The following is a 59,575-nucleotide window of genomic DNA, read 5'->3' as shown; positions in this document are numbered from 1 at the left end:
TATTCCTCATGACCACCCCGACAAGCCTGGTTGTTTGAACAACCTCGGCAACTCACTGTCCACTCGATTCAAGCAGCTGGGCAATCTTGCAGATATTGACCGGTCAACCTCGATGATAGAGGATGCAGTACAACTTACTCCTCATGACCACCCTCACAAGCCGGCATGTTTGAGCAACCTAGGCAACTCGTTATTCACCCGCTTCCACCATCTCCCCGATGCTGCTGCTCTCAATAATGCTATATTGGCTTTCTCTGCCGCCGCCCGCTCATCAGCAGGTCCCTCTTCCACCCGTCTGAAGGCAGCTCTGCAATGGATTCGTTGCGCTCATCTTATTCCCTCCGAATCTCTTCTTGATGCCTACGCCGTAGCCATTGACCTTATCCCTCAGGCAGCATGGCTTGGTCTCCCCCTCCGAGACCGCCACCGCGAGCTCCTACGAGCGGCAGATGTTGTACGAGATGCAGCAGCCTATGCTCTGGCACGTGGGTACTACAACACAGCTATTGAATGGCTCGAGCAGGGCCGCTCAGTTGTTTGGAACCAGCTGCTGCAGCTTCGTACCCCCCTCGATGAGCTGCAGAGTCGCGATTCAACGCTTGCGAACAGACTCCGTCAAGTCTCATATGAATTAGAGAAGGGTAGTGGGCATGACATGGCTGGAGCTGGAGAGATGAAGAATGCTGGTGGGTTTTCCCTGGAGGAACAGGCCCGACAGTACCGTGGACTCGCAGTGGAGCGCGAAACGATTCTCTCAGAGGTCAGATGTCTGCCTGGTTTTGAAAGATTCTTGCTGCCAAGGACTGTCTCACAACTCGCTCCTTCGGCACATGCGGGACCCGTCGTCATCCTTAACGCCAGCCAGTACAGATGTGATGCATTAGTCCTCCTGGCTGAATCGGACGACGTACTTCATGTCCCCCTCCCTGATATCACATACGAGCAGGTGGATAACTTACAGAAATCCCTGAATAGATTGCTTGCCAGTCATGGCCGTGTTATTTCGCCGATGGACAGAGCTATAAGAGAAGTTGTATGGAGGGATCGAACTCCTGACGAATCGTTCAAGTTCATTCTTTCGGAATTGTGGAAGAACGTTGTACGGCCGATGTTGGATGCCCTTGCTTTTTCGGTATGTACTACAGCATTGATGACCTCGAAGAAAACTCATATATGTGCTCTCAATCTAGACTCCAACCGCAGGAGAACTATCTCGTATTTTCTGGTGCCCCACTGGTCCATTTTCATTTCTCCCCATCCATGCTGCAGGTCTTTATGACGACGCCAATACAGGACCGAAGCTCTCGGATTTCGTCATCTCGTCGTATACACCTACCCTCAGTGCTCTCGCCCTCCCACTGCAAGAAGGCACTACTGCAAATACTATGCGCCTTGTTGTTGTCCCTCAGCCAGCATCAGACGGGCACACTCGGCTGCCGGGTGCACGAATAGAGCTTGGACATATCAAGACGACGCTTCAAACCTCCCCATCTACCCCCGTCTCTCTCGTAGAATCCATCGGGACCGTGGACGACGTACTGACTAAGATGAAGGAGTCGGACTGGATCCACTTTGCATGTCATGGCATACAAGACGTCCGCAGTCCTCTCGACAGTGGAATCGTGCTTGCTGATCGTCGCCTCTTGAAGCTGACGGACGTCATCAAGTTGGCGCGTCGTCATGGAGGACTTGCGTTCCTCTCCGCCTGCCAGACTGCCACGGGCGATAAAGATCTTCCTGAAGAGGCTGTGCATCTCGCTGCAGGCATGCTGCTCGCTGGGTATGGCGGAGTGGTTGCCACGATGTGGTCGATACGGGACAGTGATGCGCCCAAGGTGGCAAAGAGCGTGTACGAACAGCTGTTCCGGGATGGGAATTTGCCCGACTACAGGCAGGCTGCACGGGCACTGCACTACGCGGTCAAGCGTCTTCGGGAGGAGCACAATGTGCCTTGTGTGTCTTGGGTTCCGTTTGTACACATTGGTCTGTGATCATGTTACTGCATTGATTTTTCAAGGCCTATCATCATTCACTGAGATTGCTCGTTGTTTTGTCTATCGTATACACCTACATGGATATGTGTGATGTATTGTCTGTACTACTTATTATGTAGCTGTGCCACTTTCTCTGGTTTAGGACTGATCAATGGTATGTACAAGAGTTGCATTTGCGATTTCGGCTTCAGAGTGACCGCGGCTGGAGGATGCAGAACACGATGCTTCTTCTATTTCTACGAAACCTACGAACAGTGTTTGTTGTGTTACGCATATCACTTCATGAACTCGCTTTCATGCGTTCCTAATGTTACTATCGTACCCGCGAAACCGTTACTGTATAATAGCTTGCTGAACTCCCGACGTTGGTTGTCGTCGGGTACCGTAATGGCCATACAGGCTCCGGTCAGCCCTTGCCTATACAGTATTCCGTGCGCTGCACTTGATGCGTCGGTTAAGACGTACGCTTGAACATGATGACCGTTCTGCAGGAGCAGCGTCGGGACAGATCGCAGACGTACCCAACCCGCCGGAAGCATGTAGCCAGCTGTACAGAGTGACTTAGATGATCAGCTAATATCAGCTGCAGACAACTGTCGTAATAGTGAGGAGTACGGGGAGTTGGCTCATTCGACAGACCGGTGAGTATTGACAAGGATGCGTTCCACCACCCCAGCTTCACCAGCCAAGTTTCGGGCTCGTCAAAAATTATGGTAAATCTAAGTATTCAGTATCCAATGCACCCGAACCGGTTGTGATTGTACATATCTCCGAGCTGTGGCGGTCAATGCAACTCCCAAGGCCGCATCAGTCATAGAATACAAGCAACCTCAGCTCTATCGACTCCCGTAAAGCCGCATCCGCGGGCGTACTCGGATCCTCGAACGCAGTGTGCGGTGTCAAAATGGCGACGCCGTCAGTCTTTGAGTCGAAGCTATGTACCATGTCAGAAATGAATACTTCCACTAGACTTCGCCGAAGGGCACTCACCATTTAATAAGCACAAATTCATCAGGCTCCATGCCCTTCAAGTACTTCCACTGGTGGTTCGGGTTGTGGCGCACGCTCATCGTCTCGCCTTCCCGGTCTGGATACTTGAGTGTCGTAGGAACGAGGTCCACCTTCGGGTCAACGGAGCGGTAGTCGCATAGTGCAAGTGGCCAATCATATGCCGCGTGCGAGATCGGTCGCCACAGGTTTATAATCTGGAAGCGGCGTCGAAGGAGATCCGGCGCGTCCACAGGAGGAAGATGTCGGTGTACGCGTGCGATGGCGGACGCCGTCGTCTGGTCGACGTGCACGAGGGGAACAGGTTGGCGCTTCTGGGGAGAGTCGTCAATTTCGCCAGGACGCCGCCGGCGAATCGCTGGTCGAAAGTGTGAGTGTGTGCGTGAAAGAGACATGACGTCGATCCGAGACGTACTGTGGTCAAATACGACTGCCCGGCTCGCGCCCGTCAGCTCCTTCACGAACTCGATGCTCTCGGGGTAGTAATCTCGTTCAATTTCCTTATCATCCGTGAACGCCTTGTGCGTAGCGGGGCGACGATAGAATTGGAAGCCAGTGGTGTCGAGTGTGAACTCGTGCTCCTTCCCGCGGATATTTTCTATCTGAACCGTATGCGGATCGTCGAGCCAATTTCTGCGCGGTTGGCCGGTGCTTGGATCTGCGTTGACGTTATTGTACGGCTTAGAACCATCTGGCGGCGGAGCAAAGTAGATAAGCCCAGCAGCAACAGTGTTCTGGGCGGGGATAGTGGTGGACATGATACTGGCTGTAGCAAAGGCGGTTGAGATGAGAGATGGTTGTGAGCCAGGAATGCTGGACGTGCCAACGGGAATGCGGTCATGCTGTTTATATATCTGGATTTGCCTTGGGAAAGACGACGATGGCGTGCTAGGAATGGGGTTTCCGCCGCTGACCAAGCTCCGAATCGCAGTACAAGTCTCGCTCAGTCAGACAAGGACGCTGACGGACACGACACACTGTGGGCGATTTCAGAGAGCTCGAAAGTTCTCGCATAGCTCCGGATGGTGGGCGTAGGCATGGCACCAGAACATGATTGCTGCGCAAGCTTCTAAGAGTCGATGGCGAATATACACGGACAGCGGTCATTGGGGTAGGCTGCGTGGTATACTGTAAGTAGTAGGCTGCGATAAGATGCAGCTCGATTGATCGGTCATCGCCCTGAAGCGCCGCATAAGAGCGCTTGGTTGCCCCGCAGCTCCCTTTCTTCAACCACCATCGTTGATTTCGTCTCAATCCTTCAACCTCAAAGTGAGTCGATGTTTCATCTATTCGTCGTTCGAAGCTCATGACTATTTCCTCCAGCAACATGCAGATCTTTGTGAAGACCCTCACGGGCAAGACCATCACGCTCGAGGTCGAGTCGTCGGATACCATCGATAACGTAAAGGCCAAGATTCAGGATAAGGAAGGGTCAGTATCGTTGTGCGAATGGCAGCTAGAGACGTTTGAATTGACATTGGTTTGATCCAGAATCCCTCCTGACCAGCAACGCCTTATCTTCGCTGGCAAGCAGCTCGAGGATGGCCGCACCCTCTCCGACTACAACATCCAGAAAGAGAGTACTCTGCACTTGGGTAGGTGTTCATGCATACGTTGTCGCTGCCCGCTTCTGATGACTCTTTTTCAGTCCTTCGTCTGCGCGGTGGTATGCAGATCTTTGTCAAGACGCTGACGGGCAAGACCATTACGTTGGAGGTTGAATCTTCCGACACTATTGACAATGTGAAGGCGAAGATCCAGGATAAGGAAGGCATACCTCCCGATCAACAGCGCCTCATCTTCGCCGGCAAGCAGCTCGAGGATGGTCGCACTCTTTCTGATTATAACATTCAGAAGGAGAGTACTCTCCACTTGGGTATGTACTTGCTTATTAATGTATTGCATGTATACTCATATGCTATGTATCTAGTCCTTCGTCTGCGTGGTGGTATGCAAATCTTTGTCAAGACGCTCACCGGCAAGACGATCACGCTGGAGGTTGAGTCTTCTGACACAATTGATAACGTGAAAGCGAAGATCCAAGACAAGGAAGGTATTCCCCCGGACCAGCAGCGTCTTATCTTCGCTGGCAAACAACTCGAAGATGGTCGCACCCTGTCCGATTATAACATCCAGAAGGAAAGCACTCTTCACCTCGGTGAGTATTGTCAGTATACAAGTGAATGTGGCGCTCATCTATTGCTCTTCAGTCCTCCGTCTCCGTGGAGGTATGCAGATCTTTGTCAAGACGTTGACGGGAAAGACTATTACCCTCGAGGTTGAGTCTTCCGACACCATCGACAACGTGAAGGCGAAGATTCAGGACAAGGAGGGCATTCCCCCGGACCAGCAACGTCTCATTTTTGCCGGGAAGCAGCTTGAGGACGGACGTACCCTTTCTGACTACAACATTCAGAAGGAGAGCACTCTCCACTTGGTGCTTCGTCTGCGCGGCGGGCTCTGAGTGTGTCTGGGTTTTGGATGAACATATGTGATGTCTTGATGTTGTTGTGTATCACTACTTGTTGCAATATCATTCGCTGGTTGGTTGAATGCTACCAATATTATTTGCCTTGAGTCTTGGGCTTCATGATCATGTCTCGACTGCGCTCGGGGCGTTGACGCTCGCACTGCAACCACTGTATGCTGGGTGCTGGCCAGCAATGGATAACACGGCGTCATCGTTGCGGACTCGTACCCCACTACAGTATATTGACATTCTATGGATCCGTGGCGCTTGCCCCGGCTAATTATAACTTCTCACTGTCACCACGTCTAACCTTAGCTTTTAGAACTCGTGATGCTGTTGTGCAATACATCTACGACTTCAATTTCACCATAGATCCAGAGTCGAAGGTTCATCGCTTGATTCATTATCGCCCAGCCAACCGGGGTTGCGATTTATGCGTAGCAAATTTGGTGATGTCTTTTTATTTTGTCAGAATTGACTCGGGGGAGAGCGAGAGGAGGAGGCTCGGACGGTGCAATTGGGTGCGAGGATGCAATTTGGATGCGTGCTGGGTGCAATCTTATGGTAAGCAGTATATCCCGTGTAGCTTGTGTCAAGGCTCGTGCGCTGGAGTTCTGATCTCGCTTGGCATGGACGCCGTCGGTTGCTGGAACGTTGAGCTTCTGCAGGTTTAAAATAAGTTCATCCTTGGCGCATGGAGACTCCAAAAAGAGCTCTGGACTGCTGCCGAGAGGCGTCCATGGATTTTCCGACAGAGAATCTTAGCACCGCAGCACAGAAGTTTTAACGTTGACTGGAGCTTGCGGTCGCAGTTCGTCCCAGCGTGGTCGACGTTGTCTGAATATATTGACGGGGCGACGCCGATACGTGCGCCGCAGATGTGTTCATAGCAGCTCGTCCCTGTTACGGACGTTCTTACAGCTGTGCCCAGATCCAAACACGTGTTAGACCTGGTGCTGTCATGATGATGAAGAGATATGTACAGTACTATATCCGATCCCGAGCTTCGCAGCGGTCGCCGGTGTGATCACATCATTATTATTGGCAGCTGCATGTCGAGGATCTTGCAGGCGTTATATGTCGATGGCTTGATGTTGGGTACGTAAGTGACAAGAGCCGAATACACGCATGCTCGTCCTTCCTGATGGCCTCGTTGACACGCTACCCGGATTGCCCTTTCCTCTCCAAGGTGGGCTGCACAGTTTTTTTTCTACCTTGGAGCGCTGAGTGGAGCAATACGAGGTTTCCAGGTACGGTCGCGTTATTTATTTCCATCTGACGCAGAGTCTCAGGCTCTTCAGATGGGATAAAATGATGCGCTGCGCTCGGCGCGACTCTTCTTACAGTCCAATTCTTATCCGTCACCGAGTCTTCACGAACGGCCGAGGCTTTGGGATTCCGAGCCGGGATCGGCCAGATCTCTCTGGTCCGGAGCCCTGTCACCGCCCGCATAATCGTGGGTGGATACTTGGATTGCAATCTGTATCTGTATCTCTTCCTCTACACACTCTTTCCCTCTCCGTGTATGGTGGCTTTTGGTCCTCCAGCCGTATCAACAGGATGGTGGAAGTGACCAGCGCGAATTTGCACACCAGTTTGGGTGCTTTGATCCTGGGGGGCATGGTCGCAACGGCGTGAGTGCTCTGTTGTTGGGTTGCGTCGGCGTCTCTAACAGCATGTGCTGCACAAGCCTCTCGGGCATTGTCTCCATGCAGACTATCCTTTACTTCCGCCTGTTTGAAAATGATGACTCCATCCTTAAGCTAGTGGTGTGTTACTTCCTCGAGTATTCGCGTATACAAGCGCGCGCATTTATGGTCTCCCTCAGGTTGGAATGGTCTTGTATGCCCTGTTTTAAAAAAATCTCTTTTTCAAATTACTGACATTGGCGGTGCGACACCCTCAAGCATTTTGGACATTTTACATACATGCATGGTATGGGCGGCCGATTGGATGTATTTCGTAGATAGCTTTGGGAACCCAAATATCACTGATCACGTCTTTTGGTGCGTCTTTCTATATTTGTTAACTTACATGACCCGAGGGCAATATCGCCAATGTTTAGGGCTGCTGGTGTATGTGATGTGATTTAGTATATGCGTTTTACATTGAACTGACAGCCGTGTTCAGCTGACAATTGCATTGACCGTGCGCAACATTTATTATCAAAACCGTTCACTTACCGATGTCCTTTGCAGGCCATTACGACTATTGCTGTCCATCTGTCAGTCTCTATACTTGTTTCCTTGCAGAAAAACCACTTACCCGCTTCATGCAGATTCTTCTCGTATCGGCTTTTGAAGTGTAGGCTGTTCAGTGTCACTATCAGAATCAACCGCTGAAAATCTCATTCCAGTGAGCAAAGGCAATTATTTCCTCACGGTACCAGTGGTATGTGTTTAATATACCCCATAAGTCAATGATCTCATTTCATCAAATTAATTAAAGACACTTTTGGCACTGGGTCGAGTCGGTGAGTCGTATTGAATTATGGAAAGCCGGTGCGCGATTGAGCAGCTGTTCTTCACAGTTTGTGCTATTAGTGAGTTGACTCCGTCTCTACATCTGAGAATTGTAACACGAATTTTTTCGCTAGTCACTTCCATTGAATTGTTCGTTATTGCACCGCCTTATCATCAACTCAATTTTCTAAATGAGTTGCTGCAGGATACGATTAGAGAGCTTTTATGATTTCTACACTCATTATCGAGTAAGTGGTATGACACCCAGTCCGGATTGAATGTTAACCCATGGCGGTTGATGATGAAATAGTGGCTCTTCACTCTGGGCCTGGCGCTGTCGGCGGCTGTTGATGTTATGATCACCAGTGGCTTATGTCTGTATCTTCGAAAAAGTCGTCATGGCGGAACTGGGAGGTGCGTGACCAACATTTGTGATTTTTATAAGATGAATCTATTGTCGTTTAGGCTGGATCGTGTCTTGAATTCTGTGACTCTTTACACTGTGGAGAACGGTCTACTTACATCGTAAGTTTGTTGCATTCGCAAGGAATGTGCGTGGGCTGATGTTTTCTAGTGTGATCACCGTCTTGTCTTTGATCTTCGTGAGTGACAAAGATCATGGCTCCATGACGTCATAACTGAAGATACTCTCGCAGTGGCTCGTGAAACCCCACGTTCTTATTTACCTTGCGTTCCACTTCGCGATTAGTAAACGTGAGTTTGTCCTTAGTGGCAGATTTTGCTTGACGCTGGATTGATATCACCAGTTTATGCCAACTCGTTTTTGGCATCGTAAGTACTCCGATTCTGTGTCGAAGGCTCGCCCGCTATTGGGCTAATGTCATCGCACATAGGATGAACGCTCGCAAGCTTTTGAGGGCACAAAATATGACAAGCTCAGGATCTGAACATCGTCTTCCAGTTATTTTATCACACCATTTAGCCGGGAGAGATAGGCGGGTTTCTGTGCGGATCAGTTCTTAGGTTATTCTTACATTGAAGCTGACGCTCCCAGCAGAGGATGCAAGATACCGTTGATTTCACCAGCACTAAGGTATGTCATTCCCAGGATGCGATGGTACAAGGAATATAGACTAAATTTCATTCCGCTCAGCTGCAAATCACAGTCGACAAGACGGTCGACTATATTGCAGATGACCCTATTGCGACGAGTTCTGCAGACGAACCTAATGCCATCTAATCGGTCGTGTTACCCATGGTCAGATAAAAGCATGGCCTACGTCATTTCTACTATAGTTCATTCGACGTAATGATCCCCCTAACATAAGACATACAGTTTTGAAATATACACAATTTGTTACCACACTCAGATAGGTGTGTACCTTCGTGTACGTGTTATCTACACAGGGCCATACCCTTACACAATATAAACGAGAGTCACAAAGATATACACGAGGACGGGATCTTTAATTAATGTCAACATGAACGTGGCAGTGCCAGCCACATGTCTTCACTCTGCTGCCCACTCGTGCAACATGCACTTTCGTGAATGTCCAAGTGCATAACATGTTGACCGAGTCGTTCCCCATGCTGTGATCATCACGACATCGCCCGATGAGGGAAGCTAATGAGCGTGCAACGTTCGTGTCGTTCATTTACATCTGCTGATAACGAGCATGCAATCCTGCAGGTGTGTCAAAGGTACCGAGCATTCGGAATGTACCTTTAGTCTGTGGATATCGAAGGCTTGCTAAGTTCTGACTAGGCAACTCAAAAACTCAATCCAGTCGAACCCCATTCGATGGATCAATCACCCTGAGAGTAACGATGAAACAGCGCTTTGAGATTCTAGGTTTCTGACCTACATTACCTTGATCAGTCTAAAACATGGTGCTGGAGAAGCAACGAGCATGGCATATGGTATGCGACTGGAACCCTTACGCCCTAGCCAGAGCCGAAAGAGATAAAGGTGCGGAACCATGCACCAAGAAGACTGCCATCGCGGACACGCGGAAGCAAGGAGGCAGGATAGGCCAAATTGCTGCGTCCGCAACACAGGCGGCCAAAGCGTGAGTCTCATTGATCCCGGGCCCTCGGGCTACATATTGACCTCCCTCGTTCGTTGGATCTCCCCTATCACCTGCCTTCTTCCCCATAGCTAGGGCTGCTGAATAGCCAATCAAACGAAATTAGTCGCACTTGCCCTATACCTTGAGGCCCACAAACCTGAACATGAACTGGTCATTCGACATTCCAGAGACTGTATATCACCAGCCACCTCGACAGTCGTCTCATCTTCGCAGAGGTCTCCGCGACGCACACCCTCCGAGATCACATTCTTCCACCACCGAAAGCCAGTCCCCTCGCCTTGCTTATCCTCACAAGACATTTACCTTAGACACTTGCGACCACGCTCATCCGATGAAGGTTCCTTGGGAACATATGGCTCAGACTTGTGCATGGGTACTCGAGCAGACTGCCGCAGATATAACCAGGAAGAACGAAGAAACACTGCGATGGGTTCACCAGCAACAAGGACAAGGACCCTCACGGTTGCAGACCGAAACCTTCCAGAGGAATGGCATCGATAGTCCTTCACATCCTGTGGAATTCATCGAAGTGTTTACTGTCGAGCTTGGAGATCTACGCCTCACGCAGGAGACGTGGAGAGCGGCAGAACGATGGCAAAGAGAGGCGGAAAGGGTTGTTGCGGAAGAAATGCGACGGCTTCGAGCAGCACGACTGGCGACGGAGCGATGCAAGCTAGCATATGAGAGGAAAAAGGCAGAGGATGAGGCAAGAGAACGCAGACGGCGAGGAAGAGAAAGCGAAAGAATGAAGATGAGAAACGATGGGGCAGATCGGAGTGCATGGGATACCTACGAGGCTCGATGGGCGACGATCGCGTCGAACGCAGGGTCAGCGGAGACACTGACTTTCGAGACAATACCCTGGCCGGTATTCACTGCACCACGATCCGCGGATGATATCAGGCCGGGACGGGTGGCCATGTTCATCCTATCTCCTGTTCATTCCCAGGGCCAATCACGGAAAGAACGAATCCGAGCAGCATTACGGCGATGGCACCCAGATCGGTTTGGCCGATTGCTCTCCCGTGTCGAAGAGCAAGACAAAGCGATAGTCGAAGAATGTGCCGGACATGTTATTCGCTGTCTGAATAATCTACTAGAGAGGCAAACCTAGAGTCAACGGCGAGGTGAGCTCGTTTGTAACTCCATCATCCAGTCGCCGGACGTACCATTCATCGTTACAAATCAGTGCCTTATCATTGCTATGATTTCACGTCGGGTACGTGATGCATGAGCGCGGCTAATCTACGTACATAATGACATACGAACATGCTGGTAGCGGCAATGACGAGAGAGAATGAGACTTATTCGATACTGAGGTTCAGAAAATCTACTTGATATGAAAAGCTGCCCGGTGCTCACCAAAAATGTTCAAAACGTGCTGACATTGCTGAACGGCTCAATGGGATTAATATCGCATCTAACTGATGCTGAACAAGTGACGCGCAAGTCGTAGTATGCGCTCTGATGAGAGTCTGGAGGGGATGGATTCGCTTCACATAAATACGTGTGTCGCCTGAATGTCGGCCTCAGGCTCGCCACCACGGATGCCAAATTGAGACGCTTGAAACGCGATCACGAGGTCGCGTCAGTTGACTCGGGAGGGCGCCAAGTCCATGCATCTCTTCCGCGTACGGCTCGACGAAAGTCAAGATGCGCATTTCTTGCTCGGGTGCCTTGCCAGTCATCTACCTGACCTCGTTCGACCCATTACCTACACGTTGTCTTCGACATTGCTATACACAGCCATAGCTTCTCTCTCATAATCTTGAGAGCGGACAAGCACTATGTTAAGCGATGGCCAGAGTCATCATGCAGCACTTGGCGGCGATTCGCAGTATTTCCTGAAGTTTGTCGGGGCTGCTCTTAGTAGTGAGCGGATTGATCCATCCCTATATGTGCTAACTAATACTAAGTGTGCCATAACAAGATATGGCAGCGTCCGCCGTCACGAATCCGTTGGATATGTGAGTCGTAGAGTCTATCAATGTAATGGGAGTCTTCAACTATGCCATTTTTAGCATAAAAGTGAGCTATTCAAGAGCTTGTCGCTGACTCACGCCTTATGAATACAATGCATAGGTTCGCCAACAGTTGCGGACGCACGGTGGGCGTCATTCACAGACAATATGAAGAGTTATCGTCAACCATTTGTAATTTAATTAGCACCCGGCGCACAAAGAAACACATTTTGGACTGTGGGTATCGAGATGGCCCGTTCCGAAGGCATCTTGAGCCTTATGAACGGCTTCTCTGCAAGCATGCTCCGCGAGCTTGTCTATTCCGGCCTGCGCCTTGGGTCTTATGAGTATTTCAAAGACAAGTTGGTGACACAATGTCTCTCTGTGCGTGCATGGCTAACATGATCGTTTCCTAGAATTTATGATGCTTCAAGGGGTTCACTGCATAAAGATGGAATTGGACTGAAAGCTGCAGCGGCCATAGTTGCTTCTACAATTGGATCGTAAGTTCATGAGTCATTCACATGGCGTTTGGCTGTTAACACGCTAACTTTTGGTAGGGCTTCAGCCAACCCAACCGATTTAATCAAAGGTTTGTTGATATCTTTTACATACTATAGGACCGGGCTGTAACACAAAATTTAGTGAGAATGCAGGCATACTATCCAGAAGGTAGCCCATATAGAAATATGCGACATGCCGTCTCGGTCGCATGGAAAGAAGGATCATATAACGCAGGCGGGGCAATGGGCGGTTTCCGAGCACTGTACCGCGGAGTGGTCCCGAGCACCACAAGAGGTGTAATCTTGTCAGTCTCACAAATTTGTTCGTATGACCAGACAAAGCAGGTGCTCAAACAAAGAGGAATTATGGAAGAAGGTTTAGCGTTACACTTCACGGCTAGTATGATTGCAGGGTAAGTACTGGACCCGCATCGATTTACGTTTTAATAATTTCAATTAGATTGGTTTGTTCTATCACGTCTAATCCTGTCGGTGAGTGATCTTCGAAGGCTGAAGGCGCGGCTAACGCTGTTTACTAGATGTTGTCAAAGTGCGACTGATGAATGACAAGAAGCGGGAATATCTTGGAGTCTCGGATTGCGTCAAGATCATTCTAAAGCGAGAAGGTCCGCTGGCATTTTACAAAGGATTCGGAATGTGTTGGGCTCGGGTGCGTCTTTGCAGTCCATTAACGTGTATGCAGACCTAATGGTCTACGATCTGCAATTCAACAGCTCGGAACTCATACCATTCTCACATTTGTCATTTATGAGCGATTCCGACAGGTTTTCGGAGTAGCTGCAATGTGACTGATCCGTAACAATATTTCTTCGCGATAATAACATTTTCGTTACTTGTACTTAAGTACTTACACTCAACACGAAAATCTCGCAAGATTTCGAGTACTCTTGTCATTAAATCTCGATCATGCGGCTTTCACGTGATTGTGTCGTTGATGAATCTTTTGTTCGTCGTTTTTGGTGAACTTAAACCGGGATGAGCTCCTTCAGGTCTCCAGATCTGAAATACCCAAAATTCTAATACACTCGCATTCTCCGGCATAGGGGAACCATGTTAAATGCTCTCCAATCAAACAGAGGTTCCGTGCAAGCTTCTCCGACACCCCGAACATCGTCGTTCCGCAACCTTGGGTACCCGCCAATTCTTACGCCGTACGCCTAGGGTAATTCAGAACTTGAAAGCGCGATGAATAGTGACTCGTGAGTCTCTTTTGTTGTGGTCTGAGCTGGTTCAACCCAAGATCATAAATGGAAACCATTGCTGGCGACGCCGGCCAGCTGTGGTATCGCAGATTCTCATATGTGAATCCGTTAGGGTTAGTTTAGTACTCAGCCATAAAAAGATGTAGTGCGAGATGTAGACGATTGAGATCGCCTACAGTCTCGCACATGAACGATGCTCAAGTGATCGCGTCTCACTTCTCTCCGCTGAGCATTGCGAACTGATTCTGATAAGTAAAATAACAGGAGCAGGGAAACATCTCCCGTTAGTATACAGGGTTTCTGCTTCGAAGCTTGTTGGCGTATTGACGTCGCATTAGAGGCCCTTCCGTCCTACTTCGCCTGGCTCCGATGATGATATAGGGATTGTATCTGGCCCTTCTCGTCAGCTTTCGTATGGTGGGCAATCTCAGAACGCGACCACTGCAGTTCTTCGGCAGCCTGTGGGTTTCTCATGGAATGCACCCAATGTACCAGGTTCAAGCGGATCCCATCCCCCTATCACCTCTAACCCAACCACACAGCTTCCCCAGAGTCAAACTACTCCAGGAAATGAGAAATCTTCCAAAAAGAAATCTTCCAAAGGCAAGGAGAGGGACAAGGAGAGGCGTCGATCCACATCCTCCCGCCGTGACAAAGGGAATGACAATCTACGAACTCAACATCCTCCCATTGCAGCCCCTCATTTCTCGACGACAGGCACAGATATACCAGGCACTCGAACTGCTTTTCGTGTCGACGATTATGTGAACGATCCCAGTGCTGCGGGGTTGCCAACATCGCAGGCGACCGGGCCCTATACTTCCGATTATAGATCGAATGGTGCATCTACTGCATTACAGCAGCCCACTACGCATACTGTGCCGTTGCCTGGGCCGTTGGGGCCTGGATCAACGTACAGGAGCGAAGGTGACGATACATTCCTTCATCATCCCTCAATTATCTGACATCATGGGATCAGAGCAATCTAAACGGTCCTATTATCGTCACGACTACGAGAAACAGCGCGATTCCGCACCAGCTCGTCGTGCAAAGCATAAGCCCCCGAACGGTAGCTCTACTGCCAACGTGCCTGCTTTCGATCATCATTCTTCTACCGACAACGCTCGGATATCTCATGCTACTACCCACGGGAGTGACTGTGTTGCATACACCCACACTGATAACACCCAAGCAGCGTACTCAGCACCAAATCATGCTAAATCGCACTCAATTCGCGAAAAACAGGCCCGTCCTTCTACTAGCTATACCCCTGCTGATATCAGCACTTCTCATGCAAACAGCACTGTTCACAATCCCCGTCCGTTTCCCGGCAGCAACGACTACTCTCATGATGTTGACGCTTATGATTCTGGCATAGCGAATGATTACAATAGCTATGAGCCCGAGCGGTCAAACTCGTCGCAACCAGCCACGTTGCCGTCACCAGTTACCCCTCAGCATGGAACTGGCTCTTCTGAACGTCATCGCCGATCACAAAAATACTCCCATAGGTCGGAATCGCAAGCACCGAGATCCAACGCTACTTCTTATCCTGCTTCGTCTACTGAACCGGTCCTCACCCCCCCTGTCCGTGTCTTACGCACCGTAACACTTCTAATCGAAGATAAGAGAACAGGCGAGACGGAGTGTTTGTTGACGGAGGTTCGTATTCCGCTGAAGGCAGCTGACAATTCCGAGGACGGATTTTGGGCTGATGCTGTGGAACTATGTGATGAACTTCAGAGAGGTCCCTCGAGGATTGACGGTATGTGAATTTATGATTTCTAATAAAATCGAGGCCTTCGACCAAATCCATCGGGATGATTTTGTAGGCCCAGCCAAGGTTTACACAATGCGTGGAAAGTACCGCCAGTATTTCCTGCGGGTGACAACTGAGGGTGACAATGACTGTACCTCGGTCAATCTTAAAGTCAAGAGAGATAGAACGTTAGAGATGTTTGTTGAAAATGTGCGTCTCATTGTTGACCACGATGTATATGAAAAGCAATTTATCATCGGTTCTGCAGAATTCTGCCCCCAGTGCGAGGCCGATATCTGCAGCACCAAGTCCTCAGTATAGCCCCTCTCGTTATGGCCGCGAGCTTTTAACACCTGTGACAGACTCGATGACATCTTCTCCCGTTGCTGCTCCTCGTCCGGTACTTCCCTTCGATCCAGCCAGGCTCAGTACATCTAGTGGACATGACCTTGTGACTAATGGTTCGCCGACTCCTCGGAAGAGGCGTCACTCTATGAGCTCCCGATCCTCTGCCTCGGGTTCTCATAATATGCAATACAGTCAGTCCCACCAGCCTTCTCCGACGACCAGCGGATCTTCGATTTCTCGTATGTCTCCGACGTCACAAACTTCGCCCACATCTCAACCTTCCCCACTAGCGCGATATTCTCCTGTCTCGTATTCTCCTGCCCCCTCCCCTTCTCCTCCCCTTAGACCACCTAGCACGCATAAATCCTCGGGTGTACCTCCCCAGGACCCCGCACAGTACATGCAGCCTCCTCCCCCTCCTCTTCCTCAGCCTCCCTCCCCGTATTTGCCTCCACCTACGCCATCACAAGCGCCGAACCCGTTCCTGCCACAGTCAACACCTTCGCGGACAGCGACTTCATTCTTGACTCCATCAACACCTTCGCGAAACCTGAACCTGCCCAATGCACCACCTCCAACTCCCAGTTCGCCCAAGTTTTCGCCATCGGCTCCGCGTTCTATGGATACGTACACCTCGTCTTCGCGGATAGATGCTTCACACATGCCCTCATCATCATCACGAGCAGCTTTTTCTCATCAGGGCCACATGCTTGATACAAGTTCGTCTAGTCTCCCAGAGCCCTCTCCACCAAAAAAGGCGAGACTCGATACACCAGAGGGCGATTATGCGCCCTCCAGTGAGAGGACGCATTATCCTCTCAGCCACTCGCGTACTCCATCAGTGACCGGAGGGAGTAGATCGGTCTCTACTTCATCAACAGCTGCATTCACCACTCATGCTACTAATCCTTTCAGTGCCTCGCTGCCGCGCGCTAGTGGAGTTTCGACTCTAGCGCAGCTCACTCCGTCTACGCCTCAACACTCTACTCCTGTACCTTTCCAGGCACCATCGGCGAGTCCAGAGGTTGATAACGCTGTTGGAACGTATCTACGATCCATATTGTGTAGAGGGGAGGCGTGGGACGATTTTGTGAAAGGGCGTAGTAGCGTGCTTCGTATGTCGGAGCAGCTGAGGCAGTACCGTTACATGAAGAGCAATTTTGATCAGTACGTGAACACCCACACTCCACCAGATCTTGCGAATGCTCCCAATGTGACTATTACGAGAGTAAGTCCATCTGGATACTAAGCCACTGAATCCCATTCACTCTGTATTGGCAGGCTCAGGTCTTGCGCGCGTTTAATCTGCCTACAACATGGGGCGACGACTGTATGGAGATCCTGGCTTTGACCAACTTGTATGGCCCTGTCGGCAAACGTTACGTCGATCCTCGCGTTGTTGCCATGCTCGACGAGACTCCCCCAATTTCGACCGGGATGCAGGTCAAGAAGTATTTGGCGCTGCTCCGAGAGATCCACAGCAGGTGGACTATTGATCACCCCGATTTCTGACCTGTTGTTGTAGTTCTTGTATACACAGCTACTATTAGCTATCCATGTTTTGCACGGATTGGATGAATTCAAGTCGATCAACAGTCATTGTATAGCCATTTGTGAACGAGGATGTGAGGTAGACGCTTGGTGACAGGTTGTGACCGAGCGCGTCTGGGAGTGTGCGTAGCATGACGCCTGCGACGCGTTGCATGTCGACTGTCAGTCCATTTCCACTGTGATAGCCGGCGAGTAAATTCGTGGAGTCTCGAGCAGCCGCTTCTTGTTTTTCGGTTTTAAGTTGCAAATACCCAACTGGTATCAAGATGTCTGACTTTGACTCCCAGCTTCTGCACTATTTGCCACAGGTCTTAAGGACCAACGAGTTGTGTAAGAGTTCGGACAATGCTGTTATAATTTTTATCTGACCATATTCTTGCGAGATTAGTGATACAATGTCCTGGCGTGTCGCTCTTCTTCCTTGCACTTGGTTTCTTGACGTTTGCGAAGTTCACGGTCAAGGCGTTTGGCGTTGTGCTGCAGACCTTCGTACTTCCAGGAACTAGCGTACGCACATTTCTCACTTCTACATGCTACGATATCGCTTAAAGTTTCCAATGATGTAGTTGAAGAAGTATGGTGCTGGCAAGGGTGCTTGGGCGGGTACGCACTTAGAATTCGTGTAGCGTCTGTCACACGCATCGAGACTCACTCCCCGACCTTCCTCATAGTTGTGACGGGGGCTTCAGAAGGGATTGGAAAAGAATTTGCCCTTCAACTAGCGAAGAAAGGATTCAACGTGCTGGTCTCGGCCCGAAATGCGGATGCCCTCCAAACTCTCGTTAACGAAATCGGTATGCGTTGTTGTAGCTTCAATTTCAGTCTCATTTTAAGTCGTGTTTGACGCCTTGGACAGAATCCAGTGCACCGCCAAACAAGAACGTTCAAGCGAAGGCAATTGTCATGGATTTTTCAAAGTTGTCCGACGAGTCTGAATGGAAGCGCTTTGAGGGAGCGTTGGAGGGCTTGGATATTGGTGTCCTTGGTGCGTCACACGTACCATGGCCGGAATTTTCTTCTAATGCGTCTATTTCCCCGTTCCTATCATAAGTGAACAACGTTGGAAAATCACACCGAGCTCCCATCTATTTTACCGAGGCTTCCACACAAGAGATAGAAGACATTCTGACCATTAATGTCAATGCAACCGTCAGGGTTACTAAGATGGTTCTTCCGGGCATGGTAAATAGGTAAGTACGACCTATTGTCTTAGATTCACTCATGTTAATTTTTCCATTGCAGGAAGCGTGGTCTGATCCTCAATATGGGCTCATTCTCGGGAACAGGCATCGCTTCTCCGATGCTTGCTACGTATGCTGGGACTAAATCATTCCTATCCACGTTCACAAGCTCTCTGGCTGAGGAGGTCAAGCACAAAGGCATTGATGTACAGTGCCTGAATACATACTTTGTGGTACGTACATGGGTCCCGAGCGCTGTGGTCTGCTGAGACTCACTGTGCGGGAAAGGTGTCGAACATGTCACAGATTCGTAAGTCAAGCATCACAGCGCCCACTCCGAAGAACTACGTCCGTGCTGTCCTGCAGAAGGTTTGCATTTGTCTCTCTTCTGCTTCTCGCTGCGTTCAGCTGATATCGCCGTCATAGGTTGGTCTAGCTTGCGGCGCTCTCTGGACTGGTCGTCCCAACGTCAGCACGCCATACTGGAGTCATGGAATACTGGATTACTTGATGGTGAATATGATTTGTGCGCAACTCGCAGACGACTTCTAACCTCTTGTTTTGATCAACAGAATTTGATTGGCTGGAAGATGGTGTTCATTCGCTATACTCATGGCCTTCACTCGAATATCCGAAAGCGGTATTTGCGCAAGTTGGAGCGCGAAGCAAAAAAGCAGTAGCCCTACAGAGCGCCTGCATCGCGCCTGCATCGCCTGCATAGTGACGTCGACATGGCACAATTGTCCTGCATCTGGGTCCTGTTCCTCGGTGTTAATCCCAAAACTACCACAAGATAGTATTTACTCCACAATGACTGATCGTGTCTTCCACTGCACTCATTGAACGGAGATACGTCTAGTATCTTGTGTGCGGAGTGATCATGGTAATTTACCTCAGTCTATTGCAAACAACTTGTACGCATGTGTGTAGACTTTGGAACTCTCAAATACCAGACTCAGTTGGATCCATGAGTCCGAGTCCAGTGTACACCAGCTGATAAGTCCACCTAGGAGCCTGATATTAGTATGTTCCCTCGGATTTTTTCAAGATTCGAGGGTACGTCTGATATCACGTTGCGCTTGGGCTGTGCGCATGTGTATTGTACAATGTCACTACAGACCAAAATCTTACATCTCTACGACTGACGAACTATATCGTGACACAACTTGAACGAGAGACCTTGCTTACTGCTCAACGGGGGAGAAGATAAACAGCTCGCTAGGAAGGTACTGCGGGGGCTCGCTGGGCATTACAATGAGAGGCCGAGACTCAAGCTGTGCAAGCAGTGATACCTTTCTCAGAAGACGAGGATTTGAATTTGAATCAAATTGGCATACCTGCGCATCGGGGCCTATCCCGTCAGGGGCCACCCAGCCCTCCTCCTGGCTAGCTCTTTCAACACTATTTAGTGACTTTCAGCGTGATTGGTTTCGTACGTATCCATTGGATGCTCACGTGTAAGCACCCTGGAGATCCTGGTAGGTGAGGATCCACTGTTCCCGGGATTCCAGTACGCCTATAGCATAGACTTTGCCGTCAATTACACCGGCAGATCCGTCACCAGTCTCTAGTTTGTAGCGGCCGTTATCAAGCTGCGTTACCACCCACTACATGATCGTCAGCAAATGCACTGAGAGCTCAGTGTGTGCTGAGAGGAGCATACCGTAGGGGCTTCAGTGCCAGGTGGAAGTACGAAGACTTTCTTTGGGAGGAGTGTGTCACCAGACTCGCGAGCCAAATACGAGCCACCTGGTGAACCGAGGCTGTTGATAATGTAAGCACCAGATGGGAGAGACATTTTTTCGAGGACGACAAAGTTGCCTGACAGTAGACCGCTGTGGGTTGGTGAAGACTCAGAAATGACCTGGCTGCTCTTTTATAAGCTGAGTTGTAGAGACTTTGGTCCCCCAGATTCTAGGGTACTTCGGTCGACATGATTTAGAATTTGGAGAAAGTGAAAGGAACAGGTGATATGCAACCAGAAGTTCATGTCAACGAGCGGACATTGTCTTACTCCACTCGAGAGCTATCCAATGGGGCTGAGACTCGCAGTTCCATTCAATAGCTGACCATGAAACGCCTAGCCCGTACAAAGGCGATCTCCCTGGATAAGCCATGATTGAATTCAGGTGTGGGTGGACCTGCGCTGGATGACCTACGAATTTGACCTCCGTGACCAACGTCCGATTCATTCCGGAAGTTCAATCATTGGGATGTGTTCTGGATGCTCTGTTCTTTCATCTATTCTTAACTAACGATTCACAGATCAACGAAGAGAAAGTCAGCTATATTTAGACCTCTGCAGCTCAAGCACGCACTTCTCAAGAAGTTATCGGTGACGACTCTGGCCCGAATTCGTCATAGAGTGAAGAGCCACCCCAATTCCAGCACGTTCTAGGGATGATGTTCTCAGTGAATGACGAAGCTTCCCGAGCCTGGAGCTACTGCTAATCGTTCTAAAAGGAAAGCCATTGCGTCAACAAGATTCGACAAACGTGCGATTGAGCGCCGATCTCAGCCGCTCGAACTAGCAGGGAGCGAGAAAAGCACACCTTTCATAGTGGATCTCTGTCACCAAAGGGAAACCGTGAACAATAGTGCTGCACAGTCATGAAGTTAAAGACCGACGCTCGAGACGACTCAAAGACTTCAGGTTGGTCAGGATTCAACATTTAATAGCGAGCGCCACTCAATACTGATACGCTGGAGAAGTAGTCAGAACCCAACCTCGTGCTGATTCAGCCCAGCTTAATAACGCGCGGGTGTTGGATATGGACGAAGCAAAAATACCCCTTGGCAGGGAACAAAGTTGCTGAGAGAAGAAACATCAATGTGAATCCAGATGTTATAATCGATTCTACTTGACGACTCACGATAACATTTTAGAATTGAGCGAAGGCCCACAGCAAGCCATAAGGTATGAAAGTTGCTCTGTACGACGAGGATGGCAAGGAAGGGTCGGTTCGAGTACCCAGCAGAATCTCATTGCCTACATAATGCGTAATATAAGAATAATACTGTACGTTAATGCATACATTACGATAGGATCACTCCGAGTCATCCATTGGGGGATGCTGTATCCTCGCTTCACGCTCTTCATCGTCATCGATGTCCGGCTGAGACTGGAACGCTGCCCACACCATCTCATGCTCCGGACCAGCCACAACCAGCTCGAACAACTGATTCGCCATATCTATATGACACAACTGATCAGTTTCGAATCCTACAATATGTTGACATTGGGTTACATACCCATAGTCTGGTCAAGATCGTTTCGCAAGCTCGCAGACAGCTCGTGTGGTGGCTCTGCATAACACAGCCTGCCAAGCGTCACGTTCAACATATGTTGTAGGCCATGATACTGTGGGTACGGTGCATGGAGGATCTTTTGGCGCAGATTAAGCGCCGAATTTCCGGCGCCAAATACCAAGCTAGCAAATAATGATACAGTGCGGATTATCGTCACGACAGTTCTGTGACAGTATATTAGCTAGGCCGCCAGATACTAAAAATTGAAATCATGCATACGATCCGAGCATAGTCGGCGAACGCATAAGCTCATAGTCCTCTTCATAAAACGGCGTGACCAGCTGGTTCAGAAAACAGATGATGGACGGTATCAGCGTTCGCGACTGAGTCAAGATTGTCGCGGCGTCAGCGTGTGCTACAGACAGACTCGCGACGAAAGTAAGGATTGCCTCCTTCAGCGCATCCGCCTGCAGTCTGCTATTAAACGACAAACAATCATCAATAGCGAACACTCACATCCCTTCCCTCCCTCGTTGGGTCTATCAAATACAATGCCATTGCTTCAATGTGAGGAATGCCGGACAGATCCTGTCGATCCGTCTGCAGCGAAGGGAGTTGGGATTGCAACGGCATAGACAGAAGATGCCTAAACAGTGTGTTATCTAGAATCACTCCTCGTTCAGTCCATCATCCATCCAAAAAAATGGCCACTTACGCGATGCAAGGATCGCCAACATCCGCACTGAACGATGTAGCAGCCACGTTGGCTGGGAGGATGCCAGCAATGTTGACAGCACTCCAGGACTTCGTGGAATGAAAGATAATCTGTAAGATGGATATGAAAATGGTATAAACCACTTGATGTAAATATACTCGCCGATGGACAAGCTCTTCGGGAGTCTTCCAAGCAATAACCTCCAAAAGTCCCAATATCTCCGTCGCCAGTGCACACCGCGTGTCATTCTCATCCTCTATTGTAACGACATGTACACGAATCATATTGCATATTGCCACGAGTATCAAAGGAGGAGCATCCCCAACGTCGTTCGAACTGGAAGACAAAACCAGCCGAAGAAATGATGGCAAAGAGATTGCTAGAACTCGTATCAAGTTGACAAGGGCAGTTAAGGGGCTCAAGGTACTGGTTTCTTGAAGGATATCCATCATCGTGACCAGCGTATTAAGTACAGACTGGCTTGTTTCATCAATGTCTTTGAGAACAGTCGATGCGGTCCCCAGAAGTTCAAAGAGCTCTGTCATCAAGCCGTTGTATTCCTGGATACGCTCTGGAGGGGCCGTATTCGTCAGCGATGCGCTAATGATCAACTGGACAGTCAATGCGTCCGAGGAGGGTAGCCTATGTGTTAGTATAAGTCGTTGAATCTGTGCGTGAGACGGTGGACGTTCAATCGTCGAACACACAAAATCGCTAGTGGAACTACGAACCTCTGCTGTCCAGTCCGGAGGTTCAATATCCTCGACTTCTTCGATTAGCGCTTCATCATCCTTCGTTTCGTCAAGCATCTCAACATCACGGGGAGCAGGACCCGGGACAGGAGCCAAGCTAATAAGTTCATCTTCGTGACCGTGGCCTTCAACGTGACGTCTAGCTGACCGTCCCGCGGGTAGAGGACTGCTTGGAGGGCTACATGGAGGAGACGAGGTAAGGAAAGGTGGCGGGGAGCGCCGCTGCGGTAGCGCAGGTCGCAAAAATAAATCATGCTCTTGTGTATCTCTGCCGAACACGCTTCGCTCTCGCCCTTTACCCTTGCCCTTCAATCCTTTGCTCACTTGGGATTGTGTGGGTGATGAGCTAAACGCATTGACAAAACCTGGCATTGTCGTGGTCTTCTTGGGTTTGTCCTGAGTCCGTCCAATGGTTGTCTTGGATCGCTCTATAGCTTGACTCAGTGCACCGAATAGATCTGATTCAGGATGATTGCTTTGACTGAGTCCATTTGCTCCCCCAGAAGTGCCTCTGGGATTCCATTGTCGCATCTGAGAAGACATCCTAACAGGAGTCGGGGGTGCTTGTCTATTGATCTTCTTGGATCGTACCGACCATGGCGAACTACGTCCAGAAGTTTCGAGTTCATGTTGCTAAACATTGAGGTCAGCATAACTCTTCGCTTACTCAGGCCCAGATCAGACGGACTTTGAAAGTGAACTGAGTCTTGAGACGATCCATCTCTTCTTTAGCCTCTTTCCGAATCTGCTGCTGCAAAGCTTCTGCCGCTTCCTTCGCAGCCCTTATGCGAGCGACTTCCGCCGCGTGCTCCTGTGCATTCTGTGCAGTATGTTGTGACTACGTCATTTCGTGGAGAAGAACTGTCCTAATACCTTTTCAATGCCTTTTCGAAGAATTGTAACTTCGCCTTCTTTCGCGAACCGTGCATCCTCTGCTTCTTTGAGATACTTACGCGTGAGCTCCTGCTCTTGCTTGAGCTGAAGAAAGAGCTGAGAATAGGCAGGCGCGCATGGGGGATAAAATCCAACCTGTTCGAACTGAGAGCGTAGATGTTCCAATTCACTCTGTAACCCAGCCTGTACCTCTTGGCCGACGGAGCTAGCATCCTGGATCTCGACCAGCGCATTGTTTCGCGCTCCGAGGGCAGGAGGTCTGCGTGGCTGCAGTCGACTCGACCCTGAACCCTTCGTAGGCGCATTGATTGGACTGTGGAATGCTGATGAAGGTCCTGCTTGGTATACGGCACGCTGCTAAGAGCCCACAACTGTTACTAACTCTAAGGCAACATACTTTCCAAATGAGGGACCGACTACGAACGTTGGAAATCATAGCCTGTTTTGCAAAGGCGCGACCATTTGAGCTTGCTCCTGGGACGGGAACAAGACTGGTGCTCGAGACTCGCCGACCAGTGTCCTCCAGGCCATACAAACCGTCTCCGCGCACCGAGATCTCCGGTAAGTCTTCAAAACTCTTCGTATACGATACGCGCGGGGGCTTGGGCTTCCAGCCAACTTCTAGCTTTTGCCGTTTAAGAGGTGGAGGCACGTCAGGATTCCGAATGCTACTCGCTTGTGTGAGTCGCTGGGATTCATTGTAAGTGTTCTCCGCCTCGTCCAGGACTGCTATTACGGAATCATCGATATTGAAGTCATCGAAGAAGTAATCATCCGTGTCCTGCATATGTTGCTATCGGAGTATTAAGCATCAGAGGTCGAGTACAAAGGCAAGGTGAAAAGCGCCCACGCCACAGACGCGTTGAACGCGGAAATTGGGATCGCGTCTAGAGCCACGCCAGTCTATCGTCGGTCTGCATACGCAGCGTAAATTCATAGCTATTGGGTTTACTGCTATAGACACAATGATGTACATTCCAGTCTGTACCACAGCACTCCACTAATCCCATGCTCTCTACAGATTTGCTGCGGCCAAACTCCGGTCGCGAGTCCTGCCAGGAAGCACAAGAATACTGTACGCCCTGAAGCCTGCAAAGGACAAGCATCAACAACCCACGCATGCAGAGAGCAGGGTCTGTCGAACACTGCACCACGCCAAGAAATATCTGACTCGGTCATAAGCAAGGTAGTATCAGGCCTTTGCTCATCGGTCTGTCCAAACGCCAGACTCTCGGCGAGCGGGCGGAACACCCAGCGCGCGAAGGATAGGCATCAGGGCCAGATGTAGGAATATGCGAAGGCAAGGCTGCAAACCGGGCCCGAATCGTCAACCAACGTAGCGTATTTTAATAGCGCCATTGCGGTTGCGTGCTTCGAGAGCTGAGAACGATTTAGCACAATGATGCAGGCCTAGGTCGTGATTGCTTCACCTTTCAACTCCTCTGCTTCCTCGCGCTGCTCGTAATCCAGAACCAGCTTCTTCAAATGCTGTTGCTCGACTTTATCTTGCATCTGAGCCGTACGGGTTTGCACCGCTAATGCAGATTCCGAGGGGATAGCAAGCTGGCGCGTCTGCATACCATAGCTCAGCTAACCGAGCTTCACAAAGATAGATTCAAGATCGTACCTGTGGCTTATTGCCGCGCTTTGTAAACAGTGTGAATGTCATGACACCAGGTTGGTCATCTCCATTAGTATAGGCAGCCTCGCCATCGTCATCGTTGTCATCGTTCCGCCTCTTCCGCAACACTGGGGGAGGAACAGTAGATTCCCACAACGCAAGCGCGGTCTTCTTGTCGACTTTCCTTGATTCAGCGGATGTATCCGTTACCAGTTTGGCAAATTCTTTGGCGAATTCAGCATCATCTTCCTCCGAAGGGCCTAATGTTTCCTGAGCGGTTTTGAGTACGACGGCCTCTGGAGATGGTGCACGCTCGCCAACCTGTGCATATCCTCTCTTCAGTAAAAGGAATGCCGAGAAATGAACGAGATCCAATTACTGGAGATTCAGGCTGAGCTTGATCGTCATCATCCTCGTCTATTTCATCGCGTCTGCCATCCCCTTCTTCACCGCTGTCTTCGCCACTATCTTCTCCGGCCGTCACTGCAAAATGGTTGACCATCATAATCACTATCTCATACTGCGGATTGCATTGGCACTTACCGCCGGCATTCTGATATACTGTATTGAACATTTCATCGACAGCCACTACAGCTTCGTCAAAAGATTTGAACATGGTCAACTTAGGTCTGACAGCCTAAACATCTGTAATTCATAACTTTATTCATCAACAGCTTGAATATACACTTACTTCAAGTGAATCAGTAAGCATAAATTCAACATCCATGGGAAGAGAGGCTTTGCAAAGGACATAGAGCTATTGCATTTGTTAGTCGCGCCTTACGTCTGTAAGATTATTGAATTAACTGACCTGGAAGAAGGTCAAAAAACCATCCAGCTTCTTAAGTTGAGTACCGCGATCGAAACACATTCCACATGTATCCAGAATCACACAGACAAGGCGTATTCGGAAGAAGTCATCGGGCATGTCAATAGGAGATGGTTGACTAGGCAACGGCCTTCCCTCAGCTGGAATCCGGTTAGAAATATGTGACGCTACGGTCAAACGTGGCACTTACGATGGCCAAAAGTCACAAACGTCCACAAGGTGTCAAAAATTATACCAGAGCTAATTAACCGATAGATGTATAATTCACCCAAATACTTCACTGTGGCCACTCGTCGTTGATTGATCCTGTATGCGTTCTGTTCCAATCCTCTCCTGATGTCTTCGAGGACCTGATCAACGACAGCGATTGCGAAGGCAGGGTGATATCGTTGCAAGTCATATGTGAGCATGGCCAGTAGAGGGACATTCCCATATTTGACCTTCCAGGGCTTTGTGAATACTTTATGCAAAGTGCGAAGAACGGTGGAGTCGTTCCAATCGAGCTTGCGAATCAGTTTCAGAACCTTGTCGATAGTCTTCCTTGTAAGGACATCATATATGAGGTGACGGATAAACAGCTCCATGGGAGTGCGCTCCTTTTCATGCCTAGCAGCGCGCTCCGGAGGATTGCACTAGATAACATATCAGTATACTCCATCTGGAGTGATGGGGAAAACTACCTGGTAATACGCGTTCTCTAGTAACAGCTGCTGTCTTTGGTCGAAATGCTGCAAGCTCTGCTTTCTTCGCATAAGCTCAAGCTTGAAAGTCAATAGGGAGTCAGTCAACACCATAAATTCATGGTATGTAAGGCCTGACCATCTTGCTGAATGGCTCGTTTGTCTCCGCACTTCGGAGTAAAAATCGCCCACAGCCTTCCAACAGTAACGCAACATTATCCACATTGGTACCAGAGAAATCATCCAAGCAGACTTTGAGCATGTGCAAGATTAGATGAGGCGGTACGACGCGGAACTTGGTAAGATTCGACAAGAAAGTTATGTTCTGACGCAGCGTCAAATCAATCTTGATAGGTAGATCTATGTCACATTAATACTGACCTTCAACCTAACTTCAGCCAATTCATTGACGACCTTCTTCTTACGTTGAAGATATCGAAACTCCTCATCGAGCTGAGAATAGTATGAAGCGGGGCGTACATCTGAGCACCTGATAACCCACTCACTACGCTCACAACCTCGGATCCAATATCGGGCATGTACTTGTTCAAGATCGCGACTAATCTCGAGTAATGCGGAAGTAAATCTGTCCGGTTCTTAGGTGTTTGACTCATGAACTGTAGCTCTTCTGTCAGGTGTTCGGCATATGCAACGCATTCACGGGGTTTACCTTCACTAGCCGCTTCCTAGCTGCCTTTGAGTTTAAGAAAGCAAAATCAACGGCAGCCTGATCAATTAGAGCACGGTTCGTGGCGTCAGGTAAGCGTGCAAGAAGTGCGGCGAGCAGTTGTGATGGACCCTGAGGTGCAAGCTGGGGCGTCGTTGGCGGCGACGTCTTAGGCGTCCCGGGTGTAGGCGTTGGCACACTGTCAAACCAATATCAACATATGTCCAATTCTAAGGGAAAGCATGAAGCTTACTCGTCTTCAGCTTCTTCGTCTTGAACACCCTTCGTGCTAGCTCCCCCGTCGTTGGCGCTGGTCATAGCATCTGCCTCAATCTTGCTGTTCATGCCAGCCAGCTCTTCTTCCAGTTTCTTCATGTCCTCCTTTTCTTTCTCTCTCTTCTCCTTTTCTTCTTCGGTCATATCGATTTCCCCATTCTCCACGCCTAGAACACTACGTGGGACATAATCCTTGAGATCGGGAACGTCCTCGAAGAAACGTCTCTCTTCTTCGTCTTCCCATTTGCCGCCGACCACAGATTCCGCATCTGCACCCACCGTGTTCAAACCCGTGTTGGTTCCGATCAGGATCGACTCTGATTTCTGGGTCATGGTCTTCAATGATGGCATCGGCACGTAGAGAAGCTCCGACAGGCTAGCATACAGATAGTCACGTTGGTGTGTCAAGTGTAAAGAATAATCAGCAATATCGCTCACGTCTGGCAGCTTGCGAGGAGCTTCTCGTAACTCTTGGTCATTTTCTCGTATGCCTGCTGCCGATCTTCAAATATTTCGCCTGAACGAATGTATGCTTCATGATTTCTCCGGTCTTGCTCTTGCAGGCGCTAAGGAGACGAGTTAGCTTTCTGTCCGATTACAGACGGAAAAGAATTCACATTGTGTTCGTTCACGAGTTTCTTTGAAACATTGTCGAAGTATCCTTCGCACATCTTCTTGAACCTGTCCCTAACCTCCTTCTCGACCAGTTCATCCGCCTCTGTCACTGGCGTAGGAAAATCGCCGTTAACATCTGCATTCGCTTCGCCCGTAGTAGTAGCTGAGAGCGTCCCCGGTTCTGATGAAGTCGAAATTTGCTTGGCCGAAGATGGAGGAACGAGACCTAGGTAGGGGCGTGCGAATGACTTTAAAAACGTAGAAAGAAGAGGCAATGAATAGAGATTTGGATCGTTGGACAACTACAAGCTGTTAGTAAATGCATCAAGAGAACATAGAAGGGTGAAAAGTACGCACCACATCCTTCATAGCTTTCATTATCCACTCCCCGCCGCTCCTGTCGGGACCATCTTTGATTATCCCAACGAGAGCGAGCTCGGCACATACGCGAATGACAGGCCGCTGACGAGAGACTCGTGCTGTCTCTTCTTTTTCACGTTGCTCTGGATTCATTGCAGATAATACTGCACGCGAAGGCGGTGCCATTGCCACGGACAGAGATGAGATTAGACTAGGAGTAAACGTCTTCGGAAACCGACGATGAAGTAGAGAAATGATCTATGCATAGTATATATTGGCATTGTAGTCTCAGGGAGGGACATGACGCCCGAGGAAAGGCAGGGTTAAACATACCTCTGCAGCGCTCCAGACATCCTTCTCCGTTTTGCACCGCCCAATACCCTCCAGTACAGCACCTCCGAGTTCATCCACATATTTCTCGAGCGAGAGTGTCTCGATATCCTTGATGATTTGGTCTCGATTCTCAACGGCCAGCGACAGTCGAATACGCTTGATAAGTGCGGTGTGCCTCTTCAGAGATGAATCCAGGGACTTGAAGGACACTGCGATAACTATATTATTTGAAACCCCCGCATTCATGCGATACTGGCGTACCTTGGCCCGCCTGCGCTGCATTAAGAACCTTCATATTCGCCCGTCTCTGGCGGCGCGCGTGCTCCTCGTCAATTCGCGCTGGCACAGCGCCATTCTGGACCGCTTCCATCTTCTAATTGATCAAAGTGGGCCAGAGATCAAGAATTTTGCACTAGCCCGAACGATTGCGGTAGTAGAGGAGAGAATGAATAATGTTCCAACACTGCTTTGCTCCAAGAACGAAGTTCAAGTTCCGGAGCGACGCGAACTTAGCGCAGCCACAGCTTAATCCCATTCAGCCACCAATTGCTGACAGTGGATCGTATCGCTAAACTATGTACTACTTATCAAAGAGCTCGTTCGATCGCTCGGCAAATATTCACGTTCCTGCATATCGTGGCTTACAATTTGAAGCATCTGTGACTCTAATCTTGGGCGATATTTGGAGCTCCGGTCGAAGCATCGCCACACTATGAGCACCAGTTGATGAGTACTTCAAGTGTTTGACTTCTGTTAAGACTTCACATGCACCAGTGATACTCCGAGTCAGTCTACCGTCATGTTTCGAAGAAAATACAGTTCAACTGTTCCGGCTCCGTATCCCGTATTGTGCCCCGCTTCGCAGATTTCGTCCACAACCGCCGCGGCCACATGCATTTGCCGAACACGTTGAAAACACCATCTTCGCCTGGTCCATCTGCCTTGCTGGCGCAGCAACTCAAGCCTATTAAGTCTGGCACGCCCATACGGTGAGGGTGCGTTGTCATCCCACAGCATCTGATGTTCGGCGAAGGCCACGTTGACATCCCAACCACCACGTCCATGACCGTCCCTGCAACATTGGACCATCCGAAACCATATGCGCCCTCCGTTTCATCTACCGCTGGCTACGAGTAAGCACATTTATCGCACTATTCATATTGCGCACTCATCTACGTAAGGTCATCTGTTGGTTCTCCTGCATCTGGCAGGTACGACGTGATGCATGAGCTACGGGATGCGACATCTTCACCTTCTCCTCTTGGCGAGTTCCTTCGCGATCCGGTCGTGCTCACGACTCTCATGGGGACCAGAAAGAAACCTCGACGTAGCGCCTCATCGCAGCGAGAGCACAGCCGCGATCGAGAGTCGAGCGGTAGAGAAAGTACTGGCAAAGAGTCACGCAAGAAGTCGAAAGATTCGGACACCTCCAGCATTCTGACGTTAGTACTGGCTGAAGAGGAGCGCCAGGCACATCATCTCAAAGCTATCCTCCGGAGCACAGGGGATCGCCTTGAATTTGAGATGCGTCGGGCGGACCAGGCCGAGTCGCGAGCGCGCATCGCAGAGAGCCATGCACGGGAAGTCGCCCTGCGCGTCGCTGCAGCCGAGACTGCTCGACACCAAGCTGAGCTCGATGCGGCCCGTGCTCGCGAAGAGATCAAACGCTATCAGATGCAGTACGAATCGGCTGAGCGAGAGCTGCGCCGAGTTGAAACAGAGCTCCAGAAGACTGATAGGACGAGGAAAGATGCTGAACAAAGTGCTGCCGATGCGAGAGACGTTGCGCGGAGAGCGCAACAGGCATTGCGCGAGCACCAAGTCAGGGAAGAGGGAAGGGAAGAAGGGCGTCGGCTAGAGGTACGGAGGAGGTACAATGATGGGCGAGAGGACGGCTTCGAGGACGGACGAGCAGAAGGCTTCGAAGCGGGTCATTCTGAAGGGTTCGACGAAGGTCGGGCGGAAGGCTATGCAGCCGGTCGATCCGATGGACATAGTGCTGGCCGTCGAATTGGCTTTGATGAGGGCCGTAAGGTCGGGTTGGAAGATGGGTACGCGGAAGGTTTCGAGGAAGGCCGGAAGGAAGAGCGCAAGCGCGCTCTCGATGCCTTCGACAAGTTCATGGATTCAGAAGCTGGCCGTCAGAGTTTCATATCTGTCACAACGGTGAGCCCATAGAGTATTCATACCTGCGCGAGCTGATCTCGTGGCCAAGTAGGATACGACGCGCACTCAGCGGTGGGTGGAAGCGACCAGTCGAGTGCAGGAGCGCGAGCCAGAGCCCCTCCCAGTGCGAGTCCCTGGCTCGTCATCAGAGCCAACGTTGGCACCTCCACCACCAGAACCGCAGCCAGAACGAGAACCGTCGCCGCAACCAGTGAGGGTGCCCTCACCTACACCCATACCCGTCTGGCTGCATCGCCGACTAAATACGACCCAGGACGGCCCCGGCGATCCATCTTCCTCCCGGACACTACCTCGCTTGTACGCATGATTGTTGGAACTGCTCTCCCGGAGACACTGTACTGTAACTGAAGTCGTGCTACGATTGTATGTATTATCAATAGATTCTAATTTAAAGTAGATTAGAAATCGAGCCATCTCTAGGCGTCTCGGGCGTATCATGGAAGATAGATGCTCAGATCATGAGGAATCGCCATCTACAGGCGTGTCATATACTCCTTCCACTGATCAGGTACTTCGTCATGACGAGGACTTTGCATGGCACAGCACGCAGGCTCGCTGACTTGAGGACGACATTACTCCGCAGATACATGCGCGACGGGTCAAATGATGCATCGATGATGGAGATCTGGGTTGGATGATGAAGGTTTCATTGTGAAAGATATCGAGGCGTCTGAGACTCAACAGTCTACTACTTCCTGCCCATCCTCACTGTCAACATTCCGTCCCATTTTTCAGAAGTGTTGCACATCCAACTTTCCCAGATATTGCTAGCATGAACGTATCGCTTCCACCGACCCCCCTCTCGCCCAGCGTCGGTGCTCGTCGCAAGGGTGCCAAGCCTCTGCCCCGTCTCCCACTGTCCGCGTTTACGCCCCCCAACACGGGCACGTCGGATGCGTTTCCCCTCCCCCCCAGTCCAAGCACGCTGTTGCCGAAGGATCTCATCGACGCATATGTCATCTCCTCGGAAGGCGATCTGAGTCAGTGGAAGAATCAGGCGGGGCCCACTGTCAATGGTATCGCGAAAGGCGTCGTATTGTCTTTATCGGACAGAAAGTCTGAAGATGTGGAGATGGTCCTGGAGCGGTATGTGTTGCTTTGAGTACTCTCTGCCCGCACTGATTGGGGATTTGTAGCATCCGATCAGGAGCTTTCGAGGTACCTGTGGTCGCCATCTTAGTACCCATCGTAGATGGAGACGACGACACCCAGTTCAGTCCACCATCATATCTCGTCTCTGCCAAAGGATCAAATCCGCCCCTCGTCCCGTCCGTAGTATTTACTGGAAACGAGTCAAAAGTACGAGAGGCTCTTCAATGGGCTCTAAGGGAAGAGTTCGTCGTGAACATCGACGTCCAAACCGACATCCGGGCGACGGAGGGAGGCTGGGACACTCTCGAAGAACTGCTCACGAGCATCACAAACAGGGAACAGTCAGCGGAAGTCAAAGGCAAAATTGTTGTTTGTAAGTATCGCATTCAAATATTGCACAAGCAAAGCTGAGCTATCTGCAGCGAACATCCTGCCCCCTCCGGATGATCTTTCATTGCCCATTGTGAAGCTGCTTACGCACACATCATACCGCAACTATCAATCGCACACCGCCGCACTCTCCCTGTTTGGAAACGTGTTCGTGAACTATCTTCCTCCTGCATGGGGCGACTCTGTCCCGTCATCTTCCCCCGAAGGCCAGAAGCAGCGTGCGGAGTGGAAACGTAGGATCAAGATGTACAGTGCGTACCGCATCTTTGTTGCCTTAATCATGTCTCTAACGTTTGTGTCGCTGTGGTCGAGCAGTCAGCCCAGTGCTTGAGGCTTTCGGTTATCAGCGGATAGTGTTCGGCTCTTCTCCTTCGTATGCTGTCAAGGTATCGTCAAAAGCGAGCGATTGGTACGAACTTGCTCGTGAATCGTTCGCCGAACTGGGCATCGAACAGGAAGGCATCGACGCAATCTTCTACGGTAACGCTAAACTCGTCTACGGCTCATAGTGTGGGCAGCAATCCTGTGCTGGTCTAGACCGTGAGTTTTTGGGATATTCAATTTGATGCAGAGAGAAGCTACCAGAGGAACAATCCGGGGATCGATGTACTGATGAGTAGGGGATTGACTCGCGGAGAGGGATCGTATGTATGTACATGTAAATTATGAAAACAATTCGACGCGCGTACCTCTAGATTTGAAAGGTAGCAGTCGTTCGCAAAGTCGTCTGTGATTCGGTACGCGCTGTGCCCTCGCATGACAACTGTCAAATGCTCAACGAATTGCTGACCAACCTCATGAAATTGTCATGGTGTCAACCTGTCTCTGCCTGACAGAGCGAACAATGGATATAATAGTATACATCCTAGGTATCCTAAATCATGCTGCAGGTATATGCGTGGCCATCAGAAGGTACAGTATGGGTATCTCAAGTGGAGAAGTACACTTGACAGTGATAGAAGCATAAGAAAAACAACAAAAAAACAAAACAAAAAAAACCTTACAGCCCGTCATCACTCCACTGCACAAGCTACTCACGAATCACCACGCTGCTTTGAAGCCTTAGCACGCTATCTATTCTGCTGAAGGACTTGTTACAAGATTCGCATGGGACGGCCTGAGACTCTTGCTTCATTTGAGAGCTAAGCACAAGTTTTAGGCTCGAAATAGGGTTTGGCCTTCAGCATTCTCTCCTGCACTTATGTGCGCACGGGCAACCTGAATATCAGTGTGGCATCGTTGTATGTCAACAAACTTGAAATGAACTTGAAAAGCGCACAGCCACACTTGTCCTTGGAATTGGCATGCTGCTTTCTCGACGGCCTTGGCTAAACGCAGTAGCAGTGTCGTATGCTGTGTATTCGAAGTATACAGGGCCTGCCTGAAACTCAGAGTAGTCATCAGTAGCCATATCTGGGCCGCCTGTGTCATTGGTAGATCGTATTCCCAACGCGCTTTTCATGCCGCCAACGTTCAACAGGTCAAAACGCCAAAGTACTAGGCAGCGTAGGAGTTCGGATGAATATAGTGCCAGTAGTGGGTCCAAACAGTTCTTTCCGTTGGGCCTGAGATTCAAAACCTGTCCTTTCTTGGGGCTCGATCACCGGACTACGGTTGAATGCAAGGGGGGATGTGCTGGAACTCGCCGGCTGCCACAGTTTCGAATATGTACTGAGTACAGGCTCACCAGACGTTTGAGGTCTCACCCCACGGGGCATTTTTTTGGATGATATTGTGACTGGTCGCAGGTATTACACCAGGGGTCTCAACAAGAACGCACCGGGCTGAAATTCTGTCGGCCTGACGCCCCAGATCGTAAAGATACGGAAATGTGGTCTCGTGCCCAGACAATGCCCAGACGTGGAAACGTGAGAATGGGCAAGCAGGAGATTATCAAAATGTCTCGCATGCCCTTCGAGGAAGTTCCGAGCTCCAAGCCGGGGCGAATGTATGAGTATAACGGTGGCCGCGGTGCTGCCACTATGCTGCCGAGGATGTGCCACGTCCTCGGCAGCATGCCAATAATGATATTGCCACCGTTATGCGGTCGACATGTAGAGACAAACCACAAATGATTCAGGACACTAAACATCACAAACACATCCATTCATCCAACCTGAGGCTCCCCATTAAGTCCGGGCCTCTGGACTCTGTACTTCGTACATACCGAGAGGGTCACCGGAAGTAGAAGCTGCTTAGAGTTTGGCTAGACCACTGGCAGAAGTTTGGACATAGTAGATTTCCCAATGGCGGCTAGATTTTACCGCACATCCGCATTCCAAGTTTGTCTAAGGCCCGCTGCCGCGAGTAGGTATGCCATGATGTCGTGATATAGATCCAAAACATTCGGACCTGACAGTCACTAGTACTTAGACTCCAAGCTTGGTCCAACTTGTTACATAAGTAAGGCCCTGAGTGATGTACAGCTCGGGTCGATTCGATGCGGGATATGATTTGAAAGCTTCAAGTGATCCTTCTCAGGCTTGACCATACGAGCATTGCTGTGATGAATCCCTAGCCTACAGATCGTGTGTACATTTGAACGAACTTATATTACGTCATGATCCATTCAGTTCGCAGATGTTTGCCTGGCATCATGTCAAATTTTTCAATCTAGAGGTCACCTCCAACACATCGTCTTTATCATTGTCCGGATTTCACGCGGTTGGGCTTCCATAGGATTTCTAGTCCAGTGCGGTCTCATGTGAGCTTGGATGCATGCTTCATCACACGTCGTGACTCAGTGAAACTGCAGTTCGAATTTTAGTTTCAGTCGACCAACATATTGCATTGCAAGTCCAACTCTGAACCTGGACTGATAGAACTTCTTGTATCGGCATCTACAGGTTAACGGCATGTGGCTTGAGCAAAACGAATGCAGAGATTCACTCGGAATTCTGACTCCTTTGCATTGGCCAATTCTAGGTCCGTGACAGTGATCAGGATGTAGTTCTTCGTCTTCGAGATTTGCGGATACTTTACGAACGGTGGCGTTAGGCTCAGTGACTGACCCGCTTCGATCCGTTACGAAGTCCAAGGGTCCGACTTTGGGGTTAGACCCAGAACAGATGGCCCCAACGGATAGGGAGGCTTCAAATTGAGCGAGATAGTGCACTGCTTCGAAAGGTCCGTAAGTGGTTCGAGTACGAGTCTATCAACTTGAATGCATTATGATATAGTACCAAATGCTAGATTGGATAAGGTCTACATAGCGAACCGAATTCGGGTAGACGCGGGACTCCTTATACCCGGCGAATATGCTCTCAGACTAGCTACAACAATGACACCCCGTTGTGGTGTAACGTACCATCAGAGCTTGGCTTTTTTGTAAATTCCCTCACACACGCTTTGCACACGCTGGTAACTTCTTGAGCTCTGCGCGTAAGAGGTGCGAACCCCTGACTGCCATGACTTGACATGATACCAAGATATCAATGATGACTCACCCGATGGTTCGCAACTATGTCAGATAATCCTAGAATTTTAGCTTCACATGATCACTCTCAGCTAGGTACAAGGCATTCTGCTTACTATATATCCAAAATCTTCTGCGCTTCCGTTCTTGATGCATTCGGTCTTCTGCTGGCCGTGCAGCTGCTTTCATGTCCCACGAAAATGACACTATCATGATCAGAGAATCTCGCGGTCTATTAATTTCCGGATCCTTATATAGAGAAACGATCCTAGATTGTATAAGGTTGCGTCGCCACATTCCACAGTCTCTCCTCTAGTTGCACAAACCCAGCCGGAATGTTCTCCGACAGCCTCGAATATGAAGAAAGGTATGTAAGGCTTTACTCGTTCGTTGTCGCGAGTCACGTTACGCATATTATATGTCGTAAATCTAAATCCTTCCAGGGTATGCAAGTCGTTCGTCGCCCCCAATATTACCTATAAGGAGGTCCGCGACTCTGTGCCCAAGCATCTTCTAGTCAAGAATGCGTGGGTTTCGACATACTACTATGTTCGCGACATTGGCTGTTGCATTGCATTCTTTTACTTTGCGGCCTCCATCGAGTGGATCGTCACTAGTGGAATTTGTGATTATATCCCCTTGCTAGGACTTGTGAAGATGAGACTTGTGAAGGGGTTATTGTGGGTAACGTATTGGTGGATGCAAGGACTTGCGTTCTCAAGTTTCTTCTTTCTCGGTAAGCGACGTAGTGTCATGTGTCATGTTTACAGCCGAGCTGAACTAGATGTCTTCATGCAAAGGGCACGAGGTGAGGTTCTGCATGTCGAGTCGTGCCGGATTATATGCTCATATACTCTCTCAGCTCGGACATCAATCCTTGTACAACTCAGGGTATGCGAATGATATTCTAGGCTATTTTCTCCACTCTGTATGCCATATTTCTACTTCTGTATTCGTTGGTGAAATAAGTATCAAATTTTACCACAGTTCATCTTATCCCCGTTCTTCGCCTGGAAATCAAGTCACAACACGCATCATGTTAGTCTTTTAATACTCACTGCACAATGTCTCACAAGACAATTTCAGCGCACAGTGGGGTCTGTCGAACGGGACGTCAACTACGTTCCACATGGACGGAGCCGATACAATTTGCCACCGAGGGCTCAATCGACTACCAAAGACTTCTTGGATGTTTTTGACGAGGCACCCATCTTTACATTAATGCGATTGCTTTTCATGCAATTTGCGTAAGTGTTTAAGATGACCGTATTCAAGAACGTATTCACCTATACCATCTTCACCAGCGGTTGGTGGCTATACCTTACGTACGAAAAATTCATTCAATGTAAGCCTAAGAGTACACAATTGATGCTTTCCACACAGGATCAACTCTATGGGATGCAAAAAATACCTAAATTCCAGCCATTTTTCGCCACGTTCTCCCATTTTCCGCCCTGATGAGCGTACGTTTAGGACTTCAGGGACGTGTAGAGGTGCAACTCACTATGTGAGCGACATAGGGATGGGAATTGTGTTATCCGACCTCGGAGTTCTTGGAATGGGATACGTCTTGTACTGTATGATCGGGATGTACGGTTTGAAGACGGTCACTGCTTACTACTTTATTCCGTTCATGGTGCGTATGCTGCTTATTGGATATTGTGGTCTAAATCTTCGTGTGCTTCGCACAGTTCTGCAATCATTGGTGAGTGGACTGCGTTTCGTCAACCAATGGAACGCGCCGATGAATTTACTCGACTTCATTAGGATAGGTAACTTTCGACGCATAGCTGCGCTAGACCTAATAGTAATCTAAAATTGACCATTGGCCTCTTACTTGGCAGTGATGGTCACATTTCTGCAACACTCGGATCCCACTGTGCCACATTACCGCAAGCAAGAGTGGACTTGGATTCGAGGAGCAATCGCGACAATAGATCGACCCCTTCTTGGTGGCATGGGACGGTTCTTCATGCATAATGTGCGTGGCATTTTGGATTCTTGAACCTAATTATTAATGTCCATATTAACGATAATTATATAGGTCGTGCATTGCCACGTAGCACACCATTTATTTGCCCATGCTCCGTTCTGTAAGCAACCTTGAATACATACAGCTTGCTGAAATGATCAAAGCTGAATGTAAGATCACCGCAGATAATCTACCAGAGATTACAGAGTGTATTCGTGGTGTTCTGAAAGACCATTATGTATATGATTCAACGGTACGCACCGCTTTTGATTGAACTTTCCGAACTGACTCTTCCATGTTCGGGATATAGAATTCATTTTACGCGCTTTATCGTTCGTTTACGCAATGCCTTTTCATAGAGGACGAGGACGTCATTGCATTTTACAAAAACAAATATGGGGAGTCTGTGCGAGAAGCAGAATCACAGTCAAAGGTCTCTGATAAGCAGTGCAAACAAGAATGATAGGTTAACCAGAATGATCGGCAACAGAGCGAGGGCTGGGATACCTGATGCATATGAAGTTAATGCCTTGTGATTCATGTATAACCCATGTAGATTGGCCATATCGCCCAGCAGTCTGAATTACTTAGTCGCGACAGGAGCACATGGATGGAAGAGAATTTAAGGAGCCTCGGTAACAATCTCTGGCTGATTGGCACGCTATTAATTAGCCTCCGCTGCTAACCGTGCACAGGCTGAAAGATGTTTCCATATGCGGTCTGAGACAAAACGGAACGAGTCCAAGCGACAGGGACAGCTGTAGAGACGCACCGCGGCTAGCAGAGACAGTTACGCGCAAATACGGAGGGCATGCACTAAGTGAGGTCACGCAGCAGACGGCAGGGGTAGGACAATCTGTAGAAAGGGAGATGGTGCCTTTGAAGCTGCATTCGACGTGCGCCGAGTGCCCAAAAAATATAAGTTAGCATGGAGGTGAGAGTGTTGCCAAAATCATTTTCAAAATGGCCGCGGTCACGTGCGGAAGATGTCTCAGACTGCGACTTGACTTTCACGAGCTTGCTAATTTCTGTCACCCGTGTTCCTTACCCTCAACGTCCATCTTGGGTTTGTACGGCGAACTTGATTCGCACCATGTCTTCTAATGGAGAACGTGATCCTCTCCTCGGACTTGCGGGCGAATCAAACCTCGCCCGCGACACCAATCTCGGGGACCTTGCCGCTAAGGATGAGAAGAGGCACCGGGCGACGAAAGTCCGCGCAGTTGTCTATGGCGTCCTCACTGCTGCCTTCATCGCTGGCGTCATATCTATGGCGCTACTGTGGAAGAAGATGGGACGTGATGATATTGTGCTCCCGAAAGACCCGCAGGAGGCTGCCCAGAGAGTACTGGATATTGCCCCTGTGATTGTATGCAATCCATCGATGTTCGTGGTATTTTCCCAGCTGACCATTCTTTTAACAGGACGGGCACATAGGTGCGTTACTGTAAGAGCAACTGAAGTACGCATACCTGAATCATTGGTCCCTAGATCTTCCGGAATACGCTCGAACGACTTACGCCAACAATATCTCTGCCTTCGACCTGAACGGAGTCGTCTCCAAGCATGTGGATATACCCCGCCTACGGAAGGGCAGAGTAGGGGGGTTCTTTTGGTGAGCCGTATCGTGTATTCCTGGTAGCAAATTCTCATTAATATTGCAGGTCGGTTTACACTGCTTGTCCCGCCCACGCCGACCTTGATGATGGCGAGGATTTCATTAACGCAACTTGGCGAGTACGGTGAGCCCAGTCCATAAAAGGTGCTTCAGTGCGCACATAGTGACGATTCTTGCCAGAGACACGCTTGAACAGATTGATGTATCCAAATTGCTTATTGAGAAGTACTCTGACGTGCGTTTTGCATGCCTTTCTGTTACGATACAAATAATTATTTATTTAACACTAACATGCTACCTCCAGACGTTCGAGCTCGCGCTCACCTCGGAAGATGCCAAGTCTGCTATCAGCAGGGGGAAGATTGCTAGTATGCTTGGCGTTGAAGGGTGAGTTTTCTTTTTGCTTAAAGCTGTTATTCCTGATGATGTTTCGTAATAGTGCTCACCAGCTAGGGAATTCACTTGCTGTGCTGCGCCAGTACTATGATCTCGGTGTGCGATACGCCACATTGACCCACATGTGCCATAATGCATTTGCCGATTCCGGCGGATACCTGGTCCCAATGGAACCCAAATGGGGTGGACTGAGGTGTGTTTTCAAAACTATTTCCACATCGCCCTCGTGTGTGAACCATCATCCCAAGTCCCCTTGGACGTGTTCTCGTCAAGGAAATGAACCGATTGGGCATGCTTGTTGATCTCAGTCATACATCGGACGATACAGCGAGGCAAGCGTTGGAAATAACAAAGGTGGGCGTTGGATCGTTTTACCTATACACAGCACGATCATCTCATTTATCTTAAGGCTCCTCTCATCTGGTCTCATTCTTCTGCTCGTTCAGTGCACAACGTCGCGCGGAATGTGCCTGATGACATTCTAGAGAAGATTGGAACTACAGAAGGCAAAGTGGATGCAGTTATCATGGTATGTATGTTTTTGATGAGTCCATTCGCATCATTGACCGTATCGTTCAGGTCAATTTTGCGCCACAGTTTGTTGCAAAGCCCGGGAAAGCTACTCTTCATGTTGTTGCTGATCATATTGAATACCTCGCAAACAGGATGGGCAAAGCTCAGTGCGTATTTCACACACAATCTCAATTACTCACGCCCGCTAAAATGCGATACAGCGTTGGACTTGGTAGCGACTATGACGGCATCGACAGTGTTCCTGAGGGACTCGAAGATGTTTCGAAGTATCCGGATCTAGTGAGCAATCATATTAAATCGTATAATCAGATATATGCCTTCTAAGACCTCCATATAGATTGCCGAGCTATACGCCCGAGGATGGACCGGCTATGAGCTTGCGGGCCTCACGGGGCGCAATGTCTTGCGCATCATGGAGGGTGCTGAGCGAGTAGCTGCGGAATTGAAGGCAAGCGGAGCGCAACCCGCTATGGAACTGTATGACAAGAGAAACGATCTACCTCAAGGATCTCTGAAGGCTGAGTTGTAAGAAACGCAGATAGAGCGTGGTCGTCGTGCTGCATGATATGGTTGCCCATTTGATATACCAATGCTTCATATTGTTTTGTACCGTCGCGCGAGATCTTGTTCAGCTACTTTTCCCTTTCAGCATCGGGAGACAATATCTAATTTCTTTGCGGACGCGGCATCGTGTTATTGTTGATGGTGTGCTCGCTGTAACTTAATTATCTTCGTCGACGCCATTGACGAATAAACCATCGAGGCCATGGATGAGGTTAGGGTTGGAGAACATTTACAGGAAAGACGGATGCGCGCGTTATTACAGCCAGTGATATGAGCAAAGATGCGGTGAGTTGAGTGAAATGAACATTTGTAGCAATACTGCTGCAATTACGTCAGTCTACATCGACAGGATTCCAACTAATTGCTCCATCGTTGCCCTTATCCAGTGCGTCCAGCTCAGACATGTCTCCTTCCGTCAAATGAAAGTCATACAGTGCCGCGTTCGAGTAGATGCGAGCAGGCTGGGATGATTTCGGGAGAGGCACGAACCTGAATTCAAGAGTGATGTTACAATTAGCTTCTCGGAGATGATCTGGACGTGATTTGTTGACTTCATGCGTACCCGTGCTGGAGAGACCATCGCAAAAGGATCTGCGCAGGGTCCTTGTTGTACTATGTAAATAAGATAAGTAGACTTTGAGAGAGACGTCAAGAGGATGTAGTAAGGAATGACAGACCTTACGGGCTACACCAAGGATGACGGAATTGTCTAGTCGCCCGCGGACGATGGGACAATAGGCCTGTATTATTATCGAGTGCGCCTTGCAGTAGTTGACAATGGGCTTCTGTTGGCAGAACGGATGCAGCTAGAACATCAAGCGGAGAGATGAGTTACTAGACGACGGAAGATCAAGCCTGATGCACTTCGATCTGGTTTACGGATGGCAATTCATAGCCTGCAGCGACGATCTCTTCGAGATGTTTAGCAGAGCTGGATATATGATACAAAATTGAAAGCGTGTCAATTATGGTTATAATTGGTGCGTGAAGTCATACTAATTGGAGACCCCAACACTGCGTATTTTTCCCTGTCGTTTTGCCTCAAGGAGGGCCTTATAAGTCTCAAGGCGGAGCTCTGACCCGGCCTTGGGATCATGTATGAGATATAAATCAATATAGTCTGGTAATAATTCAGTAAATATAGACGCGCAAATATGAACTTGAGTATACCGAGGCCCATATCATTTAGCGAAGAATCAACAGTACGGATTGTGTTATCGAATCCATGGATGGCACTATGGATCTTCGTAGCTAATGATGACGTAGTCAGCCAAATGGGAATCTGAAGACTCGTATAATAGAGAACGCACTAACGAACAAGTCATCCCTCTTGAGCCCGCTCGCCTCAATCGCTTCACCCACCTCAATCTCATTTCGATAAGATCGAGCTGTGTCGACATGGCTGGATGTTGACGATTACCATCACATCATGCAACCAACAATAATTGAATTGTGTACCGATATCCAGTTTTAAATGCTTCTAAAAGGGCCGGCTTGGTGATTATCTTGGTGTCTATCGGCTTGTCAAAACCATATGCAACACCGAAACCGAGCATGGGCATTGTAAAACCTGTTGTGAAGATATATCAGATGTTTATTGTAAATTCATCACCAATGAGTTATATGCGAGGCTATGTCATTGTTCAGCCACATCTTTGGAAGCACTGTGCCAGTGATCCAAATAGAAGTAGAAATGTATCCACACACCAGATGACAGCTTAACGGTTGTGTCAATCTTGAGAGTAGCCATGTTAAATGTACTGAGTCTGAAGCTCAAGAATTGCCCAGTGTTAGACCACTAGAGTTCTACATGATCAAGGCGAGATTGCGGCCACTGAGTAAGCAGCCGCAGCAAATTGTTCCCGTGTACAATTAAGGAATGACGTCATCGAGCGGGCAAAATCTAATGATGCATTATAGACTGAAGGGTGGATAGCAATTATCAAAGCAAGTGCAGTACTATACATCCAACATACCTCTACGAATACTATATTAGGGCAAAATTTCACGGTAGGTTACGTTTCGGGTATGAGTGTGGCCTGGCCGAAGACGAACCATAGCATGTGTCCGATGTCTGATGCGAGAAAGCGCAGTGTAGAGCTGACCATGCGAGAATACAGGTCGAGTGAGATCGACACCGACAACATCAAGGGTCAACCCTTGGCAGCTATTAAATGTCGTTGCGTAGGCTGGTGATAGTGGGAACTGCCGACGCACGAGAGTGTGCCCAGACTCGAGCGGCGTTGTAAAAGATATCCGTGAGATGAGTATGTCTTCTGCATCCAAAACACTGACACCAGCGAGGCCCCTGAGAATACGGACGGTGATGATTCGCTTGCCTAGAGATTTGATGACCACCCGCGTATTTTTCACAAGTCCTCTATCGGGGGCGTAATTGCACATCAGCCGGTATACGCCGTTGGCCTTCACGGTGAGTCCATGAGAAGGAACACCTGGTAGAGGCATTCGCTCCACGTTCTTAAGCACGGTCTCTGGGGATACACCATCGATTTCTTCATCCTCCTTTAGCGAATCAGCGCTCTGATACGTGCGTTGGACACCGTCGATTCGACTGAGGATTTCTTCGTTATACTCATCTACCTGATCATTCGTCGGTGCAAGGATAGCGCGTTTGAGACATTTGACTGGGTCCGCTAGTGTTGTTTGAGGATAAACGAAATCTATCAATTCGTCTCTGTGGCTTACTTTCCCCAACATGTCAAGAGGGACATGGGGACCAGCCCCATCACCAATAGAATCGACAAACTCGGCAAAAGGCATGTCCTCGGCATTGCGAACAGGTTGTGTGAGTCGATATAGGGAAAATTGCCGCCACAAGGGAGATGATAGAATGGAAGCATTGACAATTTGTCGCCTTGTGCCATGCCGGATGACTGGACATGTTTGCCGGAAGTCGCCAAGGAGAACAACAACCTTGCCACCGAAAGGGAGATCGTTGCACATAACTCTTCGACATGTTTCTTCCACACATTTAAGTACAGAGCTCTTCGCCATAGGTGCCTCGTCCCATATGATGACAGCTGCTTCGCGAATGAGCTCTCCACGAGGGTCGTGTGCTTCAATAGGAGATTCCAGATCAACAATTTCGTCATCAACTGGTACCTAATAATAATTAAGATGGGACTCATTGGCAACAACAGAGCAAGACTCATTCACCTTGAATGTCGAATGCGTCGTTTTCCCTCCCGGATACAACTGTGAAGCAAAGCCAGACGTAGCGGTTGGTAAAACAATCCGCCCCAGAGATCGTAGCTTGTTGCATATGGCGTTTACTAAGAATGTTTTCCCCCGTCCTGCTTTCCCATCTACAAAAGCGCACAATGGTCGTCCATCATCGACAGCATCCAAAATCTCCGAGTATACCTGATATTGCTCTGCATTCAGCTTCGCCGTAGCTTTGGCAGCGCGTGTAGCCAAAAACTCGCGATCCTTCCACTGAGCGAACTCTAGCTCGACTTCACGACTGTGAAAAGCCGGTTCTGGCAGCCCATAAACCCCTAAGGACTTCCCATGCTCCTCGAGCGAACGACCAATCTCTTCTAAGGCTTGGTTCACACCAATGTTGATGTTATCGCTTCGTACAATGTGGTCTAGCGCGAAGGCATCCTGGAAGGTATGCCAGGTGGATATGGGCGAGCGAACGCAGGAGTTGACTAGGAGATGAACAAAGAATAGACGCAGCTGCCGAGGCGTCTTTAGTGTTCGCACAGCTTCCTTCAACGCATGTTCCGCTTTGAGGTCGTCCGCGGTCAGACCTAAGCTATTAGATGGCTCCTGTGGTTTTGGGCGCAGAAATCCGAGCTCCACCAAGTCGGGTGGGGAATTTTGAGGAACTGGAAAAGCACTGTGCGTGGCATAACAGCAGTGCTGGCCTTTTAGATTGTTTCTATGACGCTGAGATGCGACTAAGTTGACAGAGGGTGGAAAGGGGGATAGCGCATCAGCGGCAAGCAGCAGAAAGAAATTTCGATGTTTACGCATTGCGTAAACATCGACGACACGCACAAATTTTCAAGGGACTTGTTCTGGCTGGGCTACCAGTTTGGTAGCAAGAAGCAACTCTGCCCAGAGTCGATTTGAGCATAGTTGGCAGAGCAACGAGAGGGCGAAAATGTGGCCTAAGTGGGGAGGATTTGGAACCGCTCAGCCTTCAGCACCGTGTATCGATAGCACGCAATGGGTATCATGCATGGCAAGAAGCTTGTAAATGAAAAGCCTTCGCCATGCAGGCGGAACAAAGTACGGAGAAACCGAGCTTTGAATATTTAATTTGGTGCTATTCATACGATCACGTGGACCGCGCTCGTCGCGTCCTACCAGTAGCACGCGTCGACTCGACTCGCGCATGAGGTTCCATATAAACAGGGAAATCATCCGGCACCGTGATCATACTGTAGCGGCGATGCTTTGTCGCAGACAAGCCACGAGTCGGTCACAAGTCACGAGTCGGTCACTGAATACGTTGGATGTAAGTTTTTTTGGTGAAACTGGTGACAGATCTTATGTCAACAGCTTCAGTTTGTTGACGGACTTCTGTTGGTGTAGCGAATTTCACTTCTCAGCTTCACAAAGCTAGATAAGGAGCTGGGTAGTTAATGATACTGGGCGGACTACCTCAACGCAGCTCACAGCCCGGCCCTTTTATGAATGCGTTCCACAGTGATAGCCCTCAATCATCCTCCTCAACATCCCCATACTCGAAAATGCCCAATCGCTCTCTCTTGGCCGCGTTCACCGCCTCCTGCAAACTCTTCACAACACTAGGATACGCAGACAAGTAGCGGCAACTCTTTCGATCTATCGTTGCAAGTCCCTCGCGCAGGAGATCGGCGTTGATGGACGCGAATTTGTCCTGTTGCACAGCGGGATCGGTGGGATCGATCAGCCGTAGGTGCAAGAGAGAGCCCTCTCGTTGGTCAGTGTTGGCAACCAGCTTGCGGCCCTCACATAGCGCGCGGAACCGTTCGATAGCCTCCGCGTGGTGCTCGCTCTCTTCGCCGACCAGCTTCACAAAGCTGACCATTTGCGTAAATAAAGATTTCTCATCAAAATAACCATAGCTCACCTGAGTCGTGCATCATGGGCTTGGCCAGGTAGCGATCGGAATTTGGGATCCAAGGGTCGGATGTTGGCGAAGCCGATCGTATCTTGGTTGCCGTAGTCGATGAAGGTCACTTCCGCTTCCTTCTTGATAGGCGATGCACGCCGCACTTTGGCACGGTACCACGATCCATCGGAGAACTTTGCGGAGACCAAGTCACCCCCCTTGGGGACGAACCCTGGCGCTGCTGTGCTACCTTGGTGGTGTAGTGAGAAGTCTCGCATGAGTTTCTCGAGCGAGGCAATTCCTATCAGAAGCCAGTTTCAGCACAAAGCGGCCTACGTTAACGAGTTGTGGCGAACCTTCCGTGTTCAGTATCTGGACCGAGAAACTGAACCCGTTCTTCGTCCGTACGTCACTGACGATAACGTCGAGGTACTCCGGTTTAAGGGCTTCGTTGTCCATTTCTTGTGGAACTTCCTGAACCTTTTCGGCCTCTTCGTCATAGTCCTTCCAGATCTGTTACACTGTCAGACTCCTTCGACCAAATTACATCAAAATGTCTGACATTACGGCCCTCCCGCTTCGCTTCTGACTACGTACGACAATGGAACGCGTCAAAACGGGCATTTTTGTACATCGGACATAGACTTTTACCTCAGCATCGTACAATTGGCGCACCCATGACAGACCATCTGCTGAGTACGAGTGGACAGTGGCAAGACCTTCTCGTACGAGCGCAATCGCGGCGTTCTCTGTTTTGTTCACATACAATGCGCCGATGAAACCACCAGATTTATCAACGTCATGGATCTCGATTTCAACATCGCGCTGCATGTATCGCCGGGTCGCAAAGTCGTATGCTTCGGGCCCGTATGCTTCGCTTTTTTCAGAAGGGTTCCGAGCTGTTCGAGGTGCGCGAATGCCTACAGAGCTTTGTGAAGCTACAACTGGTTACATCTCAAGAAGCTGAACTCACCACTGAGAACGAGCGTCAGGACTTGGTTGTCTTTTGGTAGGAAAACTCTGTAGATAGAATGTTACACGATGCACGGAATTTCGTCAGTTTGGATGCTTACTTGAACCGGGAACCTGCGGCAACATAGTCAACGACAGCTGGGATTCTTCCTGTCCGTTTGAAGCCATTGATGAAGGGTGCGGCGCGATTATGTGACTAAAGAAATTGAAGAAATATGAGGGCTGTGTGAACACGCTGGGACGAGAGATGGAGAGATTACATCCGAGAGGTTGAGTGGCTGCTTGGGCGGAGGAAACTCCTTGCCGGAGTGAATGCCACGCGATTCGGCAACTGCACTACAAGGTCGTCAGGAGCATTAGACGCGTTCTCGATTTGAAGAATACATACGTTTGTTCAGCGGCCATGAGTTTATCGAAGTCGGGAGATCGGTCTTCATCGTCACGCTTATGCCGGACTACACTGGCAAGGCCTTTCTCAATGAGTTGCTCGGCGATGTTCCTACACGTGACAGTTATGATCCACGAGTCAAGAAAATGTTACTGCAACATACGAATTTTGGCTACCATGTCGGATAGTTGCACACTCCCGCTCCTCATACTCACCATCCCTAGGGCGAATGAAATCAACATGAACCTTGACATGTTTGCCAATGAGCCGTCTCCTAAGGAATTCGCGGGCTTCGTGAGCGTAATAGGCTTGTTTAGGATCAGAAAGCCTGTGGGAGATCCCCAGCTTTAGTATTCAATTATCCACTGATAGAAACGAGCATTACTTAGGCCCCCGTGTAGAGCTCAGCTGCAATCTGCGCTCCTTTCCAGACTCCTTGTCAACTACAGAGAGCTGATCGCCTGTCCATACACGGACGACAGTTGCGTCGAACGCTCGGGAGCTTCCATTGACAGCTACGCTGTTCGTTTTGGTAGAAGTAGTCGGCAGTTTCTCGTACAAATACTTGCGTTTCTCCTTGGCGGCTTTCTCTGCAGCACGTATACGCTCCATTTGACCCCCGCTCGCAAGCATGCCGGCGTGCCAGTCGACGACCCGTGCGAGACCCGCGGTAACCAGTGCTTCTGCGATGCTACCTGCTGGATGGAGAACTGAAAATCAAATCATGCATGAACGTCCTAGCACTAGGGTCACTTCAACAAGGGCACCGTACCTGTGCCGATAAAGATGGTCGCTGTGGGAGGCGCAACAGCATTGGCGCTGGCTTGGAAAGGCGTAGCAGTCGAGCTGGGGAGAGACAATAGCTGCACTCGGACGAATCTCTGCAAAAGGCGGACTTCAGTGAAGTACTTGGCCTAACATACAAATCATCCTGTCAATTTCAACAAATTCATGACTGGATAGATGGAGAACAATGCATGCTCACCTCTTCAGCCCACGGCTCTGATTCTTCATCCGGTTTACTGGAGACACGTGCACAGCGGACACCAGCGAGCGCGAGGTTGATGAACTGGTGATCCCCCTCGGGCATGAACAGTCGAACGCGCAGGGTTGAGCCGTCCTTGACTTGCTCAACAAGGGCTAGGATGAATCAACAGTCAATGATCAATTCATCTTACGACCTTTACAACTTACCTTCCAGCGATTTGCCCTTCCATTCTGACATGAAACCTTGCGAATCCGTAGGCATCATGTAGTGGACCGTACGCGCCTTCCTGTGTTCAGCCTCGGCGCTGGGCATACATATGATACTTAGTGCTTACCTTTTGACCATGCGGATTCCAGACACCTTTACCGGCCGCTTTCGCTTCCGCCTCCAGGTCACGTCTACGAATGTCATCCTCCGTTGGGTCGCGTTTGAGTTCTTTCATCTTAGCCCAGCCGTTCCGGAGCAGCTCCCCCGCAACGTCTACGCCATTCATATCCGCATAGCCGATGTCGCGTGAAATGTCGTCGTTCGGCGAGAGCGAGTGTGCAACAGTGAATGTAATGGGTTTGCCTACAGTGAGCGTACGCAAGAACTCGCGCGATTCAAATGCCCAGTCCTAGATTAGTACAAATCGCGATTAGATGTCAAAAGGGGGAGAATCAACAAGAATAATTGCACCTCATCTTCTCTCGTGGACGATCCCACACGCGGCGCTAAGATGTCGGCAAGATGAAGGACGCTGAGTGACAAGGAAAGAGCGAGTCCAAGTGGTTAGCTTAATATAAAGATGACAGCGACAAAGGGAGACAACATACTGTTCCTTAGGTATTTGACCCTGCGGACCAAGTGCTTCGCGCAGAACGAGTGAGTCACCGGAGATGACGGCTGGATACTCCATAATGTTCAGGACAGATCAGCACAAACAAAGCATAGGGAAGCTCCATACATTTTACAGTCTGTTTTCGGGACGTCCGGTCAAGTCAATCTGTATGCATTGTGGCTGCAATTGATTGCAGATCAGAAAGATACTCACAGCCTTCGTAGCCATTATTTATGGGGATGAATTCAGAACGTGCTGGAACGGATGCGGATGCAGTAGGAGGAGAGACCGGCGACAGGTCAGAACACCAAATTCTGGGGAGGAGGAGGAGGTCGTGTGGATCGGACCTCGCCGAAGGCGTGTCATTTTGACTGCTGGCACGTGGACGAATAGGCCTATATTTCTGCTAGACGCCCAACATCCCCGCTCGCAACGACAGCACTCTGGGTCGCCGACAAGTCCAGCAACGATGCCGTTCTACCAGATGCTATGCATTGCGGCGCACTATCCGGAATACGTGAGTCTTTCTCAAAATTGTCTTACATGTGGCATCCCTCACCCCGGATGTCCCTGGTGACAGCAACACCTGAAGCAGCTAGTGCACCAAGCCTCATCACACGTTCTGACCAATGGCGGGGTCGTACGGAGATTTTACAACATGGGTACACTCTCGCTCCCGCAGCGTATGCGGCGACACAAACAGTACCACCAAATCGGCGAGTACGTCTTTCCTGCACCAACCAGTCAGCCAGATTTCCAACACTAACGTTGACCCTTCTAGCTACTGGATGATGTACTTTGATGCATCCCCGCGCACGCTACACGACCTGAACGCGATAATGCGCCGTGACCCCCGTGTCGTCCGGTGGACGATGCTCAAACTTGGCGATAGGGTCGAGGATATGGTCAAGCCCCCTGCTCAGACTGTCTACCGGTACTCGTTGCCACTCCGTAAAACGTCAGCTTCGCTTCAAACGCCCATATCATGACGGAACTCCTACCGCTCATCCCCTTCATCTCCGCTGCGGGCCTTAGTCCGGATGCACGAAACCGATGCTGACGAATGTTACCATGGCCGTGTAATCCGTTCGCATTGCTTGTTACAATGTGAATTGAGCAACGGAGATTGCGCAGAGGTATCACCATGACTTTGACTTTTGTTAGATTACACTTGTCGCAATAGTATCGAAGGTTATGCGCCTCGTCTAATATCACTGCAATGTTCCTTAGTGTGTGAAATGTTCTCTATCGAAAGATGCTCGTCAGCGGGTTTGTTTCATTCAACTCATACTTGTATTGACACGAAGGCAGGCGCAGGTGGTGGCGCAGTGTCGACTATGTCATCTCTCATGATTCAGAGCTTTCATCTATGGCCTTCAGAGATGATCAGAGGAAATGGGCGTGGACAATCGAGAATGAGTTGTGTCGAGGGGCTCCACCAGGGGAGTGAGTGCGCCTGTCGCAGTGCCACTGATACCCTCTCGAGTCAAGCATCAATCATAGGTCGCATAGCAATATGGCGATCGAGTGGTATGCCGACACTTCGAAGCCAATCGTGTTCACGACGTTCTCGACCAAGCAAAGGACGAAGCGCACAATCTGTTACCATCTCTAATACCTAAATCCCGGTTCGCAATGACAACCATCCAGCCCAAGCTGACCACATTATCCGTCAGAGCCTTGCAAGCGACGACTGTTCCGCTGCTGGTTTCAAAAAACCGATTCTGCGCCAATATGCCACCCACTGCTTGACGTCCTCCACGCCCACCTTTCTGATATGCGGGTCCGCCATCGTCGAGGACGCTTCACATGCTCGCGCTGTGTCCATCCCACTCCACCCAAACGCCATCGCGCTATTCGCTGTCCGGGCCGCTCGCACGATCGCCAGCTTCTCAGACGTCGACTGAGCCGGCGCCGAGCTCCCAGAGGGTTGGTTCAGTGCGAGCCATTGCTTCAGCGGTACGATCGGGAGGGCGAGCTCCTGCGCGAGAACAGCAACAATGGTGCGCCACAGGGCGGGACGGGGGTGCACGACGTGCATCGTGCGCGTGTTGTTGGACGCACCGCGCAATTCAACCAACGCGCGAGCTGCGACGTCGAACTGGACCCAATCCACGCTCTGCGAGTCGGCATCAGTTGTGTTATTGCGGTAGACATGCGACAGACTAGAATTATTTACCCTCTCTTCATCCGGGAGACACCCAAGGTCTGAGGAGCTCAGCACCATTGCGGGGACCCAGTCTATTGGGTTCCACACACCGCTGGGCCCAGCGCATATCGTGCCGACGCGCACAATGAGTGGGTCGATTGCGGTGACTTTTGCAGCCGCGTGCAAAATCTCCTCCGCGATCCATTTGGACTGGCAGTACCCCCTTCCAGCAGCGTAAGAAGGAGGCAATGGCGTCTCAAGTACGACTTCCTCGGGTGGGGCGTCTGGAAAAAGACGGGCGCGGTAAGCGAGTATAAGTGCAATACGATAACGGAAGACACCCGCCATATAGAGCGCCCGAGGAACTAACGAAAAGCAGTCGGGGCATGATGCGATGCGGCGACGTCAGTACAAAGTCGACCAGACAGCGGAGACCCTTGATATTGGGCTCGAAGATAGATAGCGGAGAGACGAGATTGACGCGCCAGGCTACAAACGGAAATGAGTATCTGCTGCCTGCTACCGGACGAGTATAGACGTCACCGTTGTGGATGATGTGAGTTACAGATCGATGGAGCTACCAATTTCCGATAAGCTAAAGCAAAGCAAGCGAGTACCGGGCCCATGACGTACCTCTTCGTAGACGTGCACCGGGAGCCCCCAAGCAGGCTTGGTTAGATCTCCCTCCAGTAGTACAACCTTCTTCAACCGCAAAATGCGCGTATCGATCCCACGATCTCCTAGCTCCGAATTTTGTCTCTCGGACAAGGAAACACCCTTCTTTGAGGGCCTGTTGAAAGCATAAACCCGAGCGATGCTTGGGTCTGTCGCGAGTGCCTCGAGGAGATAGCAGCCCAAGCTACCAGTTGTGCCCGTAACGAATACAATGTCACCCGACGGAGGGTCGAACATATTCTCTGGCCGAGAGGGGAAGTCTGCACCATACTTGGCCACCATGGTATGCATGGCCGCGATAGCCGTGTGAAGCTGGGAAGGGGCGGGCATGATGCTAGGATTCGTGCGAGGACCGTCGCTGAGAGACGGTATTGGGAGGAGGTATTGATATATGACCCATCGCCGGCAAACTCTTCAAAATAATGCCAGGTTGGTCTAAAGGCTGAGAAAAGTACACGCCGAAGCATCATGCCTCTTGGACAGCGCTTCAATCGCTCTGCAGCATCGATGTCGCCCAAGTTCGTGGCTCGCTGACTAGCGGAGCCACACGTCCATTACTCTTTGTGCCTGCCACGAAGTGATTGCCGCGGCACAAGCCCCCATTCGTCCGCCCTGTGAAGACGGCAGCCCCATTACAGATGCCGATGGCATAATGGCCCGTACCATGAAACCCATACGCACCTGGAGAGTCTGTACCTGGCCACTCTCATCGCATAAGTCCAGTCGCACATTCGAGTGATGGAGTCATCAGAATATCTATTCAGCCGTTCAAGAACCTGATCGACGATCGAGCTTTAACCCGAAATTTGCGCCCAGCAAGGTCCCTACGCACGCTCGCAGCCGATAAGCCCCGCATCACGGCGAGTGTGCCCTCCGCGCGGTGAGTACGCCTTTTCTTGACTTAGTGGTTGTGATGCCAAGTGAGCGTAACGGCATTAATAAAACCACACATTCAAAGGATATTGAGGGGGTAATTCATTTTGCTGGCCGCGCGTGAGAGGCAGGTAGATCTGGGCAGATGCTGAGTCCTGCCGTGGTCTGGCCCGGGTCAGGACGAGGACCACTCCGACAGGAATACCGCTTGATCTTCTCGAACGGCAGCTCGGTAAACGGCCCGGCGGAACACAAAGGCTTGCGCTGACACGTTCTTTCGCCTACAGTCGTCTAAAAACACGCAATACAGTAGATGTCCTGTCGAGAAGAATTGAAAACTGTCTCATGGTGACGCACTACTATGACAATGGGCATCACTCTTGTGCAGCGTGGCATGTCGGCTGACGATGCATCTCACATTCTGAATCATAGAATGCCTGGTGAACAATGTGCATGCGTATCAGTCCGATAGGAGTTCAGAGGCATCAGCGAGCACTCAAGACGATGACAACTTACAATACACACACCTAAACGCCACAATCCAACTCAGATAACCCAATCTTGACATGGCTTATCAAACCCATACAGGACCCTACAGAACTACGGGTTCCTCAGCCCTGAGCTCCTTGAAAGCACCTACTCCCCGAGTTGCAGGCTGAGAGCGTTGTGCTCGCTGGAAACACTCCCATCAGACCCCTAGATCGGAGGTCAAGAACGACCACGACGTCTCCACCCCGCGACAGTCCCAAGGGTTATCATCCATGAGTGCACGGGTTTCCGCGAGGATTCGCACAGCGCCAGTGACATGATGGGAACAAGCTGGACGTCGTGCGACATTAGCAGCTACTATTCATTTCGACTAGCTAACACTGCCTGATGGATGACCTGACAATTGAAGTTGAGCGACCACGCTGAAAGAACCATGTACTATAGTAGTAGTGGGAAAGCAACCTTCCAGCCCCGGCTTTCTCTCAGTCTCTGAGAATGATGGGGGCTGTGTGGACATTGATTATTCATAAACAGATCGTCTAGTAACAGAATACCTCGCTCTGCAAGGATGATCATGGATGGAAACCGATGAAAAAAATATTCACGCAAGTTGCCGCGGAGTCAAACTTTGGCTTTGTCCGGGGTGTTTGGTATAATTCAAATTTGCGATCGCATTGGGCGAAATGTGATCGGAGGCTGGACGGAACTAAATCCGTGCCAGCGTGTCCGGCGACACTATCAATGATACTAGTATCACTAGATAGCTGGTGTCACTCGCCCAGATTCAAGTAAGTAGAATTGAATACGATGGCTAACGCCGTCTGCGGTAAATTCTACACTACATGGAGTCTACAGTTGTAACAATACGAACATCGACGCTGATCGCTACAATCCCATGAGGGCGTGGGGCTCCAGACCTATGAGATGCATGCTATGAGGGAATCGAGAAGCTTTGTAAGTACACAAACTACAGATGCGAGTATCGGGACTGGGTATAGTCTGCATGAATAACAATCGAAATTTGAGCAAAGTTCACATGCAATGACAGCGATGGTAAAAAAGTTAGCAGCAATATGATAGCAGCGAACGGCAGCTCTGATGATGATGAGGTGCAGATAGCAAATTGATAAATGAGGCAGAGTTCGAAGTCAGTAAAGCGCCGAACGATTTTAAACAGGTTAAACCAGAACGCCTCAGTACGACGGGCCACGAGAATACAGAGATAAGCGAAATGATGCCGGTGGAGGCCGAGTGTCATAATGGATAAATACGATCACTTGCAATCGCTCCTGACATTACGGCCAGACATGCGAGGAGGACTGGGGCGATGGTGATATAGAGTACTGCCGTCGTGTCGTTGCTGATAATGAGCACCTGGGACAAACAAAGCTCCCCGGTTATGAGAGCTGCGCTCCTTCCTCCGCAGATGGGTAGGTGGCGGGAACGGCTCAGGAAGACCTTGGTTACTGCCGTCGGAAAAGAATATCTTCGGCCGCCAAGCTTCGCGCTCATCCATAATACATGAGTTCTTGAATTTCTCGACGAGCGCCTCCTTTCCTCTGAGAGAGAATGCCTTAGAGAAAGGCCAAATCAAGGTACACTGATGACGTACTGATAAGTGGCGTAACACATCTGCAAGACCTTCTCGCTAGAATACATATTCCTAACGGCGCATCGTAAGCGGGATCAAGACGAATGTTTACTGAGATACCTTACCATTTCACACCAAGCTGGGTCTTAGCAAATTGCAAGAGATCTCCCACTGTGATAAAGTTAACGAAAGCATAGCCAACATTGCAGCCTAGGCGTGTCCGGAAAATCAGCAACCACAGCTCACATACAACATCGGAGGTCACTCGCCGTTCTGGAAGTCCATCCTAAGGTACAAGAAATCAATTCGACGAGGGCAGACTTTCCCGATGAATGCGAGCAGGTCCCTGTCACTCATCTTGTTCGGAATGTTTTTGATCATTACCGTTGTGCGCATGTCATTTCCTTGCTCGATAGCCTCTACGTTTAGCTGATTCTTCTCGCTGATGACATGGGGTGTGCCGCCAGGATTCGCATGAAGACGTCTCTCAGCGCCATCGAACGAGGCCTCTTGCGACGTAGAAGGGCGACGCACACACACGCGGGGTGCAGTAGTGTATGTTTGATCATACTCGTCGGTGTCGGTAGGACTAGAGCTTTGGCGCTGATATTCAGAGTGGGAAGGCTTCTTCTGAGCGGAAAGATGATACATCGTACGAGGCGATGGAGGAAGACAGTACTCGATGGTCGGGACTGGTGGAGCGGCGAAAGTCCACTGGCTGTTGGCGCCGGCATCAACGGCGGTGTTGGCATATGCACCAGGCATTGCAGAGTATGGTGTCTGGTGCACATACGTGTACTCTGGAGGCACATACAAGGACGACGAATCGACGTATGAATGCGGGTATGCAGGCGCTGGTATAAATTCTGGACGCTGCAATCTTGCTGTTCCGGCTAACTCATCAGGTCCGATACTAATACTCCTTGGTCGAGACGGAGTCTGAGGAGTGGATGAGGTCTAATGGCATGTCAATCAAAACCTCGTGAAATCTCGGGAAAAGGTACCTTGCGGACGGCGTCGAAGAATAGATCATTCGAGCTGCGTCTACTGTGCTCCAGCGGCGACTCTCTTCCTCGGCACGCTCTTCGAACGGCATCTGGAGCACCCATATTCTCGCTGGCGCTTACACTGCGGGGGCGAATACGGCCTGAAGCAGCCACAGCATAAGCGATCCAGCCAACAGCAGAATTATCTAAATTCACTACCTTCCATGCAACGCGTGTCCCTCTCGGATTGTTCTTGCTGGTCAGGATTGGGGTTCTCGGTGAGATGGTCCGACACTTGATATTCAGCTGACCTGGCACCGCCCGTACTGTGAAACGGGTCATCCGAGTGCGAGGGTGTCCGTTGTGATGGGGCATCGTTCTTAATGAAGAGACGCAGCAGACATCCCATAAAGTTACGTCCATTGAGCGTCCTGTACGCGTTCTCAGCATCACGAACGTCATAATACTCCGCATGAAACATCTGAAAAGGCTATAGCTGAGCATTCTTCTGAGCCAAGACCCGAACAAGACTCACAGACTCATGAGTATCAGCGCCGAATGTCATCAGGTCGCCAAATGAAGAGAGTAACTTCTGCAAGTTCGCCGATTCAAAGCGACGGTCTCCGACAGATACGGTCACCTTTCCATCCGTCTCATCTATGAAGTTAGATTTTCCCGCGATCTAGACCCATCCGTGAAACAATTTCAGCATTTGACACACCAGGCGACTATCATGGGGGAAGGCGGCGGAAGTCATGAAATAAGCAGACCTACCATTTCTAGTCGCTCAGCGTTTACGAATCCTGCGTCAAGACGCACATCATCGAGTCCCCGAAGAACTTGTCCAGCAATTTGCCTCTTCGCGCGAATGGCATGCCGCACGTTATAGAAAGCAAGGATCACGATCCGATGAGATGACTGAAACCGCACCCAGATGCCTTTGATGTCGCCCATCGGAGCGAAAATGGCTTTGAGCTTTGCCCCGGGCGTGTCTACAGGGACATTTTGAATCTGTCATGCGCATATAGTCAGCTCTTGTATGGTCCAACCCAATACACGGCGGGCGCCAGCTAACCAGAAGGAAATGACTAGCATTGCTATCGCTCTGGTCTCCTCCGGGATACAATCCAGAAATGGTATTAAGATCATCGAAAGGCAAGCCCTGTGATCCCAAATTTGCGTCTTCGTCGCGAGGTGTGATGTCGACACTGCTGATGTTCTTTACGAGCGCTGAGACGGGATCAAGAACACTTCCCGCTGGCGAGGTGGCATATCCGGAATCAGTATCAGAGGAAATAGACTGAGACCTCGCGCTGGATGGGGTAAGGTATCCACCTTGGGGTAGAGGCTGATGTCCTTTCAGGGCCGTGGGAGAGTCAGTTAGAGCTGGTGAACCGGGAAAGCCTATCCCGTCGGCAACATGCATCCAGCGCAGAGACGAATGTACTTCGGAAGGGGTGGACGGCCCATCGTGAGTAGCCGAGTTGAATGACGAAGAGGGTGTCAGTGGTGGAGTCAGTAGCGATGGCTGGCGGCAAGGAGAGCCAGAGGCGCTGCGCTGGCCTGAAGAGGCGAGCTTGGCCCTCGGAGGGGTTGTCTCTGGGCTAGCAGCGAGATCGAGGGGACGTAATTGGGGGCGGTAGCGCGCTTGAAAACGATGTGCCAAGCTAGATGGTGCCGATGCATGAGCCTGCTCCCTGTCAAAAGTTGGCGGAACGTTTAGACTGGTGCAAATGGATTGAAGAGGGAGTGACACATGCCAGAGACTAGGGAGAGATGGTGTAGAGTGGATGCGCGGGGGGAGCGGCGGACGGATGTCAGTGCATTGGGCCTGATATAGATAGATAGAAGCCAGATGAGTTGAGCGAGGAGTGTAGAGAAACGAGACGGACCTCGTCGGGCTGTAGAGACAAGCTGGGGAAGGACACCGGGGAGCAGTCCATTGAAGCAAGCGAGCACAATCGCGGAGGAGGGAGATACGAGGGGAGGTGAGAATACAAGGAGAGCAGCAGTAGTACAAGAGACGGGGAGGAGGAAATAAGAGGCGACAAGAGGACAAGAGGGAGGGAGAGAACAAGGACGGGTGATGGATGAGAGCCGCCGGAGACTATATACGCGAGAGGGCGATCTTGGACGCTGACATCAGGGCGGGACAGGACATGCACTGAGAGAGGGCTCTGAGAAGATCGTGGCGAGATTTCTGCGGGCGAGCACCCGCCGAACGCCGCGCCATCTCAATCGTGGATCCCGACGGGAGCTCACGACCGATCTAGCAACCGCACTGCCCTCACCGTGCCACGCACAGCGTCTCCTGTGCCCAGCGCGCTCGTGTTCGTATACACCACCCCCTCCGTCGACATCATCGGACGGACGACGACGACGACGACTGCATGAAAAAGAAACCCGGGCAGGGTCCGCAAATTGAAATCCACGGCCGACATGCCCGCCAAGCATGTCAACGCCCCGGTGCCCTGTTTGGGCGTGACTGCACCCGTCAAATGGAAGACCCCCTTCTCGCGCCGCACGCGTTACACACTCACTCCCCCAGCGTCCGCCGAGCATTCGAGCTGGCGGCTGGACTGCACGGCGTCGCTCTAGCGGATCGCACGGTGGGCGCGGGAGATGTGCGGCAGGAAATGGAAGGAAATGGCCGCAAGGGCCATAAACTCAGGTGGTGTCAACGAAGGACCAGATCTGTCGCCGAGGACACAAGGTTTAATGAATGGGATGACAGCACCTTCCTAACCGGGACCAGCAGGCAGGATCCCACGCCACACCCGCGCCTATGCTGCTCCGCGACACTTGCCCCGACGTCCTCCGCCCGCTCTCCGCCATCTGGAGACGGCGGTGTGCGGGGTGAATACTCTCCAAGCAAACGGGTCCGAGGTGACGTCGGCCACGAACAG

At 50.1% G+C, this 59,575-nt stretch overlaps 18 protein-coding genes across 18 annotated transcripts; 11 read left to right on the top strand and 7 right to left on the bottom strand.

Moving 5' to 3' along the window:
- Positions 1–112: 112 nt before the first annotated feature.
- On the top strand, positions 113–1,991 carry FIBRA_01902 (uncharacterized protein; the record flags this gene model as incomplete). Its single annotated transcript, XM_012323770.1, has 2 exons — positions 113–1,132; positions 1,191–1,991. 2 exons carry the CDS (start codon positions 113–115, stop codon positions 1,989–1,991), a joined length of 1,821 nt encoding a protein of 606 aa, XP_012179160.1.
- Positions 1,992–2,801: 810 nt separating this feature from the next.
- FIBRA_01901 (uncharacterized protein) lies at positions 2,802–3,760 on the bottom strand (the record flags this gene model as incomplete). The annotated part of the gene is made up of 3 exons (XM_012323769.1): positions 2,802–2,928; positions 2,985–3,360; positions 3,418–3,760. 3 exons carry the CDS (start codon positions 3,758–3,760, stop codon positions 2,802–2,804), a joined length of 846 nt encoding a protein of 281 aa, XP_012179159.1.
- Positions 3,761–4,308: 548 nt separating this feature from the next.
- FIBRA_01900 (uncharacterized protein) lies at positions 4,309–5,466 on the top strand (the record flags this gene model as incomplete). Its single annotated transcript, XM_012323768.1, has 5 exons — positions 4,309–4,433; positions 4,494–4,597; positions 4,651–4,878; positions 4,933–5,160; positions 5,213–5,466. The coding sequence occupies 5 exons, from the start codon at positions 4,309–4,311 to the stop codon at positions 5,464–5,466; spliced, it is 939 nt and encodes a 312-aa protein (XP_012179158.1).
- Positions 5,467–7,529: 2,063 nt separating this feature from the next.
- On the top strand, positions 7,530–9,135 carry FIBRA_01899 (uncharacterized protein; the record flags this gene model as incomplete). The annotated part of the gene is made up of 17 exons (XM_012323767.1): positions 7,530–7,547; positions 7,603–7,620; positions 7,671–7,696; positions 7,751–7,776; positions 7,829–7,863; positions 7,921–7,945; positions 8,003–8,014; positions 8,069–8,084; positions 8,140–8,182; positions 8,245–8,348; positions 8,400–8,459; positions 8,509–8,536; positions 8,591–8,648; positions 8,702–8,726; positions 8,789–8,900; positions 8,953–8,988; positions 9,049–9,135. 17 exons carry the CDS (start codon positions 7,530–7,532, stop codon positions 9,133–9,135), a joined length of 729 nt encoding a protein of 242 aa, XP_012179157.1.
- A 1,202-nt stretch (positions 9,136–10,337) lies between these two features.
- Positions 10,338–11,099, top strand: FIBRA_01898 (uncharacterized protein; the record flags this gene model as incomplete). Its single annotated transcript, XM_012323766.1, has 1 exon — positions 10,338–11,099. The coding sequence occupies one exon, from the start codon at positions 10,338–10,340 to the stop codon at positions 11,097–11,099; it is 762 nt and encodes a 253-aa protein (XP_012179156.1).
- A 1,096-nt stretch (positions 11,100–12,195) lies between these two features.
- FIBRA_01897 (uncharacterized protein) lies at positions 12,196–17,291 on the top strand (the record flags this gene model as incomplete). Its single annotated transcript, XM_012323765.1, has 11 exons — positions 12,196–12,308; positions 12,363–12,449; positions 12,507–12,538; positions 12,592–12,862; positions 12,910–12,941; positions 12,989–13,119; positions 14,011–14,599; positions 14,652–15,437; positions 15,505–15,641; positions 15,700–17,007; positions 17,061–17,291. The coding sequence occupies 11 exons, from the start codon at positions 12,196–12,198 to the stop codon at positions 17,289–17,291; spliced, it is 3,717 nt and encodes a 1,238-aa protein (XP_012179155.1).
- A 305-nt stretch (positions 17,292–17,596) lies between these two features.
- On the top strand, positions 17,597–19,191 carry FIBRA_01896 (uncharacterized protein; the record flags this gene model as incomplete). The annotated part of the gene is made up of 10 exons (XM_012323764.1): positions 17,597–17,660; positions 17,719–17,837; positions 17,897–17,933; positions 18,002–18,124; positions 18,187–18,315; positions 18,382–18,520; positions 18,573–18,744; positions 18,800–18,880; positions 18,938–19,024; positions 19,084–19,191. The coding sequence occupies 10 exons, from the start codon at positions 17,597–17,599 to the stop codon at positions 19,189–19,191; spliced, it is 1,059 nt and encodes a 352-aa protein (XP_012179154.1).
- A 504-nt stretch (positions 19,192–19,695) lies between these two features.
- Positions 19,696–20,309, bottom strand: FIBRA_01895 (uncharacterized protein; the record flags this gene model as incomplete). The annotated part of the gene is made up of 4 exons (XM_012323763.1): positions 19,696–19,785; positions 19,849–19,912; positions 19,967–20,118; positions 20,175–20,309. 4 exons carry the CDS (start codon positions 20,307–20,309, stop codon positions 19,696–19,698), a joined length of 441 nt encoding a protein of 146 aa, XP_012179153.1.
- Positions 20,310–21,558: 1,249 nt separating this feature from the next.
- On the bottom strand, positions 21,559–29,872 carry FIBRA_01894 (uncharacterized protein; the record flags this gene model as incomplete). Its single annotated transcript, XM_012323762.1, has 29 exons — positions 21,559–21,704; positions 21,764–21,984; positions 22,040–22,227; positions 22,277–22,406; positions 22,476–22,585; positions 22,634–23,860; positions 23,916–24,047; positions 24,101–24,205; positions 24,257–24,478; positions 24,519–24,914; positions 25,458–25,501; positions 25,552–25,693; positions 25,749–26,063; positions 26,122–26,225; positions 26,286–26,379; positions 26,434–26,499; positions 26,554–26,711; positions 26,762–27,203; positions 27,252–27,332; positions 27,391–27,576; positions 27,633–27,704; positions 27,758–27,868; positions 27,922–28,117; positions 28,172–28,570; positions 28,633–28,760; positions 28,812–29,111; positions 29,167–29,427; positions 29,503–29,711; positions 29,764–29,872. The coding sequence occupies 29 exons, from the start codon at positions 29,870–29,872 to the stop codon at positions 21,559–21,561; spliced, it is 6,294 nt and encodes a 2,097-aa protein (XP_012179152.1).
- Positions 29,873–30,522: 650 nt separating this feature from the next.
- Positions 30,523–31,996, top strand: FIBRA_01893 (uncharacterized protein; the record flags this gene model as incomplete). Its single annotated transcript, XM_012323761.1, has 3 exons — positions 30,523–30,635; positions 30,684–31,668; positions 31,721–31,996. The coding sequence occupies 3 exons, from the start codon at positions 30,523–30,525 to the stop codon at positions 31,994–31,996; spliced, it is 1,374 nt and encodes a 457-aa protein (XP_012179151.1).
- Positions 31,997–32,461: 465 nt separating this feature from the next.
- Positions 32,462–33,680, top strand: FIBRA_01892 (uncharacterized protein; the record flags this gene model as incomplete). The annotated part of the gene is made up of 4 exons (XM_012323760.1): positions 32,462–32,775; positions 32,826–33,154; positions 33,204–33,422; positions 33,487–33,680. The coding sequence occupies 4 exons, from the start codon at positions 32,462–32,464 to the stop codon at positions 33,678–33,680; spliced, it is 1,056 nt and encodes a 351-aa protein (XP_012179150.1).
- A 3,241-nt stretch (positions 33,681–36,921) lies between these two features.
- Positions 36,922–39,021, top strand: FIBRA_01891 (uncharacterized protein; the record flags this gene model as incomplete). Its single annotated transcript, XM_012323759.1, has 13 exons — positions 36,922–36,953; positions 37,030–37,322; positions 37,387–37,394; positions 37,449–37,514; positions 37,574–37,624; positions 37,673–37,833; positions 37,891–37,911; positions 37,970–38,049; positions 38,107–38,358; positions 38,431–38,567; positions 38,631–38,679; positions 38,744–38,811; positions 38,869–39,021. 13 exons carry the CDS (start codon positions 36,922–36,924, stop codon positions 39,019–39,021), a joined length of 1,371 nt encoding a protein of 456 aa, XP_012179149.1.
- A 630-nt stretch (positions 39,022–39,651) lies between these two features.
- Positions 39,652–41,635, top strand: FIBRA_01890 (uncharacterized protein; the record flags this gene model as incomplete). Its single annotated transcript, XM_012323758.1, has 12 exons — positions 39,652–39,927; positions 39,983–39,995; positions 40,050–40,173; positions 40,223–40,300; positions 40,357–40,411; positions 40,481–40,563; positions 40,616–40,765; positions 40,821–40,926; positions 40,982–41,101; positions 41,152–41,252; positions 41,307–41,385; positions 41,444–41,635. The coding sequence occupies 12 exons, from the start codon at positions 39,652–39,654 to the stop codon at positions 41,633–41,635; spliced, it is 1,377 nt and encodes a 458-aa protein (XP_012179148.1).
- A 367-nt stretch (positions 41,636–42,002) lies between these two features.
- On the bottom strand, positions 42,003–45,672 carry FIBRA_01889 (uncharacterized protein; the record flags this gene model as incomplete). The annotated part of the gene is made up of 10 exons (XM_012323757.1): positions 42,003–42,159; positions 42,233–42,282; positions 42,348–42,476; positions 42,535–42,601; positions 42,667–42,790; positions 42,841–42,921; positions 42,981–43,072; positions 43,129–43,240; positions 43,776–44,793; positions 44,848–45,672. 10 exons carry the CDS (start codon positions 45,670–45,672, stop codon positions 42,003–42,005), a joined length of 2,655 nt encoding a protein of 884 aa, XP_012179147.1.
- A 688-nt stretch (positions 45,673–46,360) lies between these two features.
- Positions 46,361–49,984, bottom strand: FIBRA_01888 (uncharacterized protein; the record flags this gene model as incomplete). Its single annotated transcript, XM_012323756.1, has 17 exons — positions 46,361–46,706; positions 46,757–47,039; positions 47,095–47,251; positions 47,301–47,327; positions 47,390–47,658; positions 47,712–47,758; positions 47,812–47,906; positions 47,971–48,046; positions 48,099–48,209; positions 48,262–48,426; positions 48,484–48,808; positions 48,871–49,012; positions 49,084–49,238; positions 49,293–49,368; positions 49,421–49,702; positions 49,765–49,825; positions 49,902–49,984. 17 exons carry the CDS (start codon positions 49,982–49,984, stop codon positions 46,361–46,363), a joined length of 2,700 nt encoding a protein of 899 aa, XP_012179146.1.
- Positions 49,985–50,375: 391 nt separating this feature from the next.
- FIBRA_01887 (uncharacterized protein) lies at positions 50,376–50,895 on the top strand (the record flags this gene model as incomplete). Its single annotated transcript, XM_012323755.1, has 3 exons — positions 50,376–50,423; positions 50,487–50,626; positions 50,688–50,895. 3 exons carry the CDS (start codon positions 50,376–50,378, stop codon positions 50,893–50,895), a joined length of 396 nt encoding a protein of 131 aa, XP_012179145.1.
- A 683-nt stretch (positions 50,896–51,578) lies between these two features.
- Positions 51,579–53,060, bottom strand: FIBRA_01886 (uncharacterized protein; the record flags this gene model as incomplete). The annotated part of the gene is made up of 4 exons (XM_012323754.1): positions 51,579–52,420; positions 52,482–52,544; positions 52,599–52,632; positions 52,689–53,060. The coding sequence occupies 4 exons, from the start codon at positions 53,058–53,060 to the stop codon at positions 51,579–51,581; spliced, it is 1,311 nt and encodes a 436-aa protein (XP_012179144.1).
- Positions 53,061–55,365: 2,305 nt separating this feature from the next.
- FIBRA_01885 (uncharacterized protein) lies at positions 55,366–58,612 on the bottom strand (the record flags this gene model as incomplete). Its single annotated transcript, XM_012323753.1, has 11 exons — positions 55,366–55,651; positions 55,705–55,755; positions 55,809–55,893; positions 55,930–55,969; positions 56,005–56,640; positions 56,688–56,830; positions 56,889–57,150; positions 57,205–57,351; positions 57,444–57,680; positions 57,745–58,500; positions 58,562–58,612. 11 exons carry the CDS (start codon positions 58,610–58,612, stop codon positions 55,366–55,368), a joined length of 2,694 nt encoding a protein of 897 aa, XP_012179143.1.
- Between the last annotated feature and the right edge of the window lie 963 nt (positions 58,613–59,575).

This window comes from Fibroporia radiculosa (assembly GCF_000313525.1).
Source record: "Fibroporia radiculosa TFFH 294 genomic supercontigs, scaffold971, whole genome shotgun sequence".
NCBI lineage: Eukaryota > Fungi > Basidiomycota > Agaricomycetes > Polyporales > Fibroporiaceae > Fibroporia > Fibroporia radiculosa.
The sequence above is the reverse complement of the archived record's forward strand: the minus strand, read 5'-3'. Positions and strand labels throughout refer to the sequence as shown.